This window comes from Delphinus delphis, chromosome 6 (genome assembly GCF_949987515.2).
Source record: "Delphinus delphis chromosome 6, mDelDel1.2, whole genome shotgun sequence".
Taxonomy (NCBI): Eukaryota; Metazoa; Chordata; class Mammalia; order Artiodactyla; family Delphinidae; genus Delphinus; species Delphinus delphis.
Genome location: NC_082688.1, coordinates 108,813,071 through 108,885,159, shown reverse-complemented (window position 1 = coordinate 108,885,159; position 72,089 = coordinate 108,813,071). Strand labels below are relative to the sequence as shown.

Below are 72,089 nucleotides of genomic sequence, written 5' to 3'. Positions count from 1 at the left end.
AGTAGTTGTCAACCTACATATATCCTTGTAGTTAACATTGTTCTTGGACATTTCTTGCTGTCTGTCATCAATATGACTCTTCCCTTTAAAGAAAGGGAATTTAAGTAAATCATGGATGGAAGACTGGCTTAAGGTGGGACACATTAAGACCTGGGTTATTTTGGGACCATAGCAATGGGATTCACTATAGAGTATTCATTCATTCTTAAATCCATTCATTCAATTCACTGATTGATTCATTGCTTGTCAGATTCCATATTTACTTCACTCCTGGTGTGCTAATCATTGTGCTAAAACTCTGGAATATATAAGAAGTACAAAGTATAGGTCATACCTTACAGTCCTGTAAGGGAATTAAGGAATGCACAGGATACAATAAAAGGGTTCATGGTAAATACCTCAAGAATGATATAGGGACTTCCCTGGCAATCCAGGGGTTGGGACTCCGCGCTTCCAGTGCAAGGGTGCAGGTTCAATCCCTGGTCGGGGAACTAAGATCCCATGTGCCGAGTGGCGGTGGCGTGGTAAAGAAAAAAACAAAAGAAAAGAAAACAAAATAAAACAATGATATAAAGTGCTATGGCAGGGCTTCCCTGGTGGCACAGTGGTTAAGAACCTGCCTGCCAATGCAGGGGACACAGGTTCAAGCCCTGGCCCAGGAAGATCCCGCATGCCACAGAACAACTAAGCCCGTGAGCCACAACTACTGAAGCCCACGCTCCTAGAGCCCATGAGCCACAACTACTGAGCCCATGTGCCGCAACTACTGAAGCCCGCACACAGCAACGAAGACCCAACACAACCAAAAACAAACAAACAAACGAATAAAAAATAAAGTGCTGGCTTCCCTGGTGGCGCAGTGGTTGAGAGTCCGCCTGCCGATGCGGGGGATGCGGGTTTGTGCCCTGGTCCAGGGGGATCCCACATGCCGCGGAGCGGCTGGGCCCGTGAGCGATGGCCACTGAGCCTGTCCGTCCGGAGCCTGTGCTCCGCAGCGGGAGAGGCCACAGCGGTGAGAGGCCCTCGTACCGCAAAAAAAAATAAAAAATAAATAAAAATAAAGTGCTATGGTGGTTCCACAGAGGAAGACATTACTTTCAATGGGCAAGAGATGGTGGCATTTGCCCTGGAGTACGTGACAATTGGAGTAACAAAAACACAATGTAGTAGGTTTTACTGACAATGCAGTGACTTATTCAAAGTCTGCATTGACTGGAGAAATTGTCGGAAACTGATGAATGGATTACTTCCCAGCTGCCCCCCTTTCCTGACACTTCACACACTTGCATAACCTGGTTCCATGGGGTCCACTGGGTCCGGGTGGGCTGTTGGGCAGAGGATCTTGGCATTTCTCCAGACCCACATGAGGGGCAGACTGCGTCATCTGTTGCTCAAAGACCCAAAGGCTCTTTCTTTTATGGTTGATCGTATCCCATCATTTTTAGCATGTATCTTGGTGTGAGCTTAGCTACCATCTTCTCATCAAGTCCCAGCCTTAGCAAATTTACCATGTATCTGTGGCGTATCTGATGGATACAAGTGGAGGTAAGCAGCATGGCTTCCTAGGCATTACCCTTATGCAACTTCTTTACCTATCCTTACCCCAGTTGCTAAGCCACACTGGCTGCATCTGGAGCAGTTTTTCCCAGCTTTGCCACAGAATAACTATGGAAAGGATCTTGAGGAATTTGGACCTAGGATGGGACATGGGAGGAAAGGGAAATCATTTTGAGTGGAAGAAACAGGACAAATGGTGGCAAAAAATTGTTCCATATCTGTGCTAATGCAGTAGCCACTAGTGAACATGTAGCCTACTGAGCCCTTGAATGGGGTTACTGCAAACGAGGAACTGAAATTTTTTATTGTGTTTCATTTCCGCTAATTTAAATCTGAATTTAAATGGCCACATATTAACTAGTGGCTACTGTATTGGACAGCCCACCTCTAAGCAATTCTTGGGACTTCTGAACATGTAGAACAATAGCATTTAAGATCTAGGATAGACCTTAAAGTTTACCTAGTCTGGCATTTTGATTTTACAAATGAGGGAGTTTGTTTTACAAATGGGGAAACTGAAGCCCAGAAGGTGGAATGCCTCATCCAAGGGTTTTGAACATGAGTATTGATGAGTGAAGTTGGAAGCTGGCCTTCTGATGCCCTGACTCCCAGTTTGGTGGACTTTTGACCCTACCATGTGGCGTCCCCAGGGCTGTAGCCACAGCCAGCTGAAGATGGTTGATTGGAAGATTAAAAAAGTGAAGTCAAGCTTAGTCCTTCAAATCAACCAGCCAAGAGGTGCATGCTGGACTTGGTGCCAGGTACTGAGATCAGGAGGGCATTTGTTGGAGGAGAGAGGTGCAAAATGGCATAAGGAACCCACAATCAAGTTGGGGAAAACAGGACATGTTCTGAAATAGATATATTAGAATATATTCTAGTATAATATATATTTCCATGGACTTGACCTGTATTAAAGTCTCTAACACAGGAGGTAAAAGATGACATTAATGTCATTCAAACATAACAGTGGTTGATATGAAGCAAACTTCTGCTCCATGGTTGACTTTGCATTCTTGCATCCTGTATTAATTACACATGCTCATTTATCACCACAACCAGCTGAACTATTTCTGAAGTTTTAACATGTGAAAGGAAAGTGGTGTGCTTCAGGATTGTTTTCCTGTAGAATGGTGATGATATAGAATTAATTAGTATTAAAGCTATGCTGTTAGATCACAGAGGGGTAAATAGTCATGGAAGGCTGTCTATTAAAATCAGGAGAAAATTATTGGCTATTTTCTTTTAGGCATAGCTTGGAAATCAAATCCTCACTTGGCTTACTAAAGTCTGAACCTAGTATTGCATGACACCATTTCCAGAGATTTTTTTTTTTTCCATTGGTAGGCAAAACAAATGAGACCCAAGTGCTCACAGAACATTCCAAAGAGTCAACAGAGAGAAATGGAAAGTATTAGAAACATGATTGTCTTTGGAAAAGGAGACACAAATGTAAGTAAAATGGGGAATGAAAAATCATCTATTATCTAAAGTAGAAATCCACATTGTGGATGTTTCTTAACATTTTTTGTTTCTCTGATTTCATAAAGGTAATGTGTGCTTAATGTATTCAGCTAGGGAAATAAACAAAAGACAAAAAAAAGCAACTAAAACTCACTCAATCTCACTCAGAGAGAGCCCACGTTAGTTTCTTTTTTTCCCTTCTTTGCAAAACCTAGCTTTAAATATTTAGTTACTTAATATTGCAGAGAGTTGTGTATCATAATTTTTCACTTAACCTTAATTAAGTTTTGACTGGGGAAGTTTTTTGAGAGAAGAACTTTTCTTAGGGGAGCCCAGGCCAGTTGGGAAAGCCACGCAGTGTTTTCCACTTCTGCAGGTCTTTAAGGATGTTAATAAATTATGTCTTGTAATCAGTAGTTAATGACTTCCAAAAGTTTTCTTTGTTGGCGTGCCTTGGTAAGGGGGTAAAATAATCTGGCTTGGTACCTTATTCATTGACTAGCTGCTGATATGAACCATCCATCAATCTGTACCAAGTACTTGTTGTGCTTGGGTCCCCAGAGCTGCCAATTCAGAAAACACTGTCATCAGTTGGCGGGGCCCAGAAAGTCCCAATTGTCTCCTTGGCGTTTAGAGATCTGATTTGGTCTAGGGGCTTCCAAAGTGGACTTTTGAGAGCCCTCTTCTTTTTCCAAGGAAACACATTTATGTAATCATGTTACATTTATAATGCGGACTTTTTCTATGCCATGTAAATGACTTCACATGCTGTTTTCTTTAGTCCTTGGAAGGGATCCCTGATTTGTCAATTTGTTAATTTTTTAGTGTCAGTTCTCGCTGCAAATGACCTATTAGAAATATTGCTAAAAAGGTTTGGTCCAACTTGGGGAACCTAAAATGATACTCGGTACTTTACTAACCTTGAACTTTATAAATCAGTTCCTCATCCTCAGAGGAATTTTTTTAAAAAGATGTTGTTTCCTGCACAATTATTGCCTCCTTTGATCTCGCACTACATTTGGTCTTTCAGATAAGGGAGCCCAATAATTCCTCAGCTATAACTTCAGCAACACAGATAACTATCAAGCATCGTGTGACATGCAGTTCATTACTCAGTTGTGAATAACCAACCGTGGTCCTGTATTAAATGTTTTACAGCTCATCTCTTCATGGCTCACTGAGTTAGTATAACACTTAGGAATATCTTTGTGTCCAGGAGGGATAAAACAACTCCTTATAAAATGGCATATGATATTTAAATGGAAACATTTTAAGACATCTTAGAAGAAGATAATGTTATAGTGTGGTAAACCTCCATATGTAGCTTAGTTATTTTATTTTATTCTATCCAATAAAGGGGCCTCCTTTCTTTGATGTGTCTGGTAATTCTCATTATTGCTTTCCGGATAAAGTAGATGAATATGCAGAAGCAAGATGCAGTCTTCAGAGCTCTCATGATCAGCATTTACTGATGTCCCATCATCCTTGTTTATCCATTTTATAATGTACCGTGGAGTTATTTGCAGAGCATAAAGACCTCTTTGGAATGTAATAGAAAACAAAAGATTGGTTCAAGATCTGATCACATACTTAAGGACAATCTTCCTACAGTTTTCAGTTCACCAAATAAAGAGTTGGCAGTCTGGAGATGGCTGGAAGAGCAGTTTCCTAATTTTGAGTCTTTGGCGAGCTGGAATTCCACCTGCTAAAATGTAACAGTGTGGAGATTGTTATCCACTGGGTACATTTGCAACTTTCTGTTTGGTGCTCAATACAGCAGACTGTATTACTGTGCTGGAAAAATTTAACTTGCTGCTCATTTGAGTACTAATCTATCAAAATATTTCCTGGACTTATTTTACAAACTAACAAAAGAGCTATTATACGTTTACCATCAGAAAGTTCTTAGTTCATATTGATATTTTTGATTCCTTAATTGAATGGTTTTCCTTCCTAGCTTAATGTAGACATTATTTTCAGATTATTAGTGAACTAAGAGAAGGTTAATTTGTAAGTTGAATTGGATTTTTGTTACAATCTGAAAAGCCTTTTTGTAACCCAAGAACATTTTTTTCCTGGGCTCTGATTCTCCCTACCACCACTCCCTCGGCACCCTTCTGCCCTCAAATGAGGCTCCCCCATTTCTTAATTTCTACTTCTCCTCAGTAAAGTGACTCCTCTGTCAGATAGTATATACTCACTTTTCAGGACCAGCTGGTTCCCAAACATTCTAGGGGGGATGCAGATGTTTAATATGATAGGAAAGGAGGAAAAATGATGAGAGTGTAAACTTTTCTGGCATAGCTACCAGGGTAAAAGTCTGATTGCTTTACAATGTAAATTTGAACTCCAGCTCAAAAAGACTTTTATATTATTTTTTCTGAAAAATCACTTGAGATGATAAAATAGGCAGTAAGTTTTTTTCTAATTTAGCACAAAAGCTTACGAAAAAATTTTTTCCCAATCATGTCTGGGGTTGTATTTTTTTCTTCTCCTGTGTAAAATTCTTTAGCAGAGTAGGTTCAAAGTTTGTTTAAACTTGGAGATGAATTTCTCAAAAAGGTAGACTTAAAACAAAAGTAGGATGGACTAATTCCCACCTTAAAAACACAGAAGAGTTGTTTTAAATTCTGCTGTCCTTTGTTCTTACTCAAATCCAATTTGTCGGTGTGTGTGTGTGCGTGTAGGGTTTGTGTATATGCATGAACAATTAAAAACAAGACTTTAGTTAATGGAAGAAATTACCATAGTGAATAAGACTGTCTATACAAGCAAAATAGAGGGTTATTTAATAATTATCAGGTGAATTTGGACTATAATAAATGACATGATGGTGGATCTTGGTACCAAATTCCAATTCCTTCAATAATAATTTTTACAGTATGAAGGTAAGTCCTCACTTCATCAATGTAGATTCAACTTAAAGTGTTTGGGCACAGGGCACTGCAGTATCAGCAACCTGAACCTGCCTCGGCAAGGTTTTGTCAGAGTAAAAATCTGTATTTAATAACGACCTTTTCATAAGTTCCTCCTTTGCAACTGGCCATGTGGGACTGTTTCTTTCGCTGAGCTGTCAGTATGGCGAATGGAAAATAGCACCGGTTTTAGGATCAAAAGACCCCACTTCCGAATCTGATAGCTGCAGGACTTTGCAAAAATCATGACGCTTCCCTGAGACACAATTGTTTCCTCTATAAAAGGGGTCCACAATAGCACCTACCTTACAGGGCTGTTGTGAGGAAAGAATTAGATACGTGAAAGTACCTAATAATGCCCCTTATCCATAGTCCCTGCTCAGTACGTTTCATGTTCCCACAATATGAAGGATTACTTATTACTGATTAAACATTTAGCTATTTTTTTGCAAGGTGGCTTCAGTCAAAGTATTTGGGGGTCACCTCATTAACAGTCAATGTATCCCAACAACAGGCATCCATGTTATTGTATGTTTGTGACATCTGATCATCCTCAAATGAGGAAAGGAGTAAGAGACAGGGCACCTCTTTGCAAACTTGATGGAGAGATGCCTGGCTGCCCTGAGCGGTTTTCTTTCTGGAGAGCTTAATGCGCGTCGAATTCCTTGCCTTGCAGCGGTTCTGTGCTCAGATATTTTTACTGTGTACCCTCTGGGGCCTCATGCAGCCTTCCTCCCCCACTACACAGCCACACGCCTCAGCACAATCAGAAAGCTCATTTCTTTGCTAAAATCACAGTAACCCTCCCAGACCCGGGAGATGGGAAGTGCTGAGGGGAGAGACATGGCTCCTCCCTTTGTTCAGCTGGCCTGCATTTTCTGCCAGTCCCCGCAGAGAGCTTCAAGAGGCCCGTAGCATGGGCTCCACGACCTCCTCTGACAGGCCGTGTCCTCTCTGTCGCAGGAAAGGCTCCAGCTTTTATTTGAAAATCGGTCCTGCAGTACGTCCAAGCTCTGAAGAGGAGAGAGCTGTTAAGGGTGGGCACTGTTCCCTCTTGGGGATTGGTCAGTCTTGAACGGCCTGCTCCCCCGCCCTCCAATCTGGGTGTCCTAGTGGAGGCTGAGGCCTCACAGGATACAGCCCCTGCAGCTGGATCCCCCCTCTGTCCATGGTGGATGATACTTTAAGGGATGAAGCTTTGTGGCCTGGAGATCTTTTTGCCTTTGCTTTCTTTGCAAGCCACGCCACTTACATAATTGCTAAGAGGAACTTATTTACAAAACAGAAATAGAGTCACAGATGTAGAAAATAAACCTATGGTTACCAGAGGGAAAACAGGGGTGGGGAGAGGGATGAATTGGGAGATTGGGATTGACACATACACCCTACTATATACAAACTAGGTAACTAATAAGAACCTACTGTATAGCACAGGGAACTCTACTCAATACTCTGTAATGGCCTGTATGGGAAAAGAATCTAAAAAGAGTGGATAGATGTACATGTATAACTGATTCACTTTGCTGTACACCTGAAACTGACACAGTATTGTAAACCAACTAGACTCCAATAAAAATTTTTTAAAAAAAGAGGGAGGTGCCTGGACTCAGGTAACCATTGCCTTGTTTTGTGACCTTTAGTCTTATCTTTGTTATTTAAAGTAGGCATAACAATAGTACCTAACTGTTAAGTGAACTAAGATGCTGTGTCTATTGCCTTTGGCACATCGTAGGCACTGCAATACATGTGTTTTACTTCAGATAGTCACAAAAATAAGTCCTGATTCAGATGTGAAGAGCTTCACAATCATGTACCTGCTCCTGGCGGCACACAGGTGCCTCCGTGCTGGTGGAGATGCAGGTTGAGCCCCTCCATCCTGGTTCCAGTGACTCTGCTCTGGGCTCGCTGGGTCCTACCCTTGCTCCGTGGGTTTAAACCGCTGCTGGTTTGAACAAGTGCAGGGAGCCTGGCCGGGGGGAGTGGTGGAGAGTGGCAGGATTTTCTTCGTTGGTTTCTCAAGGAGCCGTAACTCTTTCAGATTCACTGCTCACATATGGCTTCCCAGCAGGCCTGGCGGTTTCCATCCATGGTGCAGGCTGAGAAAGGTAGGGTCTGGAAATCTCATAAAAGCTGACCGAGTGGTAAAGGAAAATCAATCTTCTCCTGCTTTGGACCAGGTTGATGAGAATCATTCTCCCTGATTCTCCATAAATTGGAACAAGGCTTAGGACACTAATCCTACTGTAATACCATTTGAAGACGAACACTGACATTTGTGACATTTAAATAACAGTTCAGGTCTGCTATTAAACCAGGGCCTCCAACCGTTTAACCTTTGCCCTTGTGTACTATTACCCTTGGTCCAGTGCATGCAAATGTATTTATTAATGCATTTCAGCTTTCCAATGACACATGCTTATTCCATTTTGCTGGCTACGTTGCTTCTGTGAACTGTGCTACACCAAATGCAAACTTTATTTTCAAACTTTTAAATGTGATACATTCCAAGGCTCTCTCTTAGATCATTTTTATAGAGTTAAAGCTAAATAAAAGTTGAGGCAATTACCCAGAAATCTTCCTGTGGGTGGAAGAAAGTGTATTTCTGGAACTAAAACTAGAGAAACCTAAAGGCATCCTTTCATTCAACAAAATCTCACAAGTGCTTTTTATGTATCACATGCAGTGTTAGATCTAGTAGGAAGAAGATGTGCCTCTTGCCTTTAAAGAACTGTAGCTACGTGATTTGTGACCCTGCTCAAGGAGTTCTTCACCTTAACTTGTATGCATCTTACCTTAGTCTTTGCTTAATTGCACTGACAAAATCTTGACTGGTTTCCAAAAAGCAGATTCTCATTTAGTTAAAATCACGTTAACTAATGAATTAGAGACTGGGGGATACGGATCTTTTCCACTTAGATATGATATTTTTAAAAAGATAGTGTTGGTCTTAAAAATCAGGAATAACCTTCTCTTCATTCTTGGATATTTTTCTAAACAAGAGAAAATGCTTCCTGCTTTGTTCTTTCTCATCACACACCGTTTCCTGAGCGGTGACAAATCTGCTCCACGTCTCATGGAGAATCAGGGGCACTTTGCTATTAGGATCACTTGGAAGCCTGAGATTCTAGTTTGGTTTTGTGTAAAGCTAGTCCCATCCTGGTTGGCCCCTGAGAGACCCAACCTGGATGACTGGTCCTGCCAGTTTCCAGATGTGTGAAATTCAGCAAGATGCTTCACTTCACGGGCCTCGGTTTCCTCATCCATAAAATGGGCTAATTGTACTTCCCTTGCTGAGTTGTTGGGAGGATCAGAGAAAATAATTCTGGGAAGATAGACAACATAGAGCCTGGCACACAGCGGCCCCTGTTCTTGTCCCCATGCTTTACACTGCCCCTACCCCACTTCATCCCTGCTCTAGCACTGCCTCTGGTCAGAGCTCAACCTTTCCTTTCCAGGCCAGTGGTTCTAAACCAGGAGCAATTCTGTCCAGAAGACACACTAAATGTCAGGAGACTTTGTTGTTATGATTTTAGGGGGAAATGCTGCTGGCATCTAGTTGGGAGAGGCCCAGACATGCTGCTAGACACCCTATAATGCATAGGAAATCCTCTCCCTTCCCCCCAGCAAAGACCCATCCAGAGCAGTGGTCCTGAGGTTGAGAAACCCTGCTCTGGGTCCCTGGGACCCTAACATTCTCTCCCAAACAGCCCATTTCCAGGGTCTGTTCTTCTCATCACCTGGTCACATGCGAGTGGCTATTTGAGAGAGATGTGGGAAAACCTTGGGTGTGTGGGATGGGGTGTCCACATGCTTCTGTGAGGCCCCCGCCCCCCAGATGCCTGGGGTGGACGAGAAGGCAGTGGCTCTCAAGCCAGCTCTCTCACGTTCCAATGTGGATCTCACAGGAAGCTGAGGACCCTCCATTACAACTTGGCCTTCCAAGTCGTTACGAAGGGACATCTGTCAAGGTCAGGTGATAAAATATATTTTATTGGACAGTTTGTAAGCTTGATGAATCACTTTAAATATTTAGACATACGACATGAGGACCTCTGTTTGCTTTCTTGCTCTGGGTCCCACAAAAGTTAGGGATGGGCGAGCCAGTTCGATTTCTAAGACTTTGCACCCTTCCCTCTGCATGGCCGTGCTTCCTTGGTTCCCCCTTCAGAATTGGTTCTAAGAGCTTCCCTGTACTTGAGGCAGATGCTGAGCGGTGGCTCGGTTGCCGTGGGCTCAACACCAATCTGTTTCGGTTGCTAGTTTGTTCCAGAATTGGTGATCTTTTCTGTAGCTGAAATATTTACGGTGACCATCCTCACGGTGACCTCTTTGCCTAAGGGCTTCACTTCAGCTCAGGCCTGGGCCGCTAGCAGTCATGTTTTTAGTACATCTGATGCAAGCAAGGCCTTCAGAATCTCTTCCAGGGAATCACTTTCTGTACAGTGTCAGTGCTGTAAACGCGAGAGCTGCCATGGGACAGCCATCTTTGACCACGAAGAAAGGTGGTAGGAGAGAAAGCAAGAGAGAGACAGAGACCTGCCTGGGTTCTCGATGGCTTTCCAGCCCTGCAACTGTCTCTGGGATCCATTAGCTACCTCAGTTCCTTCCAAGAAATTCTTTTGATTGCTTAAGCTGGATTGAGTTAGTCTCTGTTATACACATAACACATAACCACAATAAGACCCCATCTTTTAAGTCCCTCTTTTGGTACCTTGCCTCAAACCTTGGAGCTCTTCTTTTTTTAATTTTTTATTTAAAATTTTTTAAAAAGTTGAAGTATAGCTGATTTACAATGTTGTGTTAATTACTGCTGTACAGAAAAGTGATTCAGTTATACATATACATACATTCTTTTTTTTACGTATTCTTTTCCATTGTGGCTTATCGTGGGATACTGATTCTAGTTGTGCTATACAGTAGGACCTTGTTGTTTATCCATCCTGTATAAAAGCTTACGTCTAATAACCCCAGCCTTCCAGTCCAGCCCTTCCCCAACCCCCTCCCCCTTGGCAACCACAAGTCTGTTCTCTACGTCTGTGAGTCTGCTCTGCTTCGTAGATAATTTCATTTGTGTCATATTTTAGATTCCACACATAAGTGATATCGTATGGTGTTTGTCGTTCTCTTTCTGACTTACTTTACTTAGTATGATAACCTCTAGATCCATCCATTTTGCTGCACCTGGCATCATTTCATTCTTTTTTTGCGGCTGAGTAATATTCCATTGTATATATGCACCACACCTTCTTTATCCATGTTGAGGGACATTTAGGTTGCTTCCATGTCTTGGCTATTGTAAATAGTGCTGCAGTTAACACTGGGGTGCATGCATCTTTTTGAATTCTAGTTTTGTCCGAGCTGCGCTTGTTCTCACCAGTGCACTTGCCGCCTGTGCCGTGGACAGAGCCCGCTGCTCACTGTCACAATTTGCCCATCAGCAGGACCCTTCCTGATCACTTGCAGGGGGGATCGACTCCTAGGAGCTGTCCTGCATCAGTGGGTAGGTTTGGTGTTGGACCCGCCTCCTTTGAGTTGCAAGAAGCAGGACAATTCAGGCCTTGTCCTTCAGTGTCATGTGCTTTTTCTCTCGGAATCTGCAGTTTACAACTGTGTCTACCTGCTTCTAGAGATACAGACACAACTCCCCCAAATAAATAGATAATTGCATTTGGGAAATTTTTGTAGAGCAGAGGAGGAAACAAATTTTCACCTGGACATGGACAGTTTATTAGATGTAATCTTGAATATATATCACTGCAGAAAAACTGACAGGAGAATGTATAAACGAGTATTCAGATGCTGCTGGTACAGCAGCCTAGCTCAGAGGACACGGGCGGTGTTGTGAATCAGAGTATGTGTGCATGTGAGTGAGTGTGGGTGGGTGTAAGTGTGTGAACCTGCTACTTTCCAAGATCTTTATGTGTGTTTCCTCATTGAATCCTCATGACAACCACATGTAGTAGTTCTTGTTATTTCCATTTTTACAAATAAGAAAACCGGAGCCCCTGTTAATGGTGAAGGTAGTTTGAATTCAGGTATGAAGGTAGTAGTAAGGAACTCTAGTTGGGAGATATGGAAACCAGTGGTTTTCTTATTTTTTTGTCCTCTCCGCACGGCATGTGGGATCCTAGTTCCCCAACCAGGAATCAAATCTGTGCCCCCTCCGTGGGAAGCACGGAGTCTTAACCACTGGACCATCAGGGAAGTCCCCAGTAGTTTTCTTATAGAAGAGAATTGTTGGGAATGTCTGTTTTTATCTGTTTGTGTCATGCAAAAAATTAGGTTCTAAGAAGCCACTTAGAAATTTTTATGTTGCTTAACTATTGTGGCCTGCAGACTCACCTGAGACGTTTCGTTTTTTCTTTCCTCTCTGTTTGTTCACCTGAGGATTTAAGCCTACTTCCAAGAGATTCAGTTGATTCATTAATACAGTCAAATTTTTGTGCAAAGAAGTCCAAGTGGCTTTGAGACGTAGTGTGTAGTTAAGACGACTGACTGGGTGCTTCCTCTCCCTCCTGTCTTTGCTTATATTGCTTTTAGTTTCCCCTCTGTTGTTTGTCCTTCTTTTCCTTCTCAGTTTTATCCAGGCTGCCCAATCAATGTCTATCCGTTTATATGGCTTTGTCTAAAGTTTTCTTTCTTTTTTATTGAAGTATAGTTGATTTACAATGTTGTGTTAACAAAGTTTTCTTACGTATAGACTGAGGATGGCTGTCTGGCTAATCTGATCATCTCTACTAATATAATTAAGATGACTTAAAAAAAAAAAAGGCAAACTAATTCCAAAAGTCAATTCTTTGACCCCTTATACATTCTGTTTATGTTTTCAGCCTGGTCATAATTTTAAATTCAAGAATTGAATCAAATTATAGATCTATGTATAAAAAAGATGTTTAGAATAAGTTTGTCATAGTACAGAGGATTGTACACCAACTGTTTTATGACTTAATTTTGTTTATCCCTAAAATATCCAGTCTAATGGACATATCCAAGATCATTTAAATAGGGAAGTTTTACCATGGTTGTTGACAAATTAGATTTTTTTCCCAAAATTACCATGTGTTTTAATCAATAACTGGGAAGATTTAAAGTCTTACACATTCTACTAGTTATGGAAGAAAATTAAAGGACTAAAGACCCACGTCTTTTCTACCCACAGTAGAAAAAAATGATGAATCTTTTCATCACTCAGCATCATGGGATGCTCGAAATACATTGTGCTTTTTCCCCCTTGGAGTTATTTATTGGCCAGAGGGGAGGGTGGACAGAACTTCTTTTGAAGTTAAACATCTTGCCTGGATGAGCAGATACGTTGCATCAAATCACAGTAATAAAAAGACAAAATGCTTTATTAAATCTTCTTTATCACTATATTGTGCTCCAATAGAACGATCTAATTAAAGACACAGTGGAGCCTCTTTTCATGTGAAGAGGAGTTCAGAGGCTTTTGTTATTAAAAGGTTTGCACAGAAACAAATACATTGCTGTCTTGCTTCCAAGTTTCTCAGGGGTGCCTCCTTCCTGTTTTGCTCTAATAATTATGGATGTCTTGTCTGCCACTCTGAGGCTTGATACCACCTTGTCCTTTTCATCTTCAAAGTACCTGCAAGGCATTTACATGATTCATATTCATCATACCACTCTGAGGTAGGCACTGGAAGTGCTGTTCTTTTCTCAGATACGGAAACAAAAGAAAAGAATTGAGGGTGGTATTGATGTGATGCTGCTGATGAGCACTTTGCTTTCTGGTTCTGAGCTCCCAGATATCCAAGCTGGTGCCTTTCCCTGACATCTCTGGCCGTTGCTGCCAATTCATTCCACATAACGGGAGACTTCCTTGAGCCATCACACTAATGGCCATCATCGTCATGGGAAAGATGTACACAAATCAGGGAGAGCGGTATTTGGGACCGCCCCTTGATTAGAGTCTCTCTAGGTCCTCTTGATTTAACGAGCATTCACGAGGTACTGAACGGCGTTTTAAGTTAATTCCTGAATGATATCCTTCTTGCATAAGAACTTCATTCAGGTTGGGCTACATTACCGATCAAAAACTAGCAGCTGCCTATAGCTAATCTTAATTGGCCGGCCACGTTGTTTCATAATTTTCTTTTTGGATTTGCAGTTCTCGTGATGAGCTTGGTACTTCTTCGATCATCACGGGCACCCTCCACTGCCTGACACAGTTGATTTTGTGTAATTTATGTTACCTGCCTAACTGCTGGAGGCTTTTGAGTTTGCTGACGAAATAGAGAGGAAGGATTATTTCTCCAAACCAAGGCAACTTTGGTAAATTGGCAAAATTGGTAAATTGTTGAATTTCTTTGACGTCAGGTCACCCCTGCCCAAAATTGATCCCTCCCCTTTCCCTGTCAAATTCGTATGCATTTATTTCATTTAGCATTCTCAGAGGAAAGTAATCTAATAAAGGAATCCACACGGAATTGGGAATGGCTGGCCCCAGTATGATGGCTTATCCCTCTACAGCTGTTGGGAGTTTAAAAGAGAACGAACGTTAACCCCACCCTCGTCTCTGCTATCTGCCAAGCCAATGGAATTTTTTTTTTCTTGGTGGGGGTGGGGGGTTGGCTAATGGCATGATTGGAATCTCTCAAGTCACATTATATAGTTATGGCGATTAGCTTTTACACTGTGTGCATAGCATATAAGGCAAGTCCTACCCCGAAGCCTATATTTCTATATTCAGATTTCTATGTCAGAATCTAGAAAACTGGAAGAAATCAACCGGTAAATGTTAAAAAGCCAGTCTGAAACATTGCCTGTCTCCTTAGGCTTCTCCCTGCATTAAAGAGAGAACAGGAAGAGAAGGTTCTGGGGTAGCAGCGCAAAGAGAACCAGGCAGACCCTCTTACCCTTCTGTTCCCATTCTGAATTTGATGCTGACCTGCCTGGCGCTGGGAGTTTCAGACGCAGATAGAGTGGAGATTTCCAGCCATGATGAATGATCTCGGACAGAGGCGCTGGTCGGGTAACAGCAACTGTTAGTGAGAAACGTGAAGCATTCCGGTGGTGACTTATTCCAGGATGGACCTGCAGGCAGGAGGGGTGAGGTGAGGGCAGGAGCAGACTGCACCCCATCACTGCCCTGAGCCCCCTAAACCTTCACTCTCCACTGTAACGTGCCCTTAGCTGAAGTAACTCGACCGAAGTCCTCAAAGGCCCAGGCAGCGCAAAAACAAGTTGCTTCCTGAGCCATGTGCATCTCAGTTAATTCCTTTGGCCTTCCATTTTTAATTTTTACAGGTTTTCAGCTTTAGTTGAACAATAATTTGTGATCAAGGTTAAATTAGAGTTTGTTTTACTTTGGGTGACATTTTCACAACTAATTTGAACTTAGGTCCCTCGTTGGAGAAATATTTACAAAGAAATAACATCAAATTGCATGGAATAAATGCCATGCCATTTAACTATGTAAATAGCAGCTGAGATGTTTAATTGAAAATAAAACACTGGTAAAATGTAAACATCATTTTGCTCCAGTTGCTCTGAGCAGAGGCTTCAGTGGAAGCAATGAACACAGGAACTGAGGGTGGAAGTTAGAGTTTGTGACAGGGTCCACTAGGTCTAGTGTGTCTGCAGATCTTTTCAGTAGTCACTGTATTCTTCAAGGCTGTTCAGCCCACCTTTCAAAATACACTCATTCATTTTTTTTTTCAAAAAGACCCCAAAACACGAATTCAAAAAGTTACATGCACCCCATTGTTCCTAGCAGCACTATTTACAATTGCCAAGACCTGGAAGCAAGCTAAGTGTCCATCAACAGACACTACCTTTGCACCCCAAGCAAAACCTTCCCAGGTCATATCTTGACAAGAGTAATATTGGAGGAAGCATTCATACTTGGTTACGGGATAAGGAATGCACAATTACCTTGGGGAGAGTGGTCTAAATATATCTACTTTTTGGAAGAGGGGTCCTCTATTCCAGGTTTATAGGCTTTAATATGTGAGGATGAAATTGTAACACCTTGATCTAAAATTTAGTAGAGGTGGAAGATTATTTCAATGATCCCAACCGATTGCATATTTATCTTTAAATTACATTAATTGGAGAACTTCCATTACCTTTGTTGAAAAACTGATCCAAAGAGGTGTTATAACAATTATTAAGAACACAGACTCTAGAGCCGGGCTTATTGGATTAGCTAGGAACCCCCAGCAAGTTACTTAACTGTTCTGTGTTCTCATCTGTAAAACAGGTATAAAAATAATACTTAGTTCATTGGGCCATTGTAAGGATTATACGAGGTAACATATGACAAGTAAATAGAATAGTTCCTGGCACAGTTAGTGCTATATAAATGTAGTTATTATTCAGTTCATTAGTAAATATGCATTAAGAGCTTTTATTATTTAGCATTTATTCATCTGCATTAACTTTCTATATTATCATTACCTTTTATGGGAAACTTTTTTTTTAAAATTTAAATGCGGGGCATGCAGGATCTTAGTTCCCTGACCAGGGATCGAACCTGCGCCCCCTGCGTTGGTAGCGTGGAGTCTTTCTTTTTAACATCTTTATTGGAGTATAACTGCTTTACAATGGTGTGTTAAGTAGCATGGAGTCTTAACCACTGGACCACTGGGGAAGTCCTGGGAAACTTTTTTTTACTGATTTATTTTATTATTTTTTTCCCAGCTTGATTGAGGTATGATTGAAAAAAATTATATATATTTAGGTTGTACAATGTGATTTCTAAAAAGATGTACAACGTGATGATTTAATATGCATATACATTGTAAAATGATAAGCACAATCAAGTTAATTAGCATATCTAGGATCTCACACACTTGTGTGTGTGTATGGTAAGAAAATTTAAGCTCTACTAATCTCTTAGCAACTTTTAAGTATATAATACAGTACTGTTAACTGTAATCACCATGCTGTACATTAGGTCCCTAGAACTTAGTCCTCTTACAACTGAAAGTTTGTACCCTTGGACCAACACCTCCCTATTTCCCCAGCCTCTCAGGGAAACAATTCTTTAAGGGAATCAACCTGATTTCAAATTCTCACTGCTTCATTCCCTGCAGAGAGGGTCAGGTTTTGAAGAGTTAAAATCTGATGAAAATGTACTCATATCTGGCAAAATTCTTAGTACGAACACTTTTTTAAAAAAAATTTAAAGGGCAGCATCTGGACTTTAGTATGCAAATATGCAATAAAATATTATTTTGACCTTTTAAAAAGTTGATCTTTTTTTTTTTTTTTTGCTTTTAAAATCTTTTATTGTCATTTAGAAAATTTTTAATATTTTAATTTTATTGGACTATAGTTGATTTACAGTGTTGTGTTAGTTTCAGGTTTATAGCCAAGTGATTCATGTAGTTATACATATACAGATATTCATTCTGTTTTAGGTTCTTTTCTCATATAGGTTATCACAGGGTAGAGTTCCCTGTGCTATACTGTAGGTCCCCATCAGTCATCTATCTTATAAATAGTAGTATATGTATGTTCATCCCAAGCTCCTGATTTATACCTCCCCTCCACATTTCCCCTTTGGAAACCATAAGTTTGTTTTTTTTTTTTTTTTTTTTTTTATTAACATAAAAAGTTGATCTTTATTTTATTCAAATGGTAAAAATATCCTGAAGAGTAAAGTTCCATGTTGAATTGCATTTTGGCCATCATTTAGTGAAATACGTATGTGCAAACAATGCTTGTACATTTCATACTTTGTACCAAGAAAATTAGACTATAAGCTGAGAGAATCATCTAAAGTAAAGAACCGAGAAAGGTCAGACTTCGACTCACCAAACATGGGAACCCAATTTGAAAATACCCTTTTTAGTTGAGAAATGACTGAATCTTGTGTTCTAGCATAAGGATCAAAGAACTTAGGATAGATTATTTTGCTCGCTGTTACAGCCATGTTTTTCTGATCGGAGTTAGGCAGAACCCTGGAACCATTTGATAACCGTACTGCCTGCAGCACAGACATCGGTGTGAGGACACATCTATTTTGTTTCCCCTTCGAGGCATTTAAGTTCCAAAGCTCAAAGTGGACTTTGCCAGAAATAGAAAATTATTCCCCCAGTTCAAAGGCTTTAAAAAAAAAAACAAATGAGACTAGCACATTTATAGTAAAGCTTTGTCGTGTGTGTGTGTGCGTGTGTGTGTGTGTGTATGTGTGAGTCTGTCATCCAACTTCCCTTTTATTAGTCCACTGTCCACTTTCCATGAAACCTCTCTGTGTGGAGTTCCAGGTAGCTGCACAGCTGGCTAAGGGGGCCAGACTCTCTCTTCTCCCGAATGTAGCCATGTGATTTATTTAAATTTTTTTTCTAATCCATAGACTTTATTCAGATTCTTCCAATTATCCTAGTAATAAATTTTTTTGCTAGTCATAAAATGAAGCCTGTATTCTTTGTATTGAAGTATAGCTGATTTACAATATTGTGTTAGTTTCAGGTGTACAGCAAACTGATTCAGTTATATATATATATATTTCCGATTATTTTCCATTATAGGTTACTACAAGACATTGAATATAGTTTCCTGTGCTCTACAGTAAATTCTTGTTGCTTACCTATTTTATGTATAGGAGTTTGTTAATCCTATACTCCTAATTTATCCCTCCCACACCTTTGGTAACCGTAAGCTTGCTTTCTATGTCTGTGAGTCTGTTTCTCTTTTGTACATTCATTTGTAATATTTTTTAGATTTCACATATAAGTGATATATATTTGTCTCTGTCTGACGTACTTCACTTAGTATGATCATCTCTAGGTCTATCCATGTTGCTGCAAATGGCAATATTTCACTCCTTTTTATGGCTGAGTAATATTACATTGTGTATTATACATGCACACACACACACACACACACCCCCCCACACACACATCTTCTTTATCCATTCCTCTGTTGATGGACTCTTAGGTTGCTTCCATGTTTTGGCTGTTGTAAATAGCGTGATGAACACTGGAGTAGCCAGGTGATTTAGAATCGGGAATCACACATTGTCTTCTGGGACTTTGGTCCTTGAGCAAGCAGTGTGCAGGCAGGGGGCGGATGTAGGGCATTCTGGCCGTGGAACTGGAGTAGCTGGCTTGGCCGGCCCCCTGCTCTTGTTCTGGATGTCCAGCTCTATCAGGCTTCTGGGTTCCTGACCGTTTTCCCAGCCTGGCCCTCCAGCTTTGCACCAATTCTGCAAGCCTCTGTGTACTTCCGTTCAACCCGTTTCCTCACCATTTTTGTCTTCCCTTAAGATAATCAGAGTAGGTTTCTGTTTCTTGCAAACAAGAACTTTCATTGGTTCGACAATATTCAAAGCCTGCGTAGAAATAAATGTCAACGTTTTACACTGAATTATCAATGCAGCTGATGGTAACTTACCTTTCAGCAATGTTTCCTTCGAAGCAATTAGCTGTTGTGAAACTGTAGCAGTTACATGCTTTTGTGGGATTGCACAATGAGATTTTGCCCAAATGTATTATCTCTAACCAGCCAGTGAGAGTATACGTTTTAACTTGGTTCTGTAGTTCCCTCTCTTTGCTGCTGTTTCAGAGATAAAATTTTGACATTATTGGAATGAGCTACACTAATGTCTTTGGGGAGGCAGGGGAGGGTCAATCAACAGACACATAATTGGTTTCAATACTGTGCTTTCCAGAAGTGAAGGGTTGCCCGCGGTGTTATTAGCTGAGATATTGTAGATAGTTTTACATGTCGGGAACGATTAACATGCATCCTGCAGGTCTGATTACCAGCATTAAGGAAGTTCTGCTCCACATAAACCCCAAAGCAAAGCCTCCAGGAAAGTTAAAGGTCCCTGTTCTACCATTAAAATGGGAGAGTAATGTGCCTTTTTTTGATTGACTAGAAACTTTGACCCATGGGACTTTTTTCTCAAAGGTGAAAAGAAACATGAATAGGCGACAAGTCGTTTTCCTTAAAAATCCTTAAACCTTTGGTTGAAACCATTTATCAGAACATTTCTTAAAATAAAATCAGTATTGCCTTACGGTTATCACAGGAAAAAAAAAAAAAACAAGTGAAATAGCCAAAGTGGACATTTTCCTTAAAAATCCAGCACAAAAGAAATTTTATACATCTAGGCCATTGCCCAGAAGAGTGATAAATGTGATATTTGATATGTGAGACCGTTGTAGGACTGGCATAAGGAGTTGTATTTATAAAAGATTTTGAGCAATTAAATGATTGAGAGTGAATTTATGAGATATATCATAGATCCTTGAAATACAAAAGTAATTAGGTGATGCACATAGTGAATTAAAGGCATTACTGGTAACGTCCAGTAACACGCGTATTCCCAATGACACGTGAGCAGAGATGTGGTAGTCAAGTCGTAAACCTGGCCCTCTGCTCCCAGCTAACCAGCTAACTAACCTGAGGCCAAGTTACCTCAAATGTGAGGTAAAGGGCATGGACTCTGAGACCACAAGCTTCCTATCAGCTCTGAAATACCACTGTCCTAAAAGCATACGTTTAATCTTGTTATTATTATTTCTTCAGTTGTTTGGTTATGTTTCTCTTCTCTCAGACGAGGGGGAAAAGAAATAGAAATGCAGTGTCAAAGCAGACTGTTCTAATCCTAAATGCTGAGCCTCTGAGTGGATTCGGGATGCAGGCCCCCCTAGTTCATGTCCTCCCAGCCAAAAAAAAGAGGTGGGCCCGGCACTGTTCCACTAGCGCCCAGCGCCCAGGGCAAAGGCCACGTCTCTTTACACCACAGGAAGATGCTGGTGTCACCACAGTGCTGGACTGCAGGGGCGGTTTCTGCCTCTGTCACGACGGGCCCCGTGGCTTTGGACAAATTATGTAGCCTCTGTGGGCCTCTTATCTTCAAAAGAGGAGCTAGGACAGGCCTTCATCATTCTTTCCAGCTCTTATATCCTTTGATGCAAAGAAAGCATTGTCTTGGGTATCAAGTAGTGATCCGATCTGTCTACTAATTTGAGGTCAAGTTTTCTTTATTTTGCCTTAAATAGTATCATTCCAAGCTGCAAGGCAGAGATAGCTCCCAAATCGAGACTAACTTGGCCGTTCAGTTACAACAGGAAGATCTTGGACTTTTCCTGGAACCAAGGAAATAAAAGAGCAGGGCACACCGTCAGGAGAGCTGTAAAGTTGTGGGAAGATGGAGAGATTAGATGTTTTTCTATCAAAGGCAAGAAAGTTGTAAGAAGAAAGTGAAAGAGAGAGAGAGAGAGGGAGAGAGAGAGGGAGCGAGCCCCGGGAAAGGAGTGGGGGAGGAAAAAGGAAATACATAGAATAAGTGCAGCCCCTCTCAGGCTGCGGGTCTTTGAAGTGAGGCCAGAACCACAGGACAGGACTGTGGGACCAGAGGTCGAGAGAGAAGGAGATGGAGACCCTTTGTTCAAAGGTTAATAGTTATGTGTCAGGAGTGCTTCATCAGAGTGAAACGCCCTGTGCGTTTTTAGATACTTTTTAGAGAAGTAAACCAGTTCTGGGGAAGTTTCCCAAGGTCTCTGTGAAAGAAGAGTTCTACGTTTAAAACCTAAAAGAAAGATATTCTGCAACTAGAGGCTCTGTTTTAACTGGAAATAACAACGCACTAGGAAAGGCCTGGTGTTTCCTATTTAAAATGATCCAAAACAAACTGGTTTAATTTTTATTTTGGGTGAAAAGGGTGGGTGAGTGAAGCCACTGACAGTGATTTCCAGAGCCTTTTAATTGCTCCCCAGCGTCTTCACTGTTTCTACAGGTTCAGTGCCATGTAACGGGTAAATTATGAATGAGAAGAGGGATCTTTGTTCTCCGTAGGCATTCTGGTTCCTAAGCGATGCCAGCCAAAGGTCAAAACCAAGGTAAACTCAAGTTTGCTTTGGCAAAACCTGCTTTCTCCTTCAGATAGCTGAATAGGTGATTGTGTAAAATTAGCAAAGGGTACTATGGAATCCTCTGGAAAGTTTCCTGCAAGTGTAGGAGACCAGGGCAAGTGGTGTTTCCTTGAATGAGTTATCCAAAGTGCTTCAGATCACTCAGTTCCAGGGAGATATAGATGTATTATTATTTTTTTTAAAATAAGAAAGCCAAGGGCTTCCCTGGTGGCGCAGTGGTTGAGAGTCCGCCTGCCGATGCAGGGGACGCGGGTTTGTGCCCGGGTCCGGGAGGCTCCCACATGCCGCGGAGCGGCTGGGCCCGTGAGCCGTGGCCGCTGAGCCTGCGCGTCCGGAGCCTGTGCTCCGCAACGGGAGAGGCTGCGGCAGTGAAAGGACCGCGTCCAGCAAAAAAAAAAAAAAAAAAAAAAAAAAAAAGAAAGCCAAACATTTTCCTCTACGTTTGGCAAGTTTCTTCGTGTGGCAGTGACGTGGTCCAGCTTTTTATTTGTCCCCCTCTCCTCTGATGTGCAGTCAGGCAGCTCCTCAGGTGATTAAGAGAGCTCACAGGGAACTTCCACCTCTGACTGTTTAACTTACCAGCACATCTAAAAGCAAGGCTGATAAAATTCATAAATTTGTCACATCTCTTGAGGCGGATGACACTCATCAGGTCCGTTTCTAAAACTCTTTGGTTCTGTGCTTTCATGAAGCCGGGTCACCGATGATAAATGTAAAGCAGAGCGATCAAGTCATAACTAACCTTTAAGTGTTCTCCTGGAGGTTAAGACCAGAGGATCGGAATAAAAAGTAGCAGGATCCTCGCTCTGATCTTTCTCTGACATTTCCCAAATCCCCAAGGCTGAGGACACGATATAGGTTGGAGCACATAAACTGTTCCATACTCATGGCCCTTGCTGCACGCTCACAGGCAAGTTGGTTTCTGTGGGCAGGGAAAGGAATAAGCACATATTATGCGACTGATATTCGATGTGACTGTGGGTTTAATTTTAATAAGCTTATCAAAAACACTTAACGGCCAAGAAGACACAGATGTAATAAATTATCTAATCACAACATGCGGAGATGTAAATTTCTTTTGTTTGACCTATTTTTAAAAAAGTCATTTTTCTAAGCTCTTGCGGTACAGTTGTTATAAAACAACTCATTTAACACCAGCTCAGGATTATGAAAATTATTTAATCTGTGAAAAAGGATTACATTTCCTCCTCTTCTAATTGCTCATCAAAATTTCAGATAGAATGCGATACTTTTTTATACATGATGACAAGCAAATTCCGTGTTTCTTCTAGGATGGATGGTCAGATGTCCTTGTATAACTAAATATTATTTTCTGAAAAAGCAGATCAAGTAACGTTAGACTTAGTAATAGCTGTGGGTACCTTGAGTACGTCTCAAATCAATAATGACAGAGGTAGCCTGATAGCAATTTATGAACCACAGTCCCCTTGGGAAACATATTTCAAACCATAACTTCATCTAAACTGTTTATCGGCTAAGCTTGCTCAAATGTATGAAGTGTCAAAAAGTTTCTTTGACATTAGGCTTGTTATTGTCCTTTGATTTATGTACCAAAGCAAAACGTAGTAAATAAAAAGATTGTTTGGTGGTTTGGTATTTTAAGGAAATGATTAGAAACATTTGCCAATGCTATTCATTTTATATGTTTTTTTTTCCCTTTCCAAATAAAAAAAAGTGTTTCCGTCCAGTGAAGGACTTCACAGTAATTGTACCTTAAACGATCATTATCGTAAGCAGAAAGGCCAGTGAAGTTGCTGTGAAATACTCAGAAAACTCTGAACTAAATGTGTAATATTCGTATAAAGCATTTATCCCTCCCCTTGAATTTTGCATACCCAGCAGTTCACAAAATGTCCCATTTATAATTTGAGGCACATTTATGGTGGTAAATCTGACTTATTAAAAAAAAGGTCATCATATCTTAGTTGGTTTTTGTGGAAACTTCCACATGGAAAATACAAAGGACTATTCTCTTGAAAAGCATCCTTCAGGAAAATTCTTGGGTGTACACAAAGCATTTTTATTTGCTTAGGAGTGGAAATACCAACTTTTTAGCTTTTTTTGATGATGGAATATTATAGAGGTATAAAATGCATCAAAAGGCAAGCCTTAAGACAAATCCTTTGAACAATATTTCATTTAAATATTTTCATCCAGTATTTTACACTTTCTTTCAATTTGAGGTTTTCCATTCATATAATTACTTAAGCAGATTTTTATATTAGGCAACTCTATGGGCAGAATGTATCTAAAAACTTAAATATAAAATTATAAAAGTTGACCAGGGATTCCAAAGGATTGCATTGTGAATTTTAAAAGATTAATTAAAAAAAAAACTGCTATAAACGGAGTTCACTCACACGCTGAAGGGAAACAAGAGACCCAGTGCAGATGGACACATTTTAATGCAAGGGTTGCTTAAATGAGGGCTATTTCGGTTTCCAATATATCTTTTTCTGATTGGTTAACTGATAAGTTGATGGGCACCATAAAAAAAAGTCACAAACGTGGGTGGACAAATGAGTACCCAGATACCTATGCCAGCATTGTTAACTTGTTAGTGAATCTGTTTCCTTGAAAACAGGATACAGTGCATCTGTGTATATTTAATGGAAAGTGGTCACATTTACTGGAGAATTAGGAGAAAACACTCCCCGATGGAGTCAGAAGTTCTGATCTGCTATCCTTCAAAGAAAGGCTGTTTCCTAGGCTGGCCAATATTCCTATGGAGCAACCTATGCCTATTGATAAGTTATCGGATCCCTCTCCGGAATCAGTTTGTCAGGAAGGATACGGGGGACAGCAGGGGGCGGGGGCGGCGGTGAGGGAATTTTGATAGTGGCTTTGTCTGATCGCCAAGGTAGGAAGGGGGTGGAGTATTGAGAAAGGAAGAATAAGAGAGGTAAAGATAGGAAGGAAAGCAGGGAGAGAAGGGGAAGGAATCCAGCAGAAACAAAGCAAAGCAAGCAGGGAGAGGATATCTAGATAGAAAGAAAAATCTTTGTAAATGGATTCTCCTTCCAGACCTCCAGGCACTTTAGAACTGGAATTCCTAGCCTGGATTTCACAGACTTCCCTAAGTCTCTGAACCCACTGAAATTGTAGGCATATTTTGTGAGTATGTGTATGTGCATTTTTTTTTTCCTGGGGAAAGTGTCCTTGTCTTTGATCTGATCCTCCAAGGAGTTCCAAGACTCAATAAAACTTAAGAACTACTAGTTTAGTGGGATCATACACACACTGTAAAGACATGTGTCTTTTAAGGAGTCTTTGAATGCCTGGGATTGACTATAGATAGCCCAAGAATGTTTGTTTCTAGTATTAAAAGTTGTGTAGCCTGGGAAGATTATTCATTCTTCCAGAACTCTAGAATGCTAGCTATTCAGTCAAATGCCATTGATTGACTGTTTGCATTAAATGAAGTCAGCATTTTCCCAGGGCGTCCTGGGAGAGTGGAGAAAGAGTCTGGCTCAGAGAAAAGGGTGTTAATTTAAAACCACATGCTTCTGGGGCACAGGTACTCTCTGGAATGCTAACTAACAGTGTGAAACGGGACAGGTAACATCTCCTCCTTAACTCTGTATCCTTCCTGATAAATGAAGGTGATGCCGATGACCTTAATAGGGCCGTTGTAGAGAGGAAACAAAACGCAACACTGGCTTACGTTGATTGGGTGCTTACTACCCTCCACACACTGTGAGAAACATTTTATATGCTTTATGCAATTTAATCTTCCCAACAATTTTATGAAGTTGCTGTTATGTTCATTTTCACTTTATAGACGGGGAAACTGAGGCATAGAAGTCAAGAAGTTTGCTCAGGGTCATGAAAGAACAATGATAGAGCCAGTATGTGAACCCAGGCTATGTGACTCTATAGCCCGTGCTCTTTGAACCATCAGGCAGATTGAGGCAATGCACCAGGGAGTCTTAGCTTAGTGGTTGCTTAGTTGCTGCTGCTGATGGGAGAGGATCCTGGTCCTTCCTCGGAGTGGTTACATGGCACAACTTGCACCGAAGCTGCTCCTATTCCTGAAACATGTGTTGTTATCTTATTCCCCTCCTTGTTAAATGTCATTCTGTAATGTTCCTACTTGTTCTTCTCTCCTCCCCTTCCAGATAACTTCCTGGGTTCTTGTGATTCTGTAATTCTAGGGGAGAAAGGATGACAAGAATCTTGATGTGAGTTTCAGAAGAAAACTAATTTTGCATCACCTACATAAAGTTGCTTCCTAGGAGCTCTGGGAGAAATTGCGTCTCCCCAGACACCTGGTTTTCTATCAGAATTAGATCCAACGCCTGGGAAGTGCTCTCTTAGCAAGGTAGACCCCATTTATTCAACACACCACAAAAACGCTGGAAATGTAATAGCTTTCTTTGTTAGTTAGCCCACTTCCCATGGACAATTATACAATCTAAGTAGGCATTGTATTATTTGCTACATTACATTCAAAGAAAGTTCAGATTTTTTCCTCTTTTGGAATGTTTTCCTTTTCTCCTGAGAGATCTGGGTATTCATGGATGCGTTTAGTGTACTGAAATCCAGGAAGACCACATATAAAAATGTAAGTTTCTTTTTCTTATCATCAAACTTCCTCTCTTTTTCGTTCTTTCTCAGTGCTGTTAATCAGCAAAATGGCCAACGTTGGGGTTTTTTTTAAATAAATGTATTTATTTAATTAATTTATTTTTGGCTGTGTTGGGTCTTCGTTGCTGCATAAAGGCTTTCTCTCGTTGCAAGCGTGCGGGCGCTGCTCTTCGTGGCGGTGTGCGGGCTTCTCATTGTGGTGGCTTCTCTTGTTGTAGAGCACGGGCTCTAGGCATGCGGGCTCAGTAGTTGCAGCGCGTGGGCTCAGTTGTTGTGGCTTGCAGGCTCTAGAGCACAGGCTCAGTAGTTGTGGCGCACGGGCTTAGTTGCTCCGTGGCATGTGGGATCTTCCCAGACCAGGGATCAAACCCGTGTCCCCTGCATTGGCAGGGGGATTCCTAACCACTGCGCCACCAGGGAAGTCCCCTCAATGTTGTTTTTTTTTTTTTTTTGCGGTACGCGGGCCTCTCACCGCTGTGGCCTCTCCCGCTGCGGAGCACAGGCTACAGACGCGCAGGCTCAGCGGCCATGGCTCACGGGCCCAGCCGCTCCGCAGCATGTGGGATCCTCCCGGACCAGGGCACGAACCCGCGCCCCCTGCATCGGCAGGCGGACTCTCAACCACTGCGCCACCAGGGAAGCCCAATGTTGGTTTTAAAAGCATCTTCTTATCCAGATTTTGGGAGGTTTGGGAAGATATGTGCCTGTTGAATTAGAGCTTTTTTTCCCTTCTAGGAGGAAGGACACGTGCAAGGCCTTAGCTTTTCTGTAGTGGCTCGTACGCCCGGTCTGGACTCCATGGGGAGGTCAGGGAACTGGATTCGGCCCTAGAGATAGCTTGTCAGTCATCATGAGGGGTGAGCTAGGGCATCATCTAAGTTGTCCCTTTGGGTCACATGGAAGAAACAATTTACTGGCATTGATGAGTGTGATTAACAATGAGATAGGATATAGTGCCCTCTCCACCCCCTGCCAGCTATGGATGTGTTTAAAAATATAACAGTTATCTTTTTTCTTGAATGATTAAAATGAAGCTCGGGGGAGGAAAAGGTGGTTTGGCAAGCGTCTTAGTGGACTTTTCTATTTCTATGCTCTATGCTAAGGCTTAATTCCTCAGTTCCCTGTCTTATCCTCACTGTTCACTCAAGTAGTGATCTGAGTAATTTTATGTTCACTAAAGCTCAGATTTCCAGCCACATTGATTAAAAAAAATCAAATAAATCTTTGTTTTCAACCGAGTAACTAAATGGATGAATTTTCAGCTCCATAGTCTCAGAGCCTAAGTATCTGATAGGCATCCTTGGGGCTTTGAAATTAAGCCCCCTTTGCCTATTTCTTTTTCCAAATGTACTTTTCTTTCATTTCCAAACATCACCTTTTAAACCCAAGGCAATCATGGTGCCTCGCTACCTTCCAAAGCTTTTTGGTCTTCAAGTGGGAAAGTAGATTAATTTTAGGAAAGGGATCCCAACACCACTTTGCTCACAGACGAGCGCTTTTTATTTGTCAGGAGCGATGTTTTTGCAGTAGGTAGAGTAGGTCTTCCCCGTTGGAAACACGGCACGGCACGAAGCATCCTTCACTGAGGTTCTGGAAAGGCTGGAGTGGGGTTTTCTGACTTACCCCTCCCTCAGCATCTTCGCCCACTCGCCCTTCTCCTCCTCAGAAGCAGGGTGCAGCGAAGGGCTGCGGAACTGGTTTCCCTGGCGCCTGGTGGAACCCTAATTCCTTCCTGTCAGCACATCTCTAGGCCACTCTCAGAGTTAGGATAAGCACTGGATAAGCAGTTGAACTTCTGGATAGTTTTCCAAATGAAATTCAACCTCTAGACCTTTCGGGGTTTACTGAGTCTTCCTTACTTCCCCAAGATGAGTTTGGAATGAATTTTCACTTAATGGATTCTATTTGTGGGTAGGAGAGGCAATGATTGCTTTGCTCAGAGTCTCGAGTGTAACTTCAAATAAGGGAAAAGAACCCAGCAGGAATGTGAGAAGAGCTGAGATCCCAGGGAAGGTGTGCTTGAGGAGGTGCGGGGAGATTCTGATCACCTGTTGAATGGAGATACTGTATCTCACGTGACAGAGGTCACCTCCTGACAGGAGAGTTGTGTTTGAGTGGGGATTTAAAAAATAACGTAGCTGACGAAGAAATATGAAAGACATTGCTTTGCAATATGGTGAAGTGACTACGGAATGTTCAGGATGAATGACTGAGTACTGATGAGCTGGGAGAAAGGCAGTAAAACGTTAAAAGTAAAATTTGTAGGAATAGCCCTGAGTAAGTGGGACTATGCCTCCTGCTGGCTTGTTGCAAAGAATTTCCTTTGGGGAAAGTCCCATCGAATTACGCGACTTGTGAATCTGGTTCTAGGGCTGTAAATGTAATAAGAATCGAAAGGGAACTGTTTTAAAATACCAAGATGTCTTTAAAAATTATCATTTTTTAGCGCACTATTAACAACTCATTAACATAGGTCATTACATTGCGGTTTGTCCAGGTCCCTGCTTTTGTACAGGGGGCTAGAACGAGGGTGAAACCACCGTGTACCCACGGCATGGCCCTATTTCACACCACATACTTTATTTGATAAATGATCAGGCCCCAGATATGTGTGCAAACAGGACCTCTCTCCACTGATTTATTTTGGTAATGTAAATAATGGAGAGAAAACATTAAAATTTGGCAATAAGAGTCCTTTGGACTAAGTCTGTTCTTTGAAGATGACACTTGTTTCCCATAACAGAAAAATGTTATCACCAATATCTCCTTCAGCAAAAACCATTATGCAGGAATGGACCTCATACAATCAGTGGAGTTACCAAGAGGTATAAGATTGAATCTTATCCTCAGGAAGGTTATGGTCTAGTCAGGAGTACAAGACAGGTAGATCATATGATGACGTTAGATATGGTAGCAGTAGCTAAGGGTCAGATGTGCGATACTGATCAGCAGTGTTCCAGGGAGACCAGGTGGGATTGAGGGTAGACAGGTTGATAAACAATGGGACTTGAACCAAGGCTGGAATGGATGGCGGACCTGTCAGAGAGGTGGGGTGGAGGAGTTAGGGAGTGGGGTAGATTTTATTTCTCTTTGCAGTTATTAACCTCATTTCTTCCCTGAAATAGGATTTTACAGTCCTGCTAGTTGCAGTGTGATTTGTAATGTCTACTTGCAGGGGAAGTATAATTTCTTGGCCCCTTTAGGCTGGGCTTGCCTTAGTGACTTGCTTTGGCCAATGAAATAGGAGTGAATCCTGACATATGCCCCATCAGAGCCGCAGCTTTAGATGGGACTGCACATTTCCCTCTGTCCTCTTCTGGGAGCACAGTGTGTCCCAGAGAGTGGTAGCTTCTTGGGTGTGGATTCCAGAACGAAGTGACACATGGTTGGATCCCGGAGCAGGATCCTGGCTGAAGATCACTAAAAACCTACATGTCATGTGAATGAGAAATAACTATTTGTTGTTGTAATCCATTGGGAGTTTGGGGACTGTTTGATACTGCAGCACAGCTGACCAGTATAGGGAAGGAATTCAAGTGGAGCAACCATGTGGGGAGAGAAAGCTCCGTGTGTGAGGGGCCGTGAAAAAATCTCATTTGGTCTAGTCCAGGGATTTGTGTAGGAGCAAAAGTAAAAAAAAGAGGTGAGCCATACTATGGAAGCCTTGAATAGCAGACTAAGAACATTGACCTTCTTCTACAGGCTGTGGAAAAGCCCTGAAGATTTGGAGTTCAGGGGCACAGGAAGAAAGGGAGAAATTTAGGAATATTTGTCCAACAGCAGTGTCAGGATGAAGTGGACAGTGGGAAAGAAACCAGTTAGAAGCAGCATGTTCTCAAGCACGTGCTTTAAAAATGTTTCAAAGGAAAAACAATCATTTCTTTGGAAGAGGGTAGAGTTCATATCTCCACGTACGAGAGCGCAAAGAGAAAAATCGAACGGAGAAACAAGTTTAAGGTAAAAGCAATTGATGTGACAAGGATAACAAAATGTTTTCCGTGGCCAGGGAAACAGAGCCACCCGCCATGACTTGTGGATGTCCTTCTTTGTCCCTTCTCTTTGTACATATATTCTGACTTACATGCAACCTGTTCCTTTGTCTGCAGATCCATAACTGTCGTTCAGCTCAATGTGGTGTGTATCCTGCGAAGTCAGGGAGTAGAGGAGAAGTAGCTAAGACACAGAAAACTCATAGACTTCTTGTAATCTGCCATCGTTATGTGTAAATCTATACAACTTCAGCATGAGGGACCTTGACCACACACAGGAACTGGGATGCAGGTTGACAGTAAGGATGGCTATCTGTTACTCAACAGAAATATGACGTTTACCTGCTCTTTAGTTTGTGCTATAATTCACCTGCTTTGGGTCCACCCATGAGTATCTTTCATTTCTAAGCAGGACAATTTTTTAAAAATTGAAGTATAGTTAATTTACAATGTTGTGTTAGTTTCAAGTGTACAGCAAAGTGCTTCATTTATACATATACATACATTCTTTTTCAAATTCTTTGCCATTATAGGTTATTACAAGATATTGAATATAGTTCCCTGTGCTATACAGTAGGTTCTTGTTGTTTACTTGTGTTATATATAGTAGTGTGTATCTGTTAATCCCAAACTCCTAATTTGTCCCCCCCACCCCTGACTTTCCCCTTTGGTAACCATAAGTTTGTTTTCTATGTCTGTGAGTTTGTTTCTGTTTTGTAAATAAGTTCATTTGTACTATTTTTTAGATTCCACATATAAGTGATATCATATGATATTTGTCTTTCTCTTTCTGACTTACTTCACTTAGTATGATAATCTCTAGGTGCATCCATGTTGCTGAAAATGGCATTATTTCATTCTTTTTTATGGCTGAGTAATATTCCATTGTATGTGTGTGTATATATATATATATACATATATATACACATATATATATGTATATATATATCTTACATCTTCTTTATCCATTCATCTGTCGATGGGTGTTTAGGTTGTTTCCATATCTTGGCTACTGTAAATAGTGCTGCTATGAACATAGGGTGCATGTATCTTTTCAAATTATGGTTTTGTCTGGATATATGCCCAGGAGTGGGATTGCTGGATCATATGGTAGCTCTACTTTTAGTTTTTTAAGGAACCTCCATGCTGTTCTCCATAGTGGCTGCACCAATTTACATTCCCACCAACAGCGTAGGAGGGTTCCCTTTTCTCCACACCCTCTCCATCATTTGTTATTTGTAGACTTTTTAATGCCGGTCATTCTGACTGGTGTGAGGTGATACCTCATTGTAGTTTTTTTTTTTTTTTTGCGGTACGCGGGCCTCTCACTGTTGTGGCCTCTCCCGCTGCGGAGCACAGGCTCCGGACACGCAGGCTCAGCGGCCATGGCTCACGGGCCCAGCCGCTCCGCGGCATGTGGGATCTTCCCGGACTGGGGCACGAACCTGTGTCCCCTGCATCGGCAGGCAGACTCTCAACCACTGTACCACCAGGGAAGCCCACCTCACTGTAGTTTTGATTTACACTTTTCTAATAATTAGTGATGTTGAGCATCTTTTCATGTGCCTGTAGGCCATCTATAGGTATGACGATTTTAAAAACTGGATTCAATGAGCTGTCTTGCATTTTCCCAGGTGATGTGTCCTTGGATTGATGGGTTTATTGAGGGCAGATGCAGAGACTCTTGGTGAACAGCACAGAGCCGAGAAGGCCTTCTAAACTTTACAGTCCTCACCTGAATCCAGACGTGAACCTGTTCCATTTCTAATGCCTCAACCGGGTTTTCTTAATTGCATGGAGGTATTTTTCTTACCCTGATCACAGCGTTTGCCTCAAATCTCATATAGCCCAGCGTGTTCTTGCTGCTCTGAAAGTCTCCTGCTTTGTGGGCTCTGAGGTTTGGTGCATTGGGACTATCTGTGCACACTGCATTCACTTAAAAAGGGAAAACCTTTTCAAACAGCTCCAGCTATAGAAATTCAATTTAGTTTATTTAGGAGGAAATGAGAAACTTGCACTGTAGGTGTGGAGTCTTAACAATTGTTCTGACTGGTAAAAGCATGCTTTGGGGGATGATTGGAAGAGCATGGAATTGCTGCAGCCAAAATTATTTTTGTGAGCACATTTCCAAACACACGATCATGTTTTGATAAGAAAAATCTCTTTCTCCGAAAGTTCTCAGGGCCCACTTGTCAGCCCCTCACTCCCAATTCTGGAACCTGTGTCAGGCTGTTCTGTGGCTCAGTTCTTGGTGATATGTTTTCTATTTGAGTCAACTTGATGAGAGAAAAATTACTAAAAAGTGGAAATGAGCTGTGAGGTGAATAGGGTTTTCCTATCAAAGTGGAGGTATTTTTAAAAGCATTTATTATTTCAAACTAAAACATTTATAGAAAGCCATGAGTGTGAAGTGTATGGTTACCAGTTGTGGATGGCCATATTGAAAAATTCAAGCTCCTAGGAAATACTTACTGAGGCTCTGGCCAGCAAAAAGTTCGATCATGGGAATAATTTGGTCCAGGAGACATGTCAGTTTAAAACGATCGTTTACTAACATGCTAGTAGCAGGCAATTAATATTCATAAACGTTGCCGTGATTGAGACATAATTTGGGGTCTTAGATGGAAACAGTTCTGTCATTAACGGAACAGAATTGAAATGCTGAATGTCTGGGTCTTACACATGACGTGTGTGTCAGAAGTGAGAAAATCACTCCTCCATTTTCCATATTTTATGGGCTCTGATGTAATACGGTTATTTTTTTCTGTGTTAAAAATGATGAATATCATTTTTGGCACGTTTGTTCCATAGTAAAAAACTAGTTTAGAAGCTAAAAATGTCTGGCTTTGACTGGATTAAAGAGATGTTGTAGATCTAAATTCACTGTCTTAGGGAAGATCGGTATTGTGTGGCATCTCTGGTTTGGAACTTAGAAAGTTCTCTTGTCATGGGAATGCTGGAGATCTGAGGAAAATGTGTTTAATCACATTGGGTGAGAATGTCCCTTTCTGTGTGAGTTCTTAGTAAGCTCACAATGTTTCTTCTCACTCAATTATGCATCATAGAGTTCGTTCTGCAACAATGCATATGGGTGTTGTGGGATAAAGAGCCAGCTGCAAACTGTATTTACGGTATATGCTTTCACATACACATAAAATTTTATGCATGTGCACGTGGGTGCTTGTGTATAAAAAGAAAGATGACTTGAAGGTTGTTAATACTGAACCCTGGGTGGTGGGTGGTGGGTGATTATTGTTTTCTTTGTACAGTTTTTAGAGTGCTCCATTTTCTTTTGTTATTATGAAACGTGCCATACATTTGAGGGAGGACATATGTCCAGTTTAGAGAATAATAGCGTAATGAATAGGCACTGCTTGGCTGAGAAAACAGAATATTGCTTCCTCTTAGAAGCCAAGCCTTCCTTCTCTCCCCGCCTCTTCCATGGAGGTCATTGCTTGCCTGAATCTTATGCTGATCATTTCTTTGTTTTTCTGTATGGTTTAGCCACCTGTGAATGCCTCCTGAAGCCAAAAATTGGTTTTATTTTTGATTGTTTTGAACTTCAAATAAATAAAATCATACTGGGTATATTCTTCTGGGACTTTCCTTTTTTTTAGCTCTATACGTTTTTGAGATTCATTCATGTTGATGTGTGCAGTTAATTTTTCCTTTGTGAGTGGAAAATATCCTTTCCTCACCAAAACATCAAGGAAGTTATAGTTATTTTGAAAAGGAAAACCTCCTATTTATTTTTAAGAAATATATGTGCTGGAGGAATGTGGAAGTAACTGTGTTTTTTGTTTTTTTTTTTTTTGCCTGGGAGATTTGATCCCAGGATATCATCAGATACATACCTTTTTTTTTCTTTTCTTTCTTTCTTTTTTTTTTTTGGCTGCTCTGTGCAGGTTGTGGGATCTTAGTTTCCTGACCAGGGATCGAACCTGTGCCCCCTGCAGTGGAAGCTCGGAGTCCTAACCACTGGACCACCAGGGAAGTCCTGAAATAACCATAAGTCTGTGAAATAAAAACATTGTTTTTCCAGTTCTTATATGTCCACATGTTGACGCTGTTGATAGCTGCCTACAGAATGTGATTTGGGGGATCCCTGGCTGTACACCAGAGCAGAGAAATACCTGCCTTTCTTGCCCTTGCTGGGCAGCCACTGTGCCTGAGATTCAGCCATTAGCTATTCTTTCCTTGGGATTTTAGGCACCAACTCCCCAAAGGAAAACTGTGTCATTTACAATCCAACGTGAATTGGTTTAGCCAGTGATCAGCTTTAGTATTGATACTTGGAAAGCAATGAGCAGGTCTTGGGAGGCGGAGGAAAGGGACAGTTCTAGACCTTGAGATGTTTGGGGATGGGCTTCAGTGGGACATTTAAATGAAGAGCTCTGGGCCTCCCAAAGACAGAGGACAGGGTGAAGAGGCAACACCAGGTGTGGAGACACAGAGAGAGGAGGTAGGTAAAATTTTGCCCCCTTTATACATTTGCCCATTGTCGTGACAAGCACTTTCTGACGACTAGTTTCTGAGCGAGGCATCCTCATTTCCAAACATAACTAAGACTCAGCCCCTGCTTTTAGAGGACCCTCAGTCTAACAGAGGAATCGGATACACTAACAATCTTTGTACCGTGTTCTAGAAGGCTACTGAGAGAGCAAAGGGACAAGGGCTGACCGCCGAGGGGCTTCCGTGAAGAGGCCTTGCCTATGCAGAGACTTGAAAGAAGGATGGGTCTGTGGGACAAGGAAGGGAGGCCGTCCCATCCGCGGGAAGGATGTTTACCGAGGCACCGGGACATGAGAGCGTGGACTCAGGGAAGAGCTGATACTCATGGCCTGCATGTGGTATCTGTCCCACGTCACCTAGCGATGGCTCTAAAATCCGACCATGTCACCCACCTATTTGAAATAGGCCCACGCCTCTCCAGACTGGCATGTGGCATCTTTGTGCTTGGCCTCAGCCCACTCCCCACTGCCATGCTCTTCACTTTATTTTCCTTAAATGACCCTCTGCATCATAGTTTTCTCATGTATAAAAATAGAGAGCTGCATCAGGCCCCCTTAACTCAATTTCCTGCCTTTTTCTACAGAGAGCCTGACAACGACCACCAGCACCTGCTAACTGGAGAATGAGTATTTCATCTCCGAAACAGATTTCTCTTTACTCTTGCAGTTGAATGATACAGTTCCAGAAACATCCAGGTTCCTATGAATGTGGATGGACTATCTCTGAAAGTCCATATGTAGAAGTCTATGAGAACAGAACACCAATCCATCACTTGTCAGATGTTTGAATAGTTATTGTGATCAGGATACTGTATGACCGTTATGACATATTATTAATCTACTGGAAAATAATTTGATCTTGCTTGTAGAGTGCACCTATAATATACATATTTGTTTATATTTATCTTAAATTTTATAATTCTATCGTAAGTGTTTAGAAACCAACTATTCAAGGGCCATATACAAAGTACGGTTTTATCGTACTTTGCTGCTTTTTCTTGTTTGGATAAAGTATAAATAGGGTACAGGAATCATATCTTACCAAAGCAAATATGTATCATAGTTTAAAAAAATGTTAACTTTGGGAACCATCAACTGTAAATAAGAAAGCATCGAAACTGTAGGAAGCAAATAGATCTGTTATCTAGAAATGAATAGAACACGCTGTGCAACTCAAATTTGATTCAGCAAGTAATTACTGGTCCCTCTTCTAGGCATCGTGGAGGACACTGTCACAATGGTGGTGATCATGGTCGTTCCACGAAGCAATGCCTCTGCCCTTGGCAGCTCTAGGGTGACACGACTCTATCAAGTCTACTGAAGAATCAGAGAATGGAGAACTTCCCACCCCTTTCCTTACCGCCAACTTCCAAAAGCAAGCTTTCTATAATTCGACTCTGCTGAAGAGGAAGTCCACGTAAAGCTCATCAGCCCTGTAATTAATCCAGCGCAGGTGGTGAAGAAGTGAAGTGGTGATGGACCCAGGCAGACTGCATTACAAATGCCGGAGTCTGCACTTCACTCCAGAAACTGATAGTGAACGTAAGGGGCCTTTTCCTCGCGTGCTCAGGCTGAGTGTTATCAGCATAGAATTTCTGATAGTGCAGAGAAAAACCCTACGAGATACTACATGTGGCTCTCAGACCCGCTCCCTTCGCCATCCCTAAAGCCCCTCTCGGATCCCTCACTAAGCGAAGGATGCTGAATTGCACCAAGATTGTGTTTTAGACCATCTCCCTGTTTCTTTCCAGGTCCACTCTAGGAATGTATTTATTCTGGGAAACATATAGGAATATCTCTACTGCTAGCATCTTGGTCCAAGCTACCACGTAGTTCACCTGGTTACTGCAATATTCTCCTAACTGGTTTTCCCACTTCTGTCCTTGACTCTCTTTCAGTCTGTTCTCAACACAGTGGCCAGAATGATCCATGAAAAGGTCATTCCTTTGTTAAAATCCTGTAAGGCAGTCTGCCTACTCTCCTTCCCCGTTCTGTCCCATCATCTCTCTCACTGAGTCTCCCTCCACCCTCCTTTCTCGCTGTACGTTCCCTGCACTGGCCTCCTTGCTGTTTCTCCAACAGATCGGGGACCCTCTCACCTCAGGGTGTTTGTACTTGCTGTTCCCTCTGCCTGGACCACTCTTTTTCCTGTCCCTGGCTTATTCCCGCACTGTCTTCAGGTCTGGACTCCAATATTACATTCTCTATGAGGACTTCCCCGGCTGTTTTCTGTGAAATTGTAGCTCCCAGACACTGTATTTCCTACTCTCCTTCCCTACTTTGTTTTTTTCTAGGTACTTATCATCATCTCATACATCATACATTACACATTTTCACTTTGTCTTTCTTCCGTCTCCTCCGACTGGAATGTAAGGTCTGTTTTCACGTGACCGTGTTCCCAGTGCCCGAATGGTGCTGGCACAGAGTAAGCACTTGATGTACATATTTGTGGAGAAAATAAGTGAACGGGTGTGTGAAAACACGGGCATACTCCTACCTTATGTTGCTTTTATGAGAATACTCTAGTTCCAATCCAAATTTTAGTTAGAGCGACACTTAGTTCTCATTAAGTAAAAAACATTTGCCCATGGTGTTTCCTTTCTGTGTGCCACTGTTTGAATTTTGTCGTTTCCAAGCTTAAAAGAATAACAGATTGAGTGCAAGTTTAATGCTTTCTGACTGCCACTTGTAGAAGGGAGCCCCTTGAGTTAGAAAGTGAATAATCTTCATGCTTTCCAGAAATATTCTCTTTGAGGAAAGGCCTCAGAAATAGCTTTTAAATATATCTTTATGGGATCTACACATCCAAAGAGCAAAGAAATCTTTCAGCAGCAAGACCTATCATGAGATTAGGATTACTTTTACATCTGAGGTGGATGGTCACCTCAATGAGACCTCAGTTGGTCTAAGCCAGTTCTTCATCTTGATCTTCAGATATTTGAGAGAACATCTGGGTCAGGTCTATGCTGCATATGTATTTCCTTTTCCTTCCTTGACTTAATCAGAGAGTAAGAACAGCATCTTCTCTGCAGAAGGAAGACGGGGAGTCAACTGATCTGTCAGATACCTGTTTCTATAACATTTTGTTGGAACACAGCCACATCCTCTTGGTTGTGTGTTGTCCGTGAATATTGTCTACACCTGCATTCATGCAGGATAGAAGAACTGAGTACTTGTAACAGTGGCTGTATGGCTTGTGAAGCTTAACTTATTTACTTCTGGCCCCGGATAGAAAATGTGTGGATCCCTGACATCAGGCTACAACCAATTCATGTTGGGGAGGCCACCCAAAGGCAGTTAGCCACATGGAAGAGGAGAAAACAGAGGTTTCATAATCCACAGAGTGGCCACAGTCTTTAATTAATTAGTAGGCAATTACATATTTTCTCAGTTTGTATCATCACTTGGTCCTGTTACATTATTTGTAAATATAAATTTTCTAAACAGAACCATTTATTCTCATTGACATATTGAAATTCAGAACTATTTCGTTTTAATTATGCATTGGTTTTCAAGTAACGGTGACTTCTGCCACTAATTTTCAGTTCCTTTGCAGCTTTTTAGGTCAAGTGCTATTGTATAATAAGCACCACTGCATTTTTTTTTTTTTTTTTTGCGGTACGCGGGCCTCTCACCGCTGTGGCCTCTCCCGTTGCGGAGCACAGGCTCCGGACACGCAGGGTCAGCGGCCATGGCTCATGGGCCCAGCCGCTCCGCGGCATGTGGGATCTTCCCGGACCGGGGCACAAACCCGTGTCCCCTGCATCGGCAGGTGGACTCTCAACCACTGCGCCACCAGAGAAGCCCACCACTGCATTTTTATAACACACATTACACTATAATTTACCTGTGTTTTATATGTATCTTTTAATTTATGATTGAAATTTGTTGCAGTGATTAGTTTTGATGAAATCATATCTCTTTAAACATAACTACTTCACGGTGGAAAAGTAGGTAGCATTAATGCTGTAGTTAATTTGGTCATCCAGTCAGGTTTTATGAAAACAACTTGCTTCTTGGATTTTCTTAAAACACAGCACCTATAGCTTTAATGTGTCTTATTTGTGGCATATCAAGATAGACTATATTGAAATGTCTATTGAGATGTGTGATAAATAATCAAAATTAAGCACTGTGTTGAACGTTCGAGAAACTTTCAGAATGTGTTATCTGCATTTGGGAATCTCCAGGAAGGCTCTACTTGGAAGATTTGTCATTTGTTTAAATTAGTGAAGTTGGTATAATAGAGACAAAGTGACAAACCCAGCCTTCCAATATTTACTGGGAAATACAAGGCCATGTCACATTTTTAGTATTCAATGCAACTTTAGTGGTCTGAAAAAGTTAGGTCTCTGTAAGCGTATCACAGTCAGATTTATGTAGGTACCGTGGAAAACAGAGGAGACTTCTGCCTATAACATAGGCTTAACTGTATAGCCATTAAATCACAAATAGAGACTGTATCTGGCACTGCATTGTTGCAGTACATTTTATCCTTAAATCATAGAGTATTAACAACAAAATTTACCACTTGTGGAGTCTCACGTGTGCCAGGCCGGCTCTGTGTGCTTTCTGGGTATCATGTCATGTGTGCTTTACAAGATCCTTCCAGCTCTATTTTGCTGATGAGGAAACTGAGGCTTAGAGAGTTTAAGTAACATGTCAGGAACACAGAGAGGAAGTAATGGCACCCAGTTTTGGCTGATTCAGTCTATGGGATTGGATCCTCTGCAGTGTACTACTACCCTCAATAGGTGTAATCTTAGCTTTTTGATTATGGGAAAAAACTTAAATGGATTCTCTCTTCACATCTGTTTTTATGTCTTGTACAAAATGGTTAAAAACAGAGTTCTTTCCTACCTTCTATCACATCCTGCACCCTCAACCCTGCATCCCTTATATTTGCATGCTCCATTACATTTTAGAGATCATTCTAAGTAAAATTAAAAAATGATTTTTTCAAAGCATTACAGTCATCCTTCTCTTCTTTATCCTTTTCCTAGGTTCTTAACTATGATGTTGTAAATCTCACCTATCATTCCTGCTTCCAAAGGTGCTTTCTCATTAAAAAAAAAGAAGAGAGAAACACAGAAATTCCAGTGTTATGGCAGACAGCTGGACTTTGTTGAGATGACTTAGGTCTGGAAGGTGTTCGTCCTACTGGACATTTCTGGAAACAAATATTTTAGCTTGATTTATGGTGCTGGAATAATTATTGTTATTTTACGGACTCCACATACTTCCATTGGAAGAACAACATTTGGAAAGCATCTTCCAATCGTCCAGGCACCATTCCCTGCCCTGAATTACTTCCACTTAATTAAACCAGGTGGTACTTTGCGTCAACAAATTTTAGATAATGCCTGTAAAGGGACGTGAAGGTGAAAAGTACAATTTAGCGGGACACGTTACTGATGTGATGCCATCAGCCCGGATAATGACAAGTAATTGAGAAGCCCCTTCTCTGTACACTTTCATGTACAGACAATCGTTGATGTCTAGATGTCTACGGCATCTAGACATGGTCTGGAGGGCACGCTGTCTCTCCACAATCATGGGAAACTTTGGGGAAGAACCGAGGTTGTTTCATGCTGACCTCCTTTTCCCCTCTCCTGGCTCCTGGACTGTCTGCGGAATGAGCAAAAAATTATTTTGCAGCATCTAGAAGTCAAAGTGTGCAGTCACGTTGAGTGCATCTGACTGAATTTCCACTTCTTCCTTTGGAAGAATATGGAGAAAAGGAGGTGAAATTTTTCACAAGCAGTTAATAGATTCAGCAAAGCTTGCCTGATCATTTCAATCATTAATAAACGATTATTGACTAGTTCTTAGTCTACCCCATTCCAGAAAAGATTTGAGGTGATGCACATGAATGTGTAAAGTAAGGTTAAAAGTATGCATGAATACGAAGTCCAGACAGAGGAAATATAACATGGAGATCAAGGCTGGGGAGAATCAGAGCCGAACAACTCAGGCCAAAGTGAATAAAGCCGAGTTGTGCTTGGCTCTGAACTTCCCGTGACTGACTTGGAAAGGGAACCATGACTAGTAAAGTCTAAATTTAATTCACCGAGAAGAAACTAGACAAACATTTCGGTGCCTTTTTCCCCATTATTTTGAGCAGTAAAAGTCACAGAGGGTCAAAGCTTTTGTTAAGTCCCGTCTTGTCCTGGTAGCCATTTTTAGGGAAGTGAATTGATTCTTTCCTGCCACAGATAACATAACTAAATGGATTATTCCATTCCATTACACGGAACCTGGAAAAAAAATTCCTCTCACAGTGTAGTCAGTTTAGATCTGGGCTGGAATGAATGCACTTCTAGAATCTGACTGATTCACTCTCAGTTCAGTTATAAGGGCCAACTCCAGTGATGCTGTTTAGAACTCCAGGGAGCCAGACTCACTTCTTCTTCTCTTTCCTCCTGGGTATTCCTGTTCCGAGGACTGTGGCCGCGGTCTCAGACCTCCCTGTTAGGAATTGGGAAGGGTCTGACATTTTACCCTACTGGCAAGCCGACAAGTGAGCCTGACTTCATTCATGACTCACAGGAACAGCAGCAGCTGGAGTATCCCGGGCTCCAGTTCCCACCCGGCCACATAAAGAGGGCTACGGAGGCCCGCACAGTTCCCGGGTTGCATTACAGGAGAGGAACTCTGAGCTTGAGGAGCCCGGCTAGTTCAATATTTTATCATGGGCAGTGAGCATGCTGCTCCTTCGCCCCAGAGAAAGACATTTATCTCTGTCTTCCAAGGTAGTTAGTTATGCAAACACCCTCAGTTAGGAACAGTGACAATTAGTGCCTCTGCTTCTAAGAAACGCAGAAATGTGACAGACCTACTGTCCCACAACAGTGCTGTCACACCTTTATATCTCTTCAAATACTATGTGTCCCTGAAAATGAAAATTTTCAGAGCTACTTTGTTTTTTCAGCCTTCTTGGTGACTATATTTTATTTTTTAAAACTTTTATTGGAGTAGAGTTGATTTACAATATGGTGTTACTTTCTGCTGTACAGCAGAGTGAATCAGTTATACATATACATCTATCCACTCTTTTTTAGATTCTTTTCCCATATAGGCCGGTACAGAGTATTGACTAGAGTTCCCTGTGCTATACAGTAGGTCCTTATAGTGATCTGTTTTATATATAGCAGTGTGTGTGTGTGTCAATCCCAATCTCCCAATTTATCCCTCCCCTGCCTTATCCCCTGGTAACTGTAAGTTTGTTTTCTACATCTCTGACTCTATTTCTGTTTTGTAGATAAGCTCATTTGTACCCTTGCATTTTAGAGAAATCTTACCTCTCTCTGGATTTTCATTGTAACCTCTACCAAGATTTTGTTATTAGTCTTCTAATATATACTTCCCTGTTTCTAAGGGTTTCGTATGAGTCAACATTTTTTTCTCAAGGAGGGTCTAGGGTATTGGAGGGCCAAAACCGCTTTTGGAGCTTATCTTGTACCACTATAGCACTCAATATTGTAGATGGTATGTATATATGAAATATGTGGCCCTTTCATATATATGAAATGAAAATGAAAAATGAAAAATAATTGCCCATACTTTCCAATTTGTCATGCTACAATGCGCAAAGAAACAGAATTCCTAAGAATCTGAAAGTTTTTATGATTTCATAGCTGTAGCACGCCAAGATTCTCCAGCCAAATCTCGGCTTTACTGGAATTTAATCACGGTGTGTTGGTGACTCGTGTTGATTTATCTCTGATTCAACGTAAGGGATGGAAGAGACTCTCATGAGACAAGGGTGGCTCTACTTTTATCCAGGAGCTTTTTGCCTAAATAGGGCCAGCACTGTGAAGAAGACAGGTGGCAGCATGGTGGAAGGCAAACCTGTGGGTGAGCACAACCCACGTCGATACTAATTAATCAAGCAACAAGTCCATGTTTGCTGAAAATTAGCTGGGTATCTGCACTGGGCGAGTCTTGTCAGCCTGGCTTCTGGTACAGAAGCAGAGAATGAGACCAGCCTGTGTACTTGAACTAAGTCAGGAACCGAAGTAAATACTTTTCCTTTTTTTCTGCCTATCTATAAAAAAGCAAAATACGTTTTAAAACGGAATTAGAAGTCTCGCCTATAGAACATGACTTTATAGATGCGTGAGAGGCACTTTAGCCTAGCGGGCATCATAGGCTTTGGGGCTTGGTTGAAATCCGGACTGCACCACTTAAGCACTGAGTCAGTTTAAATTACATGAGTTTCCAGAGTTATCAGTAAATGTGGAAAATAAAGCCCACTTCTTGGAATATTTGAGAATTAAATGACGTAATGGATGTCAAGCACCCAGCGGATGTACATCTGGTACATACAGTTGGGCCCCAAAAGGGTGATTTTCATTATGATTAAACAATTGAGCCATAAGGAAGATTTGAGGCTGGAAAAGTGGGGAGGTGATTGAAGAAGAATTAAAAAGAGCAGAGTTGGCCGAGGGATGAATCGGCAGAGAACAGCAGATGTTTAGGGCAATGAAACAATTCTGTATGTACTATAATGGTGGATACATGTCATTGTACGTTTATCCAAACCCGTAGAATGTATAATACAAGGTCAAGAGTGGACCCTAATGTAAACGATGGACTCTGGGTGGTTATGATGTGTGTTGTAGGTTCATCAGTGGTAACAAATGTAGCCCTCGGGCAGGGGATGATGATGGGGGAGGCTGTGTGTGGCAGGGGGGAGGGGGTTAGATGGAAAATCTCTGTACCTTCCACTCAATTTTGCTGTGAACCTAAAAGTGCTCTAAAAAATAAAATCTGTTTAAAAAAAAACAGCCCTTAGAAGCATCCCCCAAGTAGGGAGTGACCCAAGGGATATGGGACGATTTTAACTATGAGCCAGGTTACCCACCAGGACTCTGAAATGGAGGAAAAAAGATGACTACCCTTCAGTGGACTATCCTGATTACTGATGGATTAAATGAAGAATCTCATTCTTCAGGGCCACAAAGAAAAAGCATTAAATTTTGTAACCCTATCAATCTTTGTAAATTTTCCACGCTAAAAGTAGACAACTTACATATAGGGGCTTTGCCTGAGTCTCAAGTTGACTTTTTGTATTTTTTACTTGCTTTTTTAGATAGTCCCATTATAAACCATAAAATCAAAATTATGATGTAGAGAGTAATAGTTTCTTTGTCAAAGTGAAATAAGGTAATTGGTAGTTTTCCAAGATGGTCTGAAGGGGGTGTGTTATATTTATGTGATCTAAATCCATTGGTTAAATGCACAGGGATTAACATCTGTTAAAAGAATTGTGCTTGGCATGCAGGTGTTTCAATATTTGCATTTAGTATGTGTTTCAGAAACGGCCTCTGAGAAAAACATTTATATAACGATCTGGTGGTTTTATTGTCTAAATCCGTCCGGACAGTCATTTTGTTACCCAGACTTTGTGACCCTCTTGCAAGCTGTAAACTATTTAACGAAGTGAGTACACTGAGAAAGATGACAGACTTTCAAACTCGGGGGGAAAGAGTCTTACATGAGAAGAATCAGCTTTTCCCCTGGAGACTGCACCTAATATGTGAACAGCAAAAACAATTACATTGGTGATTTCGGGAAGTCCAATAAATTTCATGGCACAGTACTACTTTTGAAATATTACATCATTCAGCAAAGCTTAGGCTCAGTATACTAGCTGAAATGAACTAATCATGAATTAATTACCATCAGTTCGCTTTTGTGAATGGAGTGCAGAGGTAGCGCTCTGGTTTCATTGCATTCAGCGCCTTGCAGCTTAACTGCGCTGCTGTTTAAGCGTCCCTGTACCCACAGGTGAGGGCGCTCAGGGTGGATTCCATCCAGTGAGGATCCCCTCTCACTGTGGGGACTGACACAACCATTCCCTAAGCCACGTTGTTAAAATAAGTTGTGCTCTTACACACCATTGTAAAGCAATTATACCCCAATAAAGATGTTTTTAAAAAAAAACAATTGTAAGAAAAACAAAAAAGAAAAGAAAATAAGTTGTGCTCTGGTCCTTTGTTTTGTAGGTAACGTGGCGGGGGTGGGGGGGAAGTAAATGCAGCATTTCCCCAGGGATTTGTGGCTTAAAATTAGAAAGAAAACAGGGGAATCGGTTGATTTTGCACATTGCCAGATTATCCCCCGAGCTCATGAAAACTGGGTAAAAGCAGAATTATGAATGATTTCTACTTTATAAAAACCACACGTGGCTATGATAGCACATGATGACTCACTTTGGCTTAACTACTTTTCAAGTGCTTTAAATGTCTTCAGGGTGTGTGCATAGCCCGTCAGAAATTAATGTTTTGTGTATAAACAGCAATTAGTTTTTGATGTTAGTATCTGCCATGTGGCGTGTTCACCACAATGACTCTGCTTTTTGACTTCTAGATAGTTCCTGAATCAAGGTTATTTCAGGGCACTTTGGAAATTCACCCAGGAAGTTTCAGTTGAAGCAGATTTCAGATACCTCGTGGCTTCAGGTAATGGACTCCATCAGCTGAGGGTGGGGATGTGTTATGTGGGATTGTGATTCGAGTTTTGTCTGATGCCTTGTGGAACAGTCTGCACTTTTCTGGGCTTGGATCAGCCATCTACTGGATTTTCTTCACTGAACACACATACTAGCATTTCTCACGATTGCTGTAGCCAGTCCCGTAAACTCTACCTTATCCATATCTCCTCCTTTGGTGGTTTGCACGGACCAGAAAAATCTCCAGAATTTTTGGGGGGAGACCTATGTCGATAGTCAACTTTTGATTTTGCCCATTATGGGTGTGAAAAATACTCTTATCATCTAAAAACATGAGAGTACATTTTCACACCCCAAATTGAGAAAGATATAAAGCATGAATGAAGAAGAGCACTGTAAATTGAGTAAATTTAACTTATGCAGAAGTCGTTCCTTATTTTTCTCATTTGGGTGACAACTTTGCCATGGGTTGACATCTAGCAGGAGAGTGTTGAGAATCATTGACAGGTTTGGAAATGCCTTTGTCTTGGCATCAGGGACCTGGGTTGGGGTGAGATACCAACTCCGGGTCAGCTATTGGGTTTCTCTGAGGCTCCTCTGGGAAGAGGGGATGGGAACACTGGCCTGGCCTTTCTCTCAAGGTTATTGTGAAATTCACGTGGAATAATGTATGCAAAAGTGTTTGGGGGGCCATAAAGCACAATGAAAGTGAGGTTGTTTTATTGCAAATTTATAGAAGATGATAATGAGGTGCTGGAACCCTCTGGTTAGGCACAGCATCAGGAATCAAATGAGGAATCACCTCCTGGTTTTTCCACTGAGCATGCAACGCCTTCTCTAGTCTCCAATGGGTAAAGGATGTAGAGGTTTTAATCGAGCTGGTTTAGACCTTTTCCTGAAGCGCCCTCCTACTGCTACTGGCTCCTTGAAGAAAGAAATTTTTTTTTTCTTTTTGGCCGTGCCTTGCAGCTTGCGGGGATCTTAGTTCCCCAACCAGGGATCGAACCTGTGCCCCCTGCAGTGGAAGCACAGAGCCTTAACCACTGCACCGCCAGGGAAGTCCCGTAGAAATGCTTCTTTTCTTCTCTGTGATGGCCCTTGAGAAAGGCAAAGAAATTTAGTTGCTGAGACCCAGAGATGCTCTGGGGAGCACATGGAGAGGTGTGGTACCCAACTCCTTGCTTGGCATGTTGTACTGCTAGTAAAGCTCTAAAGACCTTGAGATGTCCTTCCTGGATGTTGTCTGCCCTGCTTCTCTTGGACTCTGCATACACCTCCCTTTGCTCCTACTACATTCTATTTAATTATGTACTAATATGCCTCTTTCTCCTGGTATGTGCGTCCTTCAGAACAGGGTCTTTATCTTTCATTTTTATGTTCCCATCACACAGTAGATTCTTATTAAATGTTGAACTCAACCAAACATGGGTCTTTTTTGTGACAGCCACATGAGTCTGTTTACAGATATTAAACTGATGGCCCAAATCTTCATGTCTTTTTTTAATGAGGGTTGCTGATAAATCATATATTTCCTATTTTTTAGTTGCTCACTTTTTCCGGTGTCAAAAGCAAAACCTTATACAAACTTTGTTTCCTCTTGTTAGTCTGGCTCTGTACTCAGGTCTAATATTGAAGGCAAGTCTGAGTTTTAATTTCTTACATGATTTTAAATCCAGGTAATATGTATATAAGGAATGCAGTTTAAAGGGCACAGAAGTGTGTGCAGCATAAATGAAGTCTCCTTTTTCTCTGTGTCTCAGAGCCTGCCACCTCTCCTCTCTGGCTGAAATTGTTACCTGTTTCTTGTATATTCTTCAGAAATAATTTACACACACATTTTTAACATATACACATTGTTCTACATGGTGCTGGATATAATACAGTTGATGAGTCATCTTATTTTTCCCCACACAAACGTATACATATTTCATGGGTCACACAAGGTCACGTAACCAAATCACATTTAGTATATTTCAAGTGGGAAAGAAAATAGGTATCAATTTGATTTCATATTTAAATTTTTACTTGACGTTTTACACCCTTAAAAAAGACTGCAGGGCCATACATTTAAAAACTTTATTCATTGAATCTTGACTTCAATTTCTTTCGAAAGGGTACAATTATCATTGTAACTTGATGCTGAAAATCAACCTAATAACAAGTTTGACTCAGCAAGGCTTCATGCATTTTCTGAGAAGATTTCTAAAAATATCCAGTTCAATTGGCTGACAGGTTGCTAACTGGCTAAAGCAGGTGAAGTATACATGAGCTTCAGAAATGACCATCTTCAAGAAATTCTTGTATACCTTAGTATACATGTAGGTGACAAGCAGTCATACTTTTCGGCTAGGATTCTGGATGGTGATGAGCACCTGAGACACCCTTATTCTGGGTCTTCAGGACCCACTGAGGCTAAATCTGTTTCTGTATTTCATTTTACCCATAGCATACTATTGTGAAATAAACAGCAAAAACAGGTAAAGAAAAACAACAGAAGCAATGACAAGAAAAAAATGTCATCACAAAGCAAACTGTAGCTTGAAATTTATTTACAGACATTGAGGAGAGAGTATCTTATAGATTTGCTCTACTGATGGTGTGGGATTTATAAACAGGCAATATAGAATGAGAACTGCTGAGACAGAAAAATCTCATTCCTTAAATCTGTCTCATACTGTCTGACTTTTACATTTCCATTAAAAGCATGATTATTTTTGTCGCCACCTCCCTACGCCCAACGTCTTGGAATAATCTGTTATTCTTTTCCCTCTAATATTTTTAACCAATCACCCAGTCTAGCTGCCTCTTTTTGAGCAACTAATATCTGCCCCAAACCCTATATGATCTAAGTCTCACAATACCCTGTCAAGTAATCATTATTATTCCCATTTTCCCAATGAGAAAACAGAAGTTCAAGGAGGTTAAATGAGGGACTCTGTGTCACTGAGTTTATAAGCAAAAGAGCCAGACTTCAGGGCCTGGTTTATCTGTCGCCCAAACCTATTTTTTCCAGTGATGGAAACTCTCCCTCTCAAGGAACACTGGTACTATCTATGGAGTTTACCTCCTAAATGTTATGATTATATTTAAGAATCAGGGACACAGATTTAGATTAATCATAATCCTTGGTTCAAGACACTTTCATTGCTGCTTCATTCATGGCCATCTTCTTTTTTGTTTGGTGTTTCTGTTTTGATGTAATAATAATTAATAATAATAATAATGTGAACTCCTTCCCAACCTGAGAGAGAGGACCTTGAGAATAACTTACACCTATTCAATAGCTCTCAGATCAATCTTCTTTCAATCCCCTCTGCTACTTAAAAGCCTAAATATCTCACCTTGGGGCTCTTTAAATGCCTCATAATTGGCATCTATCCAATGTTCTTTTCTCCAGTCCACTCTCTGAACATCTCTTACTGACTGATATTATTTTATTTATTTATTTATTTGGCTGCACCAGGTCTTGGTTTGGGCACGTGGGATCTTTTAGTTGTGGCATGCGGGCTCGGTCTTGGTTTTGGCACGTGGGATCTTTTAGTTGTGGCATGCGGGCTCTTAGTTGTGGCATGTGGGATCTAGTCCCCTGATCAGGGATTGAACCCGGGGCCCCCTGCATTGGGAGTGTGGAGTCTTAACCACTGGACCACCAGGGAAGTCTCCAGATTGATTTTATTAAAATACAACTCTCTTCACATCATTATCTTGTTCGGAATCTTTCCCTCTCCCCCCTGTAATTCTACACTGGCCTTTGGAGACCTCTAGTATGTTACCTCGTCCTCCACTCTAGTTATATCTCACAGTCTAGATAAACCAAAGTGTTCATGCTTCTCAGACTATCCCCCATGTTCTTATCCTTAGCACCGCAAGCCATTCTCTTTGCTTGTTAAGTTTTCTCCTCCAATCTCTGACCATTCGGTCACCTCTTTCATGAGGTTTTCCTTGATTCTCCCAACCAGAAGGAACTCTGCACTCCACAAATCACTCATATATTAGTGTATATCCCATGGTTCTTATCACCTACCAACTCATGTTACAATAATTTATCTTCTTGTTTTATTTCCCTTAATAGATTGTGAGCTTCTTAGAGATAAGAATATTCTAAATTTAATTTTTGTATATCTCATCAGCGTAGTCGTTTCCTTTTCTTTGCCCTTGTATGAGGAAAGGATGGGTGTCCATTAACCTCAGGTGTTCTCCAGCATCAACCAATTCCTTGTGCCCTTCCTTCTCAAAGTTGTTCTTCTCTTGTTTTCCATGACTCATGGCTTTCTCCTATCTGTGCATTGACTACGTGGCGGGTGGAGACGGTTTAGTGGGGTAGGAGCAGAGGAGACGAGGGAGGGGGGACAGGCAGTACCCAGTGACTGGGGCTATGTCAATTGTCTGCAGGGAATTGATGTAAACACATTGACAGGCGAGACTATGACAGTATCACTGCTCCTTATTTCAAGGGTAAGGAGTGACTGGAATGGATGTTAGATCAAGGAAAAGGAGGTGGATGGGGGCTTCAGTTTGACTCCTGCCACCTCTGCTCCTTCTGGTGCATCCTAGATGATTAGTCATCCTTACTACGTTGCATAATCACACCTTGCCCGTGAAGAGCATATTGTAATTCACAGTATTTTGAAGATTAGGAAAATAGATTGATGAAATTTCTTTAATTCCTTTATTTACTGTTTAGGAAGTTTGTAGTACATCACTCTTAGCCTAAAAGAATGTAGGAACTTCTGGGAGACAGAACAGAGTCAATATTTTTATTTTTTTAAATTTTTATTTATTTATTTATTTTTCGTGTTTTTATTTCTATGTATCTATTTATTTATTTATTTATTTTTGGCTGCGTTGGGTTTTAATTGCTGTGCGCGAGCTTTCTGTAGTTGCGTCGCGAGTGGGGTCTACTCTTTGTCACGGTGCACGGGCTTCTCACTGCAGTGGCTTCTCTTGTTGCGGAGCACGGGCTCTACAGCACAGGCTCAGTAGCTGTGGAACACGGGCTTACTTGCTCTGTGGCATCTTCCCGGACCAGGGCTTGAACCTGTGTCCCCTGAACTGGCAGGCGGACTCTTAACCACTGCGCCACCAGAGAAGCCTGCTCTAGTGGTTTTGTAGATTTACACCTCCATTGAAAACTTGCTAGCTGAAGCCCTTAGGAAAGAGGGAGGGAAGGAGAGAAGGGGAGGGAGGGAGAGAGAGAGAGAGAGAGAGAGAGAGAGAGAGGCGCGTGGGAGGGGGAGCGAAGGAGGGAGAGAGGCAGATTATTTTTAGCTTGACTTCTAAGTCAGGGCAGAGAGGAAATAGTCACCAACGTTCATGACATTTATGTCTAGGTGATGAGGCCTGTCATGTTACTAAGTTGTTCAGGATTTCAGTGATATTTCTTTTAAAATATAACCTACAGATTGAATGTACTTAAGAAAAATTCCAGAAGAAAACTCATTTCCAAAGAGGTTTTTGGTTGTGATGCTGAGGAATGTGTGTTATTGATCTTGTAATAGAAATAATGACTTCAACCAGGTTTTCTAAGAAAATGAATGACTGCCCCAGGTTAATGGCCTTGAGGCAATCTCCCAGTCAGCCCTCCATCCTCAGGAAATGCCCCAGGCCTTGATCATTATTGTGTAAATAATACAAAAGTGGGTATAGTTCTCTGGTCAGATGGGAAACATACACCCTTATTCTCTCCTGGATTCCCTTTATGACAATAAGAATAACATATTAGGGGAAAAATGCAACAATTTTGCTACCAATGCAAATAAATAGTCTTGTTTAAACAAAATTATTAAACATAATATTAAATAAACTTGAACTCTGTATGTCTGAGTGAGAAATAATGGAAAACTCCACACTCAGAATTCTTCGACAGCTATAGTTACAGCTAAGTAGAGCCAAATATTGAATTGAGAATAATGCAATTACTGTCGTATTAGATATTTCAAGTTAAAATCAGGGTTAAATTAGACACATAATCGACTGCTTTAATGGTTGCAAACAAAAGACGGTGCTGAAATTTACTTTTAAAATTAGGACCTTATATTCTCATAAAAATATCTTATGGAACTGCGTTTGAAAAGTTTTCAGATAGATATTATGATGTATAGGGATAGTTTTCTTATCTTAAAATATCAAAGGATTTTTATGGTCTTTTCATGGGCTTATTTTGCATTCCAGGATCTTCAAGAAGGCAAATAGTAAAATGAAAAACACGTGCAGGAAATTAGGATTGCAGTTGCCTGGGCCGCTGAAGGGGTTGCTACTGAGGGGGAAAGGCCTCGGAGGGGATCTTCTTATGTTGAATGGAGATGTGCATGCATAACGTCGTCCCGAATCCCAAATCCAGGTGTAGAACTTGTACACTTTAAATATCTCACAATTTTATTTGTCAGTTATACCTTAATAAAACTGGAAAAAAGTAAATTTTTTAAAAATGCTCTTTCTTGCTGTGAGAGTTCTTATACTTGGGGGATCAGCTCTTTTTCTAAATGATTATCCAGGTGTCACGACACTATTTATTAAAAAGTCCATCTTGTCCTCACATATGTGATATGCTACCTCAACTAGAATTGATGTTTCCATAGGCAGTTGGATTTATGTTGACACTTTCCTTTCTGTTGTATCAGTCTGGCTGTTTATTCGTCTGCCATGTTTTGATACGGAGAACTGCTAATCACTTCTCTCTTGGTTATTCTTCCTAAGGGGCTTATCAGTAATTTTTCATCTATTTTATATTTATACATGGGTTTTAGAGCCAACTTACTTAATGCCAGGAGAAAAAATCTCATTTATATATGTGTTTTTTTTGGAAAAATCACATTACATTTCTATTACTTAGAAGGATACTTGGTATCTTTTTGTTGAGTCATCCTGATGAAAAGCAAGGGCTGTCTATTTGTTCGACCTCACTTTTGTCTTTCAGGAGTGTTTGTAATGTTCCTCATGTAGGTTTTGTACATTACTGTTAATGTACAAAATGTTTTTTAGTTTTTGTTGATGTTTTTCCTGTACTTACATCTCCTGACTCGTTATTATTTATATACATTATGGCTATAGATTTTTGTATTATTTTGTATCTTTCTAACTTACTGAATTACTTTATTTATGATAGTTTTATCACTGATACCAATATTCCAAGAAGAGTATTATACCATGTGAAAATACTCTCTTCAATTATTTTCTCTTGTTCCATTGCATTAGCTAATAAATCCAATTCTGTGTTGAATAGTTCAATAGAATAGTAGGAATTCTTCCCTTGTTCTGGATCTTGGTGGAAATGCTTCTGGTGTTTACCTCGTAAGTCACTGACTGGTTTTAGAAATGAGGTAAATTTATTTTTATCAATTTGAAGAAAAATCCATGGTTTTCCATTTTACAAAGTGTTTTTATCAGAAATGAGTTTTGAATTTTGTTGAATTTTTTTCAGTATCTATGTGAATAGTCAAATTTTCTAAAGATTTTAAAAAAATGGTGGTCATACTAATGGATTTCTTAATATTGAATCACTCTTGCTTTCGTGTAGTAAGCCTTACTCGGTCAAGATACATTATTTTTTTAATATGCTATTGGAGTCTATTTCCTACTATCTCATTTAAGATTTTTTTGTCCCAATATTTCAAAGTGAGATTGGTCTGTGTTTTTTCTTTACTATGCTATTTTATCAGGATTATGTATCTATACCATATTTCCTTTGTAATAAAATTTTTTAAAGTGTCTTGTCTATGCTTGGAAAAATTAAAGTAGCATTGGATTATTTAGTCTTTGAAGGTTTGTCTGAATTCCTCTGTGAAACCATCTGTACATGGTAATTTTTAAGGGCTAGTTCCACATTTCTTCTATGAAAACTGATCCAAGTTTTTGTGTTTTTTTTTTTAAGAAATCTTTATACGGGTCTACAATAAAAGAATAATGGCCCCTAAATGTCTCCATGCCCCAATTCCCTGGGACCAGTGACTATGCTATGTTGCATGGGAAAAGGGAGGGTGCCAGTCTGATTAAGGGTAAGGACTTGAGGTGGGAAGATTATCCTAGACTATTTAATCTTTTGAGAACTTAAAAATGCATAACGTTTTTTTTCTTTTTATGCTGGATCAGAGAGATACATTGTGAGAGGGACCTGACCTGCACCCACTGTTGCTGGCTTTGAAGACTGAGTGAGGGGCCATCAGCCAAGGCTTGTGGTGGCTTCTAGGAGCAGGGAACGACCCTCAGCTGACAGCTGGTAAGAAAATAGCCACAAGGAAACAAATCCTGGCAACACACGGATGAGCAGGAAAGAAATTCTCTAGAACCTCCAGAAAAGGAAGCAGACTGCTGACATCTTGATTTTTGTTCAGGGAGACCGACATTGGATTTCTGACCTTTAGAAATATAAAATAATAAATTTTTGTCAAGCCACTAAGTTTGCCAAAGGAATAAATAAATAAATAGATTATTGCTTTAAAAAAATTGTGTTAAGACACTAAGTTTGTGGTGACTTTTTATGGCAGCAATAGAAAACAGGGTCAAATTTGATAAATGTATTTTATAGGAAAGGGACTATTTTAGCTAGGTTTTCAAATTTATTTTCATAGAATTATACAACATGGAGTCATAATTTTCAAAGTTTTATCTATTTATTTCCCCTTGGTTATTTATTATTTTGTGTATTTGTACTTACTCTCTTTTTCTTCAATGAAGTTACAGATAATTTTCTTTACGGCTACTTTCAGGTAATCTGAATCAGCAGTCTTGGATGAGAAGGCTAAAGGCCGTATCTTACCTGATCTTTGCCACTAGACTGGCCCCATTAGCTCCGTGATGGTTTTGAGAAGACGGGGCCAATCTTACCTCCTGCTAAATCTGCCTCTTATAATTCTCTTTTTAAAAAAATTAAAAAATTTTTTATTGGAGTATAGTTGATTTACAATGTTGTGTTATTTTCAGGTGTACAACAAAGTGAATCAGTTATACATACGTATTCCACTCTTTCTTAGATTCTTTTCCCATATAGGCCATTACAGAATATTGAGTAGAGTTTCCTGTGCTATACAGAAGGTTCTGATTAGTTATCTATTTTATATATAGTAGTGTGTATATGTCAGTCTCAGTCCCCCAATTTATCCCTCCCCCCACCCTTATAATTTCTCTTGCAGGAATGCTAAACTTGGCAAGTAAGAGCCAAGTCTCACAAATATTCTGATTTTTTCCCCAGTTAGTCTCACTCACGGTCTCTATCTGCGTGTGATTTGGGCCCTATGGTGGGTTTGCTCTCTCTGCGTGGTTGTACATGGCTCACTCTGCTCCTTACGTGCTCCAGGCCTGAGGGTTGCACACGTCACCTCTGCTCACGTCCAGCTGGGCAGAACTTAAACAAATCCTACATTCCTGTTCTCCTACTGGGAAGGGAGGCCTGGATGTAGTGTTTATTCTCAGTAGCCATTGGTTCAGCTAAAACACAGACATAATCTCATAATGGCAGAAGAGGAGAATGTATAATGAGGCCAACTGTTGGCATATGCCATGTCCTTTATCTCATGATTGTTTTCTTATTTCTTTCCCATTAAAACTAAGGATATTTCTTTGCACTTAAATGCTTAATCATTTCCCCTACACTAAGTAGTATTTATATTGAGAGAAATTTAGCTTATTCTTTCTATAGTTGTTACGTTTTTTTTCCTACAATGAAAATAGCCCTTTCATCATGTATTATTATTATTTTTTGGTGGTATGTGGGCTACTCCAGCTTTCTTTTGGTTTCCATTTGCATGAAATATCTTTTTCCATCCCCTCACTTTCAGTCTGTATGTGTCTCTAGGTCTGAAGTGGGTCTCTTGTAGATAGCAAATATATGGGTCTTGGTTTTGTATCCATTCAGCCAATCTGTGTCTTTTGGTGGGAGCATTTAGTCCATTTACATTTAAGGTAATTATCGATATGTATGTTCCTATTCCCATTTTCTAAATTGTTTTTGGTTCGTTATTGTAGGTCTTTTCCTTCTCTTGTGTTTCTTGCCTAGAGAAGTTCCTTTAGCAGTTGTTGTAGAGCTGGTTTGGTGGAGCTGAACTCTCCCAGCTTTTGCTTGTCTGTAAAGGTTTTAATTTCTCCATCAAACCTGAATGAGATCCTTGCTGGGTAGAGTAATCTTGGTTGCAGGTTTTTCTCCTTCATCACTTTAAATATGTCCTGCCAGTCCCTTCTGGCTTGCAGAGTTTCTACTGAAAGATCAGCTGTTAACCTTATGGGGAGTCCCTTGTGTGTTATTTGTTGTTTTTCCCTTGCTGCTTTTAATATGTTTTCTTTGTATTTAATTTTTGACAGTTTGATTAATATGTGTCTTGGCGTATTTCTCCTTGGATTTATCCTGTATGGGACTCTCTGTGCTTGCTGGACTTGATTAACTATTTCCTTTCCCATATTAGGGAAGTTTTCAACTATAATCTCTTCAAATATTTTCTCAGTCCCTTTCTTTGTCTCTTTTTCTTCTGGAACTCCTATAATTCAAATGTTGGTGCATTTGATGTTGTCCCAGAGGTCTCTGAGACTGTCCTCAGTTCTTTTCATTCTTTTTTCTTTATTCTGCTCTGCAGTAGTTATTTCCACTATTTTATCTTCCAGGTCACTTATCCGTTCTTCTGCCTTAGTTATTCTGCTATTGATCCCATCTAGAGTATTTTTCATTTCATTTATTGTGTTGTTCATCATTGTTTGTTTCATCTTTAGTTCTTCTAGGTCCTTGTTAAATGTTTCTTGCATTTTGTCTATTCTATTTTCAAGATTTTGGATCATCTTTACTATCATTATTCTGAATTCTTTTTCAGGTAGACTGCTTATTTCCTCTTCATTTTTTAGGTCTGGTGGGTTTTTATCTTGCTCCTTCATCTGCTGTGTGTTTTTCTGTCTTCTCATTTTGCTTATCTTACTGTGTTTGGGGTCTCCTTTTTGCAGGCCACAGGTTCGTAGTTCCCATTGTTTTTGGTGTCTGTCCCCAGTGGCTAAGGTTGGTTCAGTGGGTTGTGTAGGCTTCCTGGTGGAGGGGACTAGTGCCTGTGTTCTGGTGGATGAGGCTGGATCTTGTCTTTCTGGTGGGCAGGTCCACGTCTGGTGGTGTGTTTTGGGGTGTCTGTGGACTTTTTATGATTTTAGGCAGCCTTTCTGCTAATGGGTGGGGGTGTGTTCCTGTCTTGCTAGTTGTTTGGCATAGGATGTCCAGCACTGTAGCTTGCTGGTCGTTGAGTGAAGCTGGGTGCTGGTGTTGAGATGGAGATCTCTGGGAGATTTTCGCCATTTGATATTATGTGGAGCTGGGAGGTCTCTTGTGGACCAGTGTCCTGAAGTTGGCTCTCCCACCTCAGAGGCACAGCACTGACTCCTGGCTGCAGCACCAAGAGCCTCTCATCCACTCGGCTCAGAATTAGGGAGATAAAGTAGAAAGAAAGAATTAGTAGAAGTAGAAAGAAAGAAAGAAAGAAAGAAAGAAAGAAAGAAAGAAAGGAGGGAGGGAGGGAGGGAGGGAGGAAGGAAGGAGGGAAGGAAAAAAGAAAGAAAGAAGATAAAGTGAAATAAAATAAAGTAAGATAAAATATAATAGTTATTAAAATAAAAAAGTAATTTTTAAGAGAAAAAAGAAAAAAAATTAAAAAAAACACAAAACGGGCGGATAGAATCCTAGGACAAATGGTGGAAGCAAAGCTATACAGACAAAATCTCACACAGAAGCATACACATACACACTCACAAAAAGAGGAAATGGGGAAAAAATCTTAAATCTTGCTCTCCAAGTCCACCTCCTCAATTTGGGATGATTGGTTGTCTCTTCATGTATTCCACAGATGCAGGGTACATCAACTTGATTGTGGAGCTTTAATTCGCTGTTTCTGAGGCTGCTGGGAGAGATTTCCCTTTCTCTTCTTTGTTCTCACAGCTCCCAGGGGCTCAGCTTTGGATTTGGCCCCGCCTGTGCGTGTAGGTCGCCGGAGGGCGTCTGTTCTTCGCTCAGACAGGACAGGGTTCAGCCGCTGATTCGGGGGCTCTGGCTCACTCAGGCCGGGGGCGGGGGGGGGGGGGGGGGGAGGGCGGAGCACGGAGTGCGGGGCGGGCCTTCCGCGGCAGAGGCCAGCATGACGTTGCAGCAGCCTGAGGCACGCCCTGCGTTCTTCCGGTGGAGTTGTCTGGCAGTGGCGGGCTGCACAGGCTCCCCAAAAGTGGGTTGTGGATAGTGACCTGTGCTCGCGCATCAGGCTTCTTGGTGGCAGCAGCAGCAGCCTTAGCGTCTCATGTCCGTCTCTGGGGTCCGCGCTTTTAGCCGCGGCTCGCGCCCACCTCTGGAGCTCCTTTAAGCGGCGCTGTTAATCCCCTCTCCTCGCGCACCAGGAAACAAAGAGGGAAGAAAAAGTCTCTTGCCTCTTCGGCAGCTCCAGACTTTTACCCGGACTCCCTCCCGGCCAGCCGTGGTGCACTAACCCCTTCAGGCTGTGTTCACGCCGCCAACCCCAGTCGTCTCCCGGAGCTCCGACCGAAGCCCGAGCCTCAGCTCGCAGCCCCGCCCGCCCCGGTGAGTGAGGAGACAAGCCTCTCGGCCTGGTGAGTGCCGGTCGGCCCTGATCCTCTGTGCGGGAATCTCTCCGGTTTGCCCTCCGCACCCCTGTTGCTGTGCTCTCCTCCGCGGCGCCGAAGCTTTCCCTCTCCGACACCCGCAGTGTCCGCCCGCGAAGGGGCTTCCTAGTGTGTGGAAACTTTTCCTCCTTCACAGCTCCCTCCCACTGGTGCAGGTCCCATCCCTATTCTTTTGTCTCAGTTTATTCTTTTTTCTTTTGCCCTACCCAGGTACATGGGGGGTTTCTTGCCTTTTGGGAGGTCTGAGGTCTTCTGCCAGTGTCCAGTAGTTGTGCTTTAGGAGTCTTTCCACGTGTAGATGTATTTCTGGTGTATCTGTGGGGAGGAAGGTGATCTCCGCGTCTTACTCTTCCGCCATCTTCCCGGAAGCTCCATCATGTATTTTATAGCTAATAATGATCATGGTTTTAAAAAAATCAGCCAATGAGAGAGAAGGGAAACATCCCAGATTTCTGCACATTGAGAAAAAAATGTCATTAACTTTTTTTTTTTTAATATGTTGGGAGTAGGAGTTTATTTATTTATTTATTTTTGCTGTGTTGGGTCTTCGTTTCTGTGCTCGGGCTTTCTCTAGTTGTGGCAATTGGGGGCCACTGTTCATCGCGGTGTGCGCGGGCCTGTCACTATCGCGGCCTCTCCTGTTGCAGAGCACAGGCTCCAGATGCGTAGGCTCAGTAGTTGTGGCTCACGGGCCTAGTTGATCCGCGGCATGTGGGATCCTCCCAGACCGGGGCACGAACCCGTGTCCCCTGCATTAGCAGGCACATTCTCAACCACTGCGCCACCAGGGAAGCCGCTGTCATTAACATTTTGATGACTATTCTTTCCTACACCTTTTTAGAAACATACACTCCATTTTCTAAAGATTTTATCAAAAGGTGATCATATAATAATGCTGCCTTTACTGTATAAACTTTTAAAAACTGCAGTTTTCTTTTCATTGTCTTTTCTCTTCCCTCTAAGTAAATAACCCTAGGAATCAATGTTACCACTTTGGTATGTTTCTTGGCTTACTTTAATTGATGATCATATAATTATATTCATACATATATTTACACACCTGTATAATTGTATGTATATTCAAATATTTGGGTATTTGGTTTAGAAAAGTGGGATAATGTTATATATTACTACATATTGAATTATAATGCAATATATTATTACATGTATTTCTCTGCCTCTTAACTGTCTTACTTAACAGCATGTTGTAGAAATCTTTTCAATCATTGATTTTAGAATGAAATTATTCTCTGTAATTGCTGCATGTAATCTCATGGTATATATATGTTTTTATCACAACTTGTTCAAATTTTTACCCATTAATGGACATGCATTTTTTTCCCACATTTTTTATCCCGGCCCTGAAAAACGGCATTAACCATTCTTATATACCAGTACTTTATTTCTATAGAATAGATTGCCAGTAACAGGGATGCTGATGCAAAGAGTGTGTGTACTTTAAATTTTGCTTTTCCAAAAGGCTGTAACAATTCATACTTCCTTCGGCAACGTATGACTATATCCTTTCCCATATCTCCATCAGCAATAGGTGTTATCACTCTTTTAAATCTTACCAATATCATATGTGAAGTGATATCTCATTGCTACTTTAACTTTTCATTTTGCAATCATTGAGATTATGTGTGTGTCTGTGTGCATGTGTGCGTATGTGGTATTTTTTAGGCTATTTGAAAATATTGTAAAACAAAACCCATGAATTTTAGTACTTCAGTGACATATAGTGCACTCTAAATTTGTCTACAGAAGGCCGTTTCAGCTGTTCAAAAGCTAAAAAATTCTGCGTACAACATTTTTTGTGATATGAAATAACCATTTCACTGCTCTTTTTCTTTTCAGAAGCAGTTTCAAAATTTAAATTGCCTAATTAACTGGTTGTTTTATTATTATTTAAACCCAGTAGATGACTAAATAACTAGTAAGCGTCTACTGCCAGGTAGATATTTGCTATGCATCCCATTACTCCAAAAGTAAACATTTGTCTATTTTTACAATGTTTAAAAATACTTGGGTTACTTTAATCTTAAACTTTTTAGCAGTCAATTTAGAAAAGGGTCGACTGCAAGCTCTTCCGGACCTATCTGGCTGGGTCTTTTCAGGGTAAATGTAATTGCCCATCTCAGGAGGCTAAGATGCTAGTTCTGTAAGTTTGACATAGGTGAACTTACCTAAAGACTAAGAGAAATAATTTTGTCATAATTCAGACTAGTGGTAGTCTCTTAGTATGAAGACATAAACTTTAAGCATTGAAATCATTTATTATGTTTAACATAATTGATTTTGCTGAACATTAAAACCAGTCTTCTCCAGTGTAAAAGTCTTGGGTTAGGTGTTTAAAGAGAACAGTAGGGTCAGCCCATGTATTTTTCAAATAGGATTATTTGTGGATTTATTACATATGTCTTCTATCTATTTAAAATCTGAAATCTTACAAAACTGTTTCTTTATGCCATTATGCTAGTGACCAAATATTACAGCTTGATTTACTTATGCCAGTCCCAACTTTTAAAACCTATTCAAGGGAATTCCTGGTGGTCCAGTGGTTAGGACTCTGCACTTTCATTGCCAGGGCCCAGGTTCGACCCCTGGTCAGGGAACTAAGATCCCTCAAGCTGTGCCGTGTGACCAAAAAAAAAGCCTACTCAAACGTCCCACTCATATTTTTACATAGGCACTGCAACTGCTCTTAAAAATTCAGAGTGCATGATTACTGTAGCTGTATGTAAATGACATACATGTTACGGATGCCAAAATCTAATACATGTGTTAGGTTGTAGTAGATAATTTCCCCCTCGTGGTATCATGTTTCTCTTAAATCTTTAGGAGTCTGTGGGTTGCAATCTAAAGGGTCTGAGTGCTAGGTCAATTTTTTAAATATAAAGCTGTACAAAATTGTAGCTACTTGTTACTATGTGTTCGAGACAGAAACTGTGAAATCAGTTTGGTTGTTCTTGTGACATTTTAAACAAGCAAAAAAGTTAAACTGTCTATAAAGAAACTGCATTTGTAAGTTTTATTATTAAATCACCACTGCTTTGCTGACTAATAAAAATGGAAAATGTGTGCTTTTATAGGTTTATAAAAAGGCAAGCTATCGTTTCATGAAAAATATCTTGTACCGATTGAATACAGGTGGCTGCTTGTTTGGACTTTGAAGATGTAAAGGCTTAGTATAGATGTCTGAAAAAGGTAATACAGCACAATAAAAAAAAATCTTCCTCCCTTTGCTCATCAATCCTTTGGGTATTCCATGTCAAATAAATGCTACAACAATTTATACTAAGAGTACACAGTGGAAGTGCCAACCCTAACACTCCTTAGGACTGGATACCTGCCAGGTTTTTCACACCAATATTTAATGTGAACTAAAACGTCTTTTCCATTGGAAGTGTGAGAAGGAGCTTGCTTTCCTATATTTGGCTACGCGCTTACATGAAGTATAAAGTCAAATGCCCGTGATGTTCTCTTTATTTCAACCATGATGAATTGTGTTCATTTGTTTAAGTGCATGTGGCAGCTTTAGTGTTCCAACTATAAATTTTGGTTAACTTCTATTGACATGCTGTATTAAACTTAAGAAAAACAAATTACACTTCACCCGTTTTAATTGACTAAATGTGTCAAAAACACAGTAAGTATAACACGAAAGGTCAGAGCCTTCGTCTACACTGTAATGGGTGTCATGGCAGGGATCCAACTTTTCTTGTACATTTCATTTTTCACCAAGTTTGAGGACGAGGCATACGTTTCACGTTCACTTCCACTTCTCATTTGTACTTCAAAGTTTATCACAGGCGGTGTGACTACCAAGAACACTTTTCTCTTGTGCTATTTAAAGTTCTCTTCACAGTGACGTGCCTGCCCAGAGAATACTGATGTTCTCCTGTAAACAAGGCCTCGAGAACGGACTGCGGCATTCTCAGGAACAGAATGCTGATTTATAGCACACCATAGATCAATGTAGCACTGTCTGGAAAAGACCTCGTTTACATATCTAGTCCGTGCTTCCACGATTGAACCAGCAACCGCGTGGCTAGGGGCCGGCTTAAACTTGGCACCCTGGATTCCCTTAGGATCTGATTAAAGTTACCAGTTCTTTTGCTCTGCGTCCAGTGGTTTATATGAATCTTTATTCCTCCATTAAAATTTATTAGCTTGATGCCTGGTGATTACATAATATTCATGAAGCTCTCTCTCACCGGCTACCACCCACCTGTCCTATTTTTTCCAGAGTTACCTCTTGGTCTGGGATCTTTTCATCCCCTTTCTCAAAATCACCTCCTTTTCAAGGGTTCCAACATGAGTTTCCAGTGTGAATTTACGTCTGGAAAAACTCTCCACTGGGCAGGTGTTTGCAAAGTGTTACGTTTCGTATTGGAGAAGACAGAGATTCTAAATCTTAAAGTTTATGCCACTTTCACCCCTGCTTGTAACAATCTCGTTCCGTATGACATGCTTTACCAGCAAGAAACCACACGTTTTACGTTGGCACTAATGTGAGACAGTCAGTGTTTGTTCTGCTCGGATCCACATGGGGTGGGAAGCCTAACAGTCGTCCTTATCCAAGAAGCTGAGACACTGCCTGATGGAGCCTAATCAGGGCTTTCGATTCTCCTTAAAGAAAGGAAGAGACCACCCCCTGACCCCACCCCAGGGGATCACTACTACCGTGAAGATTCGATGAGAATGAGTCTGGTTCTAAATGACGGGCTGGCAGATTTTCTGTAAAGGGCCAGAGAGGGAAAATTTTCAGCCCCCAAAGCCCAGATGGTCTCTGTCACAGCTACTCAGCTCTGCCATCCACAGCACAACCTTCGGCATTGTGTAAACGGATATGCGTAGCTGTGTTCCAATAAATATTTACGGGCAATGAAATCTGAATCTCATATTAATTTCACGTGTCATGAAACAGTCTTCTTCTGACTTTTTCCCAACCATTTAAAAACATCAATACCATCCTTAGCTTGGGGGCCATACAAGAACAGTTGGCAGGCTGGATTTGGCTTGAGGGCCCTAGCATGCCACCCCTGCTCTAAGCTAATATAATATTAAGTTCTAAAAGGCCCAAGACATTTAGAGTAGGGAGGTTACCCTTTTAAAATAGAGTTGCTCTAGTCATCTCTTGCATACAAGAATCGTTTCCCTCCCTTCCCTCATTTTCGGGTCAGATGGTAAATATGGTGGCGTTTGGAGTCTAATCCTGTGAGAATGAGGTGTAGCAAAGGGTGGGTGATGCCCGGCCCGTATCTGTTCCCTCCTCGCCATCCCTACTCCCATCCTCTCTGCTGCTTGGTTCAGCAGGCCCGGGCCTCTGTGTGAGGTTTTCTTTGGCTTCTGTGAGGTGCCTTTGGCCCCTGGGGAGGCTGTGGTAGAAGTGCTGAGGCATTAAGGTCCCTTGGGAGTAGCCCTTGGCCAATGACTGAGTCGGAGGGTAAGTATCCCCGGTGTGGGTTGTCCCCGAGGGATGGTCTGCATTGCCTCTCTGGTTCCTCAGGGCGATGGGAGCCCCCGTTGCTAACAGCTGCAACCTGCTCAAAAACATAACCTTGATTGGCCTCCATCCTTTTCTGTTTCATCCTGACTTCTCTCCTCGTGCTTCTCAGGACTCCCTCCCAAATAAACAACCTGCTCGCTAGAGTCTCAAAAGACGGCACATTCTTAAATTCAAAAACAGCCTTTTGTAAATAATGAAGGCCACCGGCCTAGGTTGTAAACTTAACTCCTTGCTTTCTGTAGGCAGAGCCGGCCACCTGTCCTTTGATTATGTCGGTGACTTTTTCTCCTCTTTCGTTTTTGGCCAAAGGGCAGAAATCAGAGCTACTTGGCCATCTGAATGCTTGCTAACCAAAGAGCGTTCTGAGAAGTGGTGTGACATTTCCACCCAGGTCACACTGGTTGCTGTGCCCCGTGTGCTGTGACACATGACACAAGAAAATAGGCCAGAGGGGACACTGTGTGTCCTCTACCTCCTCCCCCAGACCAGCCTGTGACATGTCAAAGACTATCTCTATGACAGCTCACTTTCTCTTTTCTGTTGTGAAGTGTAGGACTGGGATGAAGAAAAAGGATACGGTCTCTTTGAACTCCAAATCCTTGATAACTTTTACTCCGCGTCTAGTCCACTGCAGATTTTCTTACTGCCCTCTGCAACTCTGGCCCATCTGCTGACCTTTCTTCCAAAGCACCTCTGCTTTATGGTGCTAGAATAAGCTATTCCAAAAAAACAATTATTAAATTTTTATTAAAACTCTTTAAGAAGTAGTTAAAAGTTTTGCCCCAATGATGCCCTCACTCTGGATCTTTCTTTCATTACCAGGAAGCGTGGATGTGCTTTACTAACATTCCCTCTACTGGATCCTGTTTTTGAAAAGTACAATGTATTTACTACTTATGGTGTAAGTGGAAAAGGAATAGGGGTGACCAGAAGCCTTTTGAAGGTAAAATTTTCTTGAGGAAAGAGAAATAGAGTGAATAAGTGCAAAGGAGAGACATTACAATTACATTTATAGCAGCAAAAGGGGGTGAGGATCTGAAATCATTAAATACCGAGTTGATAAGATAGAAGGGTTACGCTTACCTAAAGCCAGAGACACTTAAAGAGAAGCAAATTTATATTTTAATCCAAAGTTTTTATTTTTAATAGAAGGCCCTACCAATACTTCAAGTTGAATGTCGGATTTTAAAGAATGTATGTTTGAATCATTTTCATCTTATTAACTTCTAATCCCTATGAACATCAAATCTATGTTTACTTGGACCGAAAATTTCTTAGGTACTTTGGCATAGAGAATGATGTGAAAGGCTAAGGTGAGAAAAAGGAAGACCAGGGATGGACCGGGAGTTATACTTTTATAGGCTCTACTTACACAACTCAAGTGAAATAGATGCATTCATAGTTTAGAACCTGGCTTTGAGTCTACACTGAATATGGCCAGTTTAGTTCAGCAGGTGATCAAGATGATTCAGGAAAGAAAAATACAGTTAAGAATAGTCCCATGTCTATGATGAGCTGTGTATTAGATGAAGTCTTCTCATTTAACATTGTTACAAATAAGAACTTGGATGGATCGATCAATGGATTGGCTTCATTTGTGCTACGTAGAGGCCCTGTGCTGGGTGTTAAAGGTCTGCGGTTACTAGGATGTGGTCTCTGGCTTAAGCAGCCTCTGGTGACTTTATGAGCAGCACCAAAAACGGTGCAGGAAAACCCAGGAAGTGCCTCGTGCTCTTTGATTGATTCCACTGCAATGTGGAAAACCTATGGTGTGGTTGTCGCTTTGCTTGGTCATAGATTCACATTGACTCCATCCATCCATTCACTCACTCACTCAATATTTTTGGATCACATACTATAAGCTAGATATTGTGCTAAGTGTTTCAGATGTCTGTGGGGAGTTACCCTCTTGTCTTTAGAACAAACCAACACTGAGATGTAAGGATACATTAGTAATCCTTGAGCTCCAGGATTAAGGATTAAGGATTAAGGATTAATTAAAATTGATTTATGGCATTATTGAGTCTCAAAAATCCATACATCAAAGTTAAATTATGGAAGATGACAGTCTTTGAGGACTGCTTCCTGACAACATATCACTACAGTCACATGAAGGTGGGGGGTAATCTGAAGACAGGACATCCTCTATATTATGTTCAAAGAATTAGTCACCAACTGTTGCTCTTCATAATCTATAACATCCATGCATCAAAATTCAGCAGTGATTTTTCAAGTTTCCTACTGGTCATTTGAATAACCTTGCAGATAAAGTGTCTTACATTATGGATGGATGTCGACCACCTTAAGATCACTGCCCATCTCACGCGATTGTTCCTTGGGCTGCTCAGCTGCACCTCATCATATATCACCACCTTTCAGCTGGCTCTGGTCACCCCCATCTCACACTTCATCACGTCCTGCATTCTTTGGGAACTCTGCTCTAAGGAATCTGTCTCCATTGTTGCCTAATTCATTATTCCCAAACCAATTATAATTTAATCAGACTTTATTGGTGTCCAAATTGGTTCTTTTTACTGTATCAAACCAGGACTGTTGCACATTATCAGAAAGGAATATTTTCTATGACCAAATGTGGTCAAGAAGTATTAAATGATGCTCCGTAGCTTCTGGGCTTTATTCCTCTCTATATTGATTCTATGAACTTGAGCAGGCAAATTACTACGGAGCCTTTGTTTCATTAAACAGAAAGAAGTTAAGATACTTGCTGACTGCCCTGCTGAGGTGTCTGTGTTATGAGTTGGTCATATTGCTTTTGGTGATGTTAACTTGAGCAGGTTATTACTTTGAGCACATTTCAGAGTAGTGAGTGTTTTTTTGGGGGGGTCACCTTCTTTACCTTAAACAGCTACATAATTTCCTTCATTCTGATGACCAATCCAGGCCGAGTGTGAACTAATCTAGATCGTTTGAAAGACAACCTCTATACAAAATTAAAAGACCGGTTGTTACATGATTTACTGTTGATTTAAGTGGATTTTCCTGAGTGAATTATTCCTTCAAATTCTGAAGGCAAAGTTGCCATCATATATTTTATTATATGATGGAATTGGTCATAGCAAATGTAATATTTTTATTCACAATCAGTTTACTTTTTCCATTCCGATTCTCATGTATTCTATATGTAATTTCTCACTCTTTGCTATTATAATGATCTCAAATTACCCAAATAGATTTTCCCATCACTCTGTGTGTCTTAATCTGTTCAGGCTGCAAAATACCACAGACTGCGTGGCTTATAAACAACAGAAGTTTATTTCTCACAGTTCTGACGGCTGGGAATTCCAAGATCAAGGTGCCAACATGGTTATGTCCTAGTGGGAGCACTGTTGCTTGTTCATAGCTGGCCATCTTCCTGCTGTGTCCTCACATGATGGAAGGGTCAAGGGCGTTCACTGGAATCTTTTTCTTAAGGGCATTAATCCCATTCATGAGGGCTCCACCCTCATGACTTAAGCAGAGTCATGCTTAAGTCATCCTAATACCATCATCTTTGGGGGTTAGGATTTCTACCTATGAATATTGGGGGGACGCAAGCCCTCAGACTATAACATCATGTCCACTAGAATCAAACATTGTGCATTTAGAAGTTCACCCTCCCCACAAGGTTACTGCAATTCAGTGTGTTTCAGTGGGGTTTGGTAGAGCCTTGGGGAGGCCAGACAGCAATTTCAAGATCTAATGTGAAAGGAGCATGATCTCTGATCATCTCATTTCAATAATTCTACAAGTTGTATTCGTAGATATATGGTATGTCTCATTGGTGTGACGAGCTCATTATTCAATTAGCCTTAGTGAATATTGAATTTATACTATTAAAGCAGGAAAAACATGCCTATATGGGGCATTTAAATTATCATTTGGAGAATTATTTATTACTTAGAACAATATTTCAGTTAAAAAAATCAAACTGCTGCAAATTTAGGATTACTCACTTTTACCAAGTCTTCCTTGTGTACCTCGTTATTGTCTAGGCTTAAAGCATGATAGTAATCACATATGTTACAATTAAGCAGGCAGGTGTGTGTGGTCAATTTTTAATTTTGTTTTTATTTTACTCTGTGGTGTGTGGAATTTAAGACTTTGTTTATTCAGAGGATGATGAGAAAACCCTGCCTTTGGGGTACTCCATAAAAATTTACAGAAACAATGCTTTTTTTCTTTAGTCAAAACAATGCATTTCATTGACTTTAATGACTGCTTGAAGCTGTAATTGGTTTGCCCTTTGAAGCACTTTGGTATTTGTTAGTGGTTTTTAACTTAAGAGATGCTGGTCGATATACAAAAGGATTGATAAATCTTGACTGATGTTAGAAACAGGCATTTTCAATTTAATTTCAGGAATCTGAGAAAACAAATGTTAAAGTGCAAAATAAGAGGATATGATGCTATATAGTCAAGTATACACAGAAACATACTTAGATTTATTGGGTGTGACCCAGAATGAGAACTGTGTGAATTGTAAAAATTGAGACAGGCACTGTGGCACTGATATTTATAAGTAAGCAATGGAGGGTGCATCTAGAAGAATTTTGTGTAATCTCTGACTGCCAGTAGACATAAAACTTTATGATTGGATTCAGATGGAAAAGGCAAGATGACTTGACTGATGACTTTTAGAAGGTCCATAGCCAGTCTACGATAGCCCACTGCCTACCAAGAAGACCAGAATGTCACCTATACTTACTCTTTGTTCAGCAAGCATTTCTTGAGTCCCTTCACCATCATTCACAGGTGATGGAGATAGAAAGACAAATAAGACACTCTCTCCCCTCTAGAATGGGGCTATATGGAAATAATAATAGTAGTAGTAGTCAAAATAATCATCATCATTTATTGGACACCTGAAATATGCTCACTACTTAAATGCAGTTATCCCTAACATTCTGATTCTGCAAAGCATCATTTGCTCCAATGTGTCAACAAAGAAACAGCCCCGAAGTGGTTAATTAACTTGTCTGCGTCACAGAGAGCGAATAGAGAATTTGGATCGGAACCTTGTTCAGATCCCAAGGTCTCAGGTCACCGTTTTGAAAATACACGGATCAGATCATGTAGGTCATTTAGGACACTCCAAGTAATTTATATTTTATTCTGAAGGCTACTGAACACTGCTGATTTTAAACAGCCTATGGCATGCCAGGGTTTGGGCTTTAGAGAGAAACTTCTGACAAGGATGGAGAATGGGGGTGAGACTGGAGGTAAAGAGCCATTGCAGAAGTTAAAGTGGGAGAGGATGAAGTCCTAACTTAAGACATGGCAGTGAGAATGGAAAAGAAGTGGGTGGATTCAAGGCATAGTCCAGAGGGCGTGGGTGCAAGGATAAGGCAAGGATGACATCCAGAGGTCTAACTTGAGAAGCCAGTTAGGAGATGGTGCCATTTTGGGGCTAAGAAATACAAAGAGAGGAGGGGGTGAGATTAGTTTAAAAAACTGTATTGAAAAATCATACAAGCTTATTATAAAAATTAGAGCAGTACAAGAAGGCAAAAAAATGAAAGATGATATGCCAAATCTTAGAACTCAGAAATATTCATTACTAGGTAGATAAATTACAGGATTTACTCAACATTAGGTGGATGATTCTTTCCTATAAGGTATATTAGTTCCTAAAATCTCCCTGTAAAGTTAAGACAAAAGATTCTGATACATGTCAAGAGTGATTCTGATTTGGTGACTACACGCTATATATCTAAACAGTATCCTAAAGATTCAAGTTCAGTTTTTAATGTGCTAAATATGAGGTGTTCTGGGGACATCCATACGGAATTGTCCTTCAGTCAGATGCATTTGTGGTCTTGGATCCACAGTGAGATCAGGGCTTGGATGTTATCATATAGGGGGAAGTTGAAATCCTGAAGAGGTAACACTGGGTTAGCAGGTACAATTGATGAGGGTTGAGGATACAGCCTTCGAGGGAGTCAGATATTTAAGGAGTGGGAGATACAGGAGATGACTCTCCATCTCCATCCATTCTTTATGTAGAAGAAAAACAAAGAGATGACATTATAAAAGCCAGTTGAGAAAAGAGTTTGAAAACGCTGTCCATAGCATCAAATGTCACAGAACAATCGAGTAGGATAGGGTGGATAATTATCCAGGGCTATAGCAATTTGGGAACAGCATGAATGGCAATCTGGTCTCATCGAGAATGGTTTCTGTAAAGCGGTGGAGAAAGAAACCACATTACAGTGAGTGAAGAACTAAGTGGGCTGCAAAGACCACTGTTAAGAAAGTTGGTTGCAAAAGACAGGGGACGCTAGAGAGACTGCTCAAGAGATACACGGGGTGGAGAGAGGGCTTGTTTTTTCACATGGGAGAGGCTTGAATCATATGGAGAGGGTAAAATCCAAAACAGAGGAAGAGGTTCAAGTATAGGGGAAAGCAGAGCTGATTCGTGGCGGAAGATGTGGATTGCCCCACTAGCTTTGGGCAGGAGGTGGGACATCTCATTCTCTGTGACAGAAGGGGTGTAGGCTGGAAGATACACCATATAGGAAAATAGTGCTTTAAGAAAGTTTTTACTAAATAGCTTCTGTTTTCTATGTTAAGAGAAGGATAAGATAATCTACTGTAAATGAGAAAGATGGGGTTTGAAGAAGTTTGAGAAGGAGTAAATGTAAGTGGTAAAAAAATCGTATGTGATAACGGGCAAGGGAGCAGACCAGGGATATAGAAGGGACTGCTGCTTGACCCCAAAGGCTTGATCAGAGTTGGAAACCATGTTTCTTCCTGATGCCAGATTTCATGGCTGTGTGAATGTCTTCACAGAACTTAGATGTAGAAGTGGAGTAGATCAATGGTTAGATTGATCCAAGGGTTTCCAGTCCTTATGCGCCGGAAGAGAGATTGACAAATTCAGGAGCCAGTAGATGTTGACCAAAGAATGTTTGAATATTTGAATAGACTGTGAGACTCGGGCTATATGGGGAGAGAAGGGGAGGAAGAAAAGGCAGGTTCTCTGAGATTGATGACAGGTATTGATAAAAGTAGGAGAGCCGGGAATCTGTAAAGAGGAAAAGTTGTGACTGGGATGTGGTGCTCTAGATGGAAGAGATGGAATACTTCCAGTGGAAATGAGAAATTTAAAACAGCCGGAAGCAATTTGTGTATTTCTTCATGAGGGGAACACGGTAACTGAGAATTCCATTGTTGTGGGCTGGAAATTGCAAACACAGCAGCTGTGGTAGAACCACATGTCTGTATAGTGAAGAAAACCACTTTCTCCCCAGCTATCAAGTCTGCAGAGAACAGTCCTGCTGGAGTTAGAGAGCTAGAGCTCCATTTAGGGTGATGCAGATGGAATGAAACCCTGTCACTCCAAATCTACTGCAGCTAATCTGAAAATCAACTTGTCTTTACTTTCAAACTAGAGTGAATTAGTTTTTTGCATCCTACAACTTTACCGATTATCATACTAAGTGAAGTAAGCTAGGCAAAGAAAGACAAATATCATAAGACATGGCTTATACGTGGAATCTGAAAAAATGACGCCAATGAACTTATTTACGAAACAGAAATAGACTCACAGATATAGAAAACAGACTTATGGTACCACAGGGGAAAGGGTGGGAGAGGGATACATTAGGAGTTTGGGGTTAACATATACACACTACTGTATATAAAATAGATAACCAAAAAGGACCTATTGTATAGCACAGGGAACTCTACTCAGTATCTTGTAATAATCTATAAGGGAAAAGAATCTTGAAGAGAATAGATATATATATGTATAACTGAATCACTTTGCTGTACACCTGAAACTAACACAACATGGTAAACCAACTATACTTCAATTAAAAAAATTAATTAAAAAACCCCCACCAAACTAACGTGATTATGTGAAATGGTTGCTTTGGCCTCTTGTCCCTCATGACCATGCTGTGACAGAGCTTAGCACATTATACGGTGAGCACTGCAGTGTCTGTCCCATTAGACTATGATTTCATCTGTGGCAGTGACCGCATCTTATTTATTTCCGAACCCCCGGTGCTTATCAGTGTCTGACATGTCATAAGGATTCAGTAATGTTTATTTTCTCACGAAGACAGAGATCATCAGGAAGACTTCATGAGCTAAGTAGGTTTTGAGCAACTGGCTGTTCTTTTTTATCACTGTTTTCCATATTTGACTTTCTCCCAAAGGATCAGTAGAGCACACAGTAGGTGCGTAGTAAATATTTGCAATCAGTTGATTGTAAAAGAGCATCCTGCCTTGATTGTAGAATTTTGGACATTGCTTTGTTGTTATTTCTGTAAACCTGCATCTGTGGAACTATTATATATTTACACAGATTCCATTTACTTTTCTTAGCTCTGACCAAAAAATATGTTTTATTTCCTGAAAATATGCCTTTGAAATATGGCTTCTGCACCTTGTTGAAAGTATTTATCGCACGATTCTGACTCTGATGGAATGATTTCAGTAGGAGTGGAATATCTCTGTACATTGTATGGATCCTGTGAGAGATCTAGGGTGCTTGCAGACATTTAGAAGTTGACCGAGAACTCTTCTGAAAATGTTATACCCATTGATGCGAAGCTTGTCTGCCTCACAAAAGTGAAAGGTTGAGCCCCCAGTTTATTTTTATCTTTTTTTTTTTTTTTCTTGACAAACTCCATAC

The 72,089-nt window shown here is 40.8% G+C and overlaps 1 long non-coding RNA gene across 1 annotated transcript; it reads left to right on the top strand.

Annotated features, from left to right (window-relative positions):
* Positions 1–44,072: 44,072 nt before the first annotated feature.
* LOC132427607 (uncharacterized) lies at positions 44,073–54,037 on the top strand. The gene is made up of 3 exons (XR_009519946.1): positions 44,073–44,336; positions 45,267–45,358; positions 53,437–54,037. It is a non-coding gene; the product is annotated as an uncharacterized lncRNA (long non-coding RNA).
* The last annotated feature ends 18,052 nt before the right edge of the window (positions 54,038–72,089 follow it).